This window comes from Cyrtonyx montezumae, unplaced genomic scaffold, assembly GCF_038088225.1.
Source record: "Cyrtonyx montezumae isolate F1298 unplaced genomic scaffold, pur_monq_1.0 scaffold_12, whole genome shotgun sequence".
NCBI classification, from domain to species: domain Eukaryota; kingdom Metazoa; phylum Chordata; class Aves; order Galliformes; family Odontophoridae; genus Cyrtonyx; species Cyrtonyx montezumae.
Window position 1 is genome coordinate 628,616 of NW_027071848.1, and position 72,089 is coordinate 700,704.

The 72,089-nt window shown below is 41.9% G+C and overlaps 1 protein-coding gene across 1 annotated transcript; it reads right to left on the reverse strand.

Annotated features, from left to right (window-relative positions):
* Window positions 1-13,481: 13,481 nt before the first annotated feature.
* Window positions 13,482-59,326, reverse strand: GUCY2F (guanylate cyclase 2F, retinal). The gene is made up of 18 exons (XM_065730321.1): window positions 58,588-59,326; window positions 56,713-57,014; window positions 55,107-55,461; window positions 51,558-51,642; window positions 48,331-48,427; window positions 47,460-47,594; window positions 46,394-46,474; window positions 45,107-45,283; window positions 44,005-44,161; window positions 42,563-42,712; window positions 40,505-40,653; window positions 39,308-39,471; window positions 38,854-39,046; window positions 38,547-38,721; window positions 30,151-30,249; window positions 27,248-27,342; window positions 25,095-25,180; window positions 13,482-13,687 (listed from the first exon to the last, which is right to left on the reverse strand). Exons 1-18 carry the CDS (start codon window positions 59,324-59,326, stop codon window positions 13,549-13,551), a joined length of 3,378 nt encoding a protein of 1,125 aa, XP_065586393.1. The 3' UTR covers window positions 13,482-13,548.
* Window positions 59,327-72,089: the final 12,763 nt, after the last annotated feature.

A 72,089-nucleotide genomic window follows, 5' to 3' on the forward strand; every position in this document is an offset into this window, starting at 1 on the left:
GAGTGTGATCTGATCAGTCCTTTGCTCCAATTATCTGACCTGTCCTTAGCTGATTTTTCTGGCAAACCCTGAAAAAGAATTTTGCAATCCTAATCCTAGGAAGGGAAGAAATGACTTAGAAATACTCTATTTTTGTCATGTTCCTTAAACCCTCTGATCCTTCCCATAGCCCCTTGATCCATCCCTACGTCATCACTGATTGAATTCTTTCTTTTTATTTTATAACCCTCAACTGGATTCTGGATAATCTCCAACATGTCTGTGCTTTCTGTGCATAATGTTGGACTTTTCTGAGTAATAAAACGAACCCTTCCCAGCAAAAACTTCAGAGCCAATGTGGCTGTATTTCCAGTAGGAGGTGAAATATGGAGAATAAAGAAGCACATACAATATTTCTTAAACATTTATCGTCCCTCCCAAGCCAAACACGATTAGTGGAACCTACGAGAGTAACAGTGAAGAGCTGAGTAAACTCCTGATCTCCTTTTCCTTATACAAATGAGTAATCTCAGAATGGTATAATAGAATTGTATCATAGAATGGCTTGGGTGGAAAGGGACTTTAAAGATCATCCAGTTCCACTCCCCTGTTGTGGGCAGGATTGTCATGTGGAGAAAAGAGGTGAGATACCACTGATTAAATACAGACATCTGCGAGGTCGACATCTATCAAATGTTCTGCTCATCTCAATCCACTCCACAGCTCATGGAGGGAAATGGAAGCCTTTCTTGTCAGTGATTCATTTAATTCTCCAGCAGATATCAAATATCTCTGTGATGAATTACCCACAGGGAGCTCCTACTTTCTCCTGTGAACACAACAGGAGTTGTGACTAAAGCAGAAACTCAAAATTAAAGGAAATGAATCCTTCTCACAGCAGGAGACAGAGAACCACATTGATTTGTTGCTGGTTTTGGGTATAGCTGCTTCTGGTGTGTAAATCCCGTCTTTCCAGCCCAGATTGGAATACTGATCTTTTAAAATACTGTCCAAATTTATCTGGGAGAAGGCACTAGGGACTGATGTTTCTGAACGCGTTATAAACATTGTGAGTGATTCTGCCATTCAACAGTTGCTCTGTGGCTCTGACATCCATCATCCCACTAAATTGTGCCACAAGTAGGATTCCTGTCCCGACGAGCCTCTCTAGATCTTCATAAAGCATCCTCTTGTACACAGATGCAAACGTCTAGGTTAGCAAATTGGATTGCTGCTTCTAGGGTTGCATTGCATATCCGTTCTCCTCAGATAAAAGAGAATGAAAGACCAATAATGTCTTCAAGTCCAACCTCAACCCATCCCCACCATGCCCACTAACTATGTCCCTCAATTCCACATCTCCACAGTTCTTGAACACCTGCAGGGATGGAGATTCTACTATGACCCAGGGAAGCTATTTTAAATAAATTGTTCCTAATGTCCAATCTCAACCTCCCCTGATATAACTTAAAGTCATTTCTTGTCTTTTTAGAGCTCATGGTTCATCACATCTAGAAATTCATTGTCTGTTCATGCCATATTGTAATCATCTCCTAGTTGGAGATCTACTTTCAGGACTTATTTTCTCAGGAGAAGATCACTGCATTTTTATTTTCTCCGTATTATGAGTGCAAAGGGAATAAACTTCTTTTTCTGCTATTTGTACGTATCCAGAAGGTTGGTATACCTTCTACCATGCATTGCATCTGTATGCTTTTTTTTCTTCCTTTTTTCCCCATTTCTATCGATTCTTTGTTGAATTAGAGAAGTTCTCTTGAACTGGTATTTTGCTTTGCATTTGATATGGGTTATATTATTTATACTGATTGGGTATGGAACAGGCTCCCCAGGGCAGTGGGCATGGCCCTGAGCTGATGGAGCTCAGAGGGTGTTTGGTCACTGCTCTCAGGCACAGGGTATGAGTTTGAGTGGTGGACTGTGGAGCCAGGGGTGGGAGTCTCAGTTGGGATATTCTGTATGGGATGTCTACACTGGAAATAGGATGCTTTTAGCACTGAAGCCTGCGGGAATGGCCATACTGCTCATTGTTTCACATCATCCTTGCTGGATCAAGAGTTCATTTCTTTTCACTTGTCAAGTAACACTCTTAATCAGTGCATAATACACCTCAGAACGGACCAATGCTACTGTACATCAGTGAATACCCACTGATTGCAAAGGAGTAATTTTAGGTTACCTTCACTGAAAAGTGACCTACCTCTTTCTTCAGAAACTTGTCAGACAATATCCACTCCTCTTTCAGCCATGGCTCTGGGTCTTCTCACCATTCATATGATCACAAATCATAGAATCAGTAAGGTTGAAAAGGACCTCTAAGATCACCAAGTCCAACCCCAACCCCACTCCCAACATACCCACTAGTCATGTCTCTCAAAGCCACATCTCCATGGTTCTTGAACACTTCCAGGGATGGTGAGTCTAACACTTCCCTGGACAAGAGCTCCCTGTGGCTATCCCATGGTATACCACTCTCAGCTTTCATCCTTGAAAAATGCCAATAGCTTCTAAAAAAAGCAATAAGACAGCTAGCACATTGTGCAACATGAGGCTGCAGTCAAGCTTGAGGTTCACAATAAGAACATTGATGGTGACTTTCTTTGACACCGGAGATGTCAAAGTAAACGTTGTCAGCATCTTTCTGACCACTGAACATCTCACTCACTGACTTGCAGGGAGCACATAGAAGAGCTGATTTACATATACTTTGCCTGCCCTCTGCTGGTGAATGGCTGCTGATTATTAATTTTTTTTTCACACAGATGCTTTTTTCTGTACATGTACTTGTGAATCTGCATACGTATTGACGCATGGCAAAAATTGCTGTCATCCAAATTGCACCTTCAATCCAAATGCTGCAGATATGAGTAGCAATGGTTGCCGTGGGCTGTCATCAGTCTTTTTTATACTGAAGATTTTCCACTTGACTTAGTGTGTGTTAACATTTAGCACTGTTAAAACATCAGCATGAAAATAACAGAAGTATAGCTAACTTTTTCCTTTCCTTTCCTTTTTCCTTTCCTTTTTCCTTTCCTTTTTCCTTTCCTTTCCTTTCCCTTCCTTTCCCTTCCTTTCCCTTCCTTCCTCCTTCCTTTCCCTTCCTTTCCTTTCCTTTCCTTTCCTTTCCTTTCCTTTCCTTTCCTTTCCTTTCCTTTCCTTTCCTTTCCTTTCCTTTCCTTTCCTTTCCTTTCCTTTCCTTTCCTTTCCTTTCCTCTTCCTTTCCTTTCCTTTCCTTTCCTTTCCTTTCCTTTCCTTTCCTTTCCTTTCCTTTCCTTTCCTTTCCTTTCCTTTCCTTTCCTTTCCTTTCCTTTCCTTTCCTTTCCTTTCCTTTCCTTTCCTTTCCTTTCCTTTCCTTTCCTTTCCTTTCCTTTCCTTCTTTTCGTTCTTTCTTTATAATTCTGCAGGATCTTTTCTTACGGCAAATACATAACAACATAAAAATAACAGCATGGATATGCTTTTTCCTTATGCAATGCCAGTCTGGATGACCAAGGGGGTACAGGGAGGCTTTGGGCTGAAAGAAGAGTTCCCATGAGTGCTGGGAGTAGATATATTCCTGTAGCCTCTGTGTGGGTTTTATTGTCAATTCAGTGAGGGCTGAATGTAATTTTCTTGCTCTTTTCCCCTTGAAGAGGCAAAGAGCTGTGAGATTTGCTTCATGCCTTTCGACACCTGCATATTGGAAATAGGGAATCTCCTGCTGGCATGTTTATTGAGCAAAACCAATAGAGTTCACAGAAGCAATAGTGTCCTACAGAAAGGGAGAATTTAGATGGCAGTAAAGTCATCCTTCCCTGTTGAGGTGGCTGCAGAATCTGCCTCTTATTTTCTCACCAATTTGGCTTTCCTTTGGTTAGGATGATGGAGAGAAGGGAGGATCTGCAATGGGACACTCCTCTAGCAAATGTAAGAGAAGCAGCTCTTGGTACTAAGGTTTCTAGCACCTGAGCATTTGAGGACGAGCACGTTCAACAGAGCAGCTCTTAGGACAGATGTAAATCTGAAGGGCATTGTCTAAATATAATGCTTCCGGCCCTTTAGGATGACCTATTGAAGTGGGAGGGGTAGCAATGGTGACCTCTTAGGCTCTCTTCAAGTTGATGAGATTTGGTTAAGTCTACTGAGACGTGAACCAGAAAAAAAACCTAATCTAAACACTTTCATTTGACTTAGGTTGGATAGTGATAGGAGATGGAGGAAAATAAGAGATATTTAGGGTTAGATGTTAGGAAAATATTCCTTACTCAGATAGTGGTGAGCACAGGCTGCCCAGAGAAACTGTGGATGTCTCATTCCTGGAGATGCTCAAGGCCAGGCTGAATGGAGCCCTGGGCAGCCTGATTTGACTGGTGTCAACAAGCCCACAGTGGTGGGAGTGAAACTGAATGATCTTTAAAATCCATCCCCAAGCCATTCTATGATTCTTTGATTTGACACTCCACATTTCTGGGTGAAGCTGAAATCCATTTGGGAAAACAAGCTTTTTCCATTTGGGAAAACAACCTCCAGCCCTTGAAGTCATTGACATTTGCATGTCCTTTTGTAGACTTTGTTCATGATTTTGTGTTTGCCCTGGATCATGTTTCAAGGCCATGCAGAGAGAGGAGTACACCATGCCACCACACTGACACAACCTAGGCAACATTAATACAGTGTCCATACACTGACTGAGGCAGTACATGTCTGTGTTTTATTAAGCATCACAGTTATTTTTAGAGTTTATTAAGCTCCATCTGAGCCAGTAATCAATTCCTGGGTTCTGGATTCAGCTGTTAAATTGCTACCACTGCTGGTCTCTAGGCCCATCCCAAACAATCTGAGGGTATCTCTATCCTAATGCTTGATCTAGTGATCGACAACGCTGCCTATAGCAGAGCAGTTGGAATTTGATAATCTTTAAAGTCCTTACCAACTCAAGACATTCTATATTACTATTCTATATTTCTATCCTTGGGGGCAGGAATATTTCCACCAGGTATTCTGAGTAGAGGGGAAGAAAACTGACATTTCAGATGTGATGAATGATTTACTGAAGATCTCTCGGACTGTGAAACCTGCTGTCCCTCCACAGCCAAAAGGCTCACCAGCTGAGGAGGTTCTTCACTCACAGAACATTTTCATCTGACCATCTTCTGTATGGACAGCAGTGCCTGAACATGAGACGATGACAGTTCCATTCCACCTAAATAATCACAGAATTGTAGAATCATTAAGGTTGGAAAGACTACTAAATCATCTAGCCCAGCTGTCAAACCATGCCTGTGACCACTCGAGACTCTCGTCACGCAGTGCTACATTTACCCTTTTCAAGATGGTCCCTGCTTTCCATAGCCCTCAAAGCAGCATCCATTTGGTCACTGTGCATACTGAGTCTAGGCTTGAATCCACCATGAGTAACATGTCATAGCTCCTCGTCCCATCTGTGCTGCAGCCCCAGCAGGTGCAATCAAGAGCAGCAACCTCGATGACATCTCTGTGTGAATAAATTTTGTCACTTTACTTGGATAACAACCTGTGATTATTCTCTCTGGAGTTTTCTGAGTTGTGATGGTGCCTGGGGAGCTAGATTTACAGATCTGGTCAGGCAGATGATCACCTCTGCAGGGAGCCCACACAAGTAGGTTAAACAAAAGCTTTATTTCCACACAGTGTTCTTGGGACACAGTGCCAAGATTTCACAGATGGCTCAGAACAAGGACTGGCAAGGAACGCTCTGCTCCTGTGATGCTTTCTCATTACGAACAGCCCTGAGTCACAAACGGGTGCTCAGATCCAAGCCTGAACTTTAAACTTAGAATTGTTAGGGTTAACAAATGTCAGGTTTGTGTTTTAAAGCAGTGATATGTCAGACGAAAGATCAAAGAGTCATAAAATCATTAAGATTGGAAAGGACATCTAAGATCATTTAGTCCAACCATCTACCCACCACCAGTATTGCACTATCACATACAGAGACTGCAGGTACCCACTAAATTAATGAGTAAAGCCCTCTGGTCCCATTACATAAGAAATACTGAATAAATAATGAAATATGGTCTGATTACTAAAGCATTTAATGGTAGCACATCTACTATTAGATGTTATTCTCTGCTATGCATCGTTCGGACAATGCAGTCTTCCTGGTGAGCAAAAAGTTCAAGACTGGAGCTCAAGGCACGCAGTCTGTTTGCTGTCTTCTCTTCCTGCCTACAACTTTCTGACTGCTGTGAAGAAAGGTCAGTTGGTTTCCTGTAGGATTTCAGGATTTTGAAATACTATTTTCAGTTCCAGCTTCTGAACAAAGAAAATAAATAAAGAAGGAAATTGGATGCGGAGGTTGGAGCTGAGACATCTGCCTCCAGGGCTCCTTTGCAGTGGGGCTGGGATCAGAGAGAAGGTCCAACAGATGGGCAGCTGAGGTGTTTGGCAGGCAAACTGTTAGAAACCCAGACCATTTTCCATTTGGAAACTGCAGAACATTCACAACTCAGCCAGTTCTAGCAACAACAAGAAAAACCCTTCAACCTTAATAAATGTTTTCTGTTCAAGACTAACTGGAATTTCATGCACTGAATCGTGATCCTTGTTTGGACATCAGGCCTAAATAGATATAATATATAGTAGTTGGACTTGATGATCATTATGGGACCCTTCCAACTAGGGATATTTTCTGATTCTATGACTCTTTACTTCAGGTTTGGACTTTAGCCCAATATTTACTTTCCTCGAGCTTCTCTACATATATTAATGAAAAATGTTTCAGGCACTTAGCTTTCTGAAACTGAATGCATTTATTTTCAGAGCCTGTTGTACAGGTCTTTGAAAATGCCTGCAGCCTGCACTAACTAATTTGACTCATGGGCTAAGTCAAGACAAAAGAGGGGCTTAATTCAAAGAATCATAGAATTGTAGGGGCTGGAAGGGACCTCCAGAGATCATCTAGTCCAACCCCCTGCCAAAGCAGCTCCCTAGACCAGGTTGCACAGGTAGGCATCCAGGCAGGTCTTGGATGTCTCCAGAGAAGACAACCTCTCCACAACCTCTCTGTGCAGCCTGTTTTAGTGCTCCATCCCTCTTACTGTGAAGAAGTTCCCACACAGATTTGTACAGAACTTCCTCTGCTTTAGTTTGGGGCCATTTCCCCTCGTCCTACCACCACACACTTCTGAGAAAAGTTCAGTCTCGTCCCTTTGCCTCCCATTCCTGAGATACTTAAGGACACGGATCAGGTCCCCCGAGTCTTCTTTTTTCAAGGCTGAACAGACACATGGCTCTCAGTCTTTCCTCGTAAGGGAGGTGTTCCATGCCCTTTATCATCTTTGTAGCCCTCTGCTGGACTCTTCCCAGGAGATCCCTGTCTTCTTTGTACCAGGATGCCCAGAACTGGACACAATACTGCAGGTGAGGCCTCACCAGGGCAGAGTAGAGGGGGAGGATCACCTCCTTTGACCTGTTGGCCATGCTGTTTTTAATGCACACCCAGGATCTCATTGGCCTTCTTGGCCACCAGGGCATACTGCTGTCTCCATGGCCAAGTTGTCTTCAAGCAGGACACCCATGTCGCTCTCCTCAGAGCTCCTGTCCAGCAGCTCATCCCCCAGCCGGTACCGGTGCATGCGGTTAATCCTCCCTAGGTACAAGACTCTACACTTGCCCTTGTTAAACTTCATCTTGTTCCACTCTGCCCATCTCTCCAGCCTGTCTAGGTCTCGCTGAATGGTAGCACAGCTTTCCGACATGTCTGCCATTCCTCCTAGTTTTGTATCATCAGCAAACTTGCTGAAGATGAGCTCTATCCCCTCATTGAGATCACTGATGAAGATGCTGAACATGACCGGACCCAGCACCGAGCCCTGAGAAACACCACTAGGTACAGATCTCCAACTGGACTCTGTGCCACCTATCACAAACTCTGAGCTCTGCCAGTCAGCCAGTTCTCAGCCCACCTCATCGTCCACTCATCTATTCCACACTTCCTCAGCTTTGTTGTAAGTATGCTGTGGGAGAACAGTGGCAAATGCCTTGCTGAAATCAGGGTAGGCTATATCCACTGCTCTCTCCCCATCCACCCAGCCAGTAATCAGAATCACAGAAGGCCACCAGGTTGGTCGAGCATGACCTCCCCCTGGTGAACCCAGGCTGACTACTCCTGATAACTTTCTTCTCTTCCAACTGCCTGGAGATGGCATCCAGAACAAACTGTTCCAACACCTTTCCAGGGACAGAGGTGAGGCTGACTGGCTTGTAGTTCCCTGGATCCTCCTTCTTGCCCCTTTTGAGGACAGAAGTGACATTGGAAATCATCCAGTCTTCAGGCACCTCTCCCATTCTTCAGGACCTCTCAAAGATGATAGAGAGTGGTTCAGCCATCACCTCTGCCATCTCCCTCAGCACACGTGGATGCATTCTGTCAGGGCCCATGGATTCACATACACTGATGCTGTATAAACATTCTCAGACCATCTCCTCCTTTACTGAAGGGGAGCTTTCCATTCCCCAGATCCTCTCACTTACTCCCATGCTCCAGGAGTCCTGAGAGGGAGTTCCCACAGAGAAGACAGAAGCAAGGAAGGTGTTCAGTCTCTCCGCCTTCTCGTCATCCCCCATTACCAGAACATCATTTAGTAGGGGATCCACATTTTCCCTTGTCTTCCTTTATAGTTGACATACGTAAAAAATCTTTCTTATTATCCTTTATCTCCTTATCTAGATCCAATTCCAGGTTGTCTTTGGCCTTCCTCATCACATCCCTGCAGGCCCTGATGACATTCCTGTATTCTTCCCAAGTGGTCAGACTCTTTTTCCACACTTCATGAACCTTTCTCTTCCTTTTGAGCTTATGCATGAGCTCCTTGACCATCCACACAGGTCTCCTGACACCCTTGCCCAATTTTTTATTCACAGGGACACACTGATCATGAACTTGGAGTATGTGAATATGGAAAAGGATGATGAATGAAAATCTGAGCTGTAAAAGTAACGAGTAACAGAGGAAAAGATGTTTCTTCCATAGGACCTCAAAGTGAGTATGGAGAATCAGAGTCCCCCTGCCTTCACCCACCTACACTTTTATTTACATGATTATTTTTAACATGGATGAGGCCAGTTGTGAGAGTCATGGTAGAACTTCATGGCGTGATTGAAGGGAAATACAAGGATGTTGGAGAACTGGACTAGGTGACCTTAAAGGGTCCCTTCCAACTCAGATAATTCTATGATTCTATGATTGTATGTGTGTCTACAGAGGTAAGAAATCCTTAGCTCAACTTCACCTGTGATGCCCATGGACTTTTATCCAGTTGGTATCTTCTGCTACTGAGCATGAGTAGGTGGAAGAGGGGGCTTTAATGCTACTCCTGCACATATAACCTTGCAAAATTAGAAGGGGGAAGGTTGACCTGATGAACCCCATGCACTCAAAAAGGGAAAATACATTGCTGGTGTGAGGACAGAAGGTTGCAGAGGAAGGAAGGCTCCTGATGCAGTGACCCTGCTGTCCCTGACCTCACCACTGAAGGGCAAATCCCTATAATGCCAAGGTAAATAACCAGAGAGTCAGAGAAGGCGGATGTTGTTGCATGAGTATGTCAGAGACAGCATAGTTTCATGAGTTCAAAGAGGGGTATAATACAGAAGTGCTCTCAGCCCTACCCCTGCCTTCACCCACATCCCAGGGTAGAATCCTGTTATTTTCCAATGAGAAATGTACTGCAGGGAATGGTAAGACTCCATACATGGGTCAGCATCCTCTAGCATGAGAAACTTTCCTAGATCATAGAATCATGGAATCAATCACAGAATCATAAAATCACAGAATCATAGAGTGACTGAGCTGGAAGTGATCTCAAGTACCATCTAGTTCCAACTCCTTGCTGTGGGCTGGTTGACATCCAACCAATCACATCCAGCCACATCCAGCCTGGCCTTGAGAACCTCCAGGGATGGAGCACCCACAGTTCTCTGGACAGCCGTGCCAGTGTCTTACAAACCTCATAATGCAGAATGTCTCCCTAATACCTAATCTAAATCTGCTCTCTCCTTGTAGCTCTTCTGTCATTCATCCACGCCCTTCTGAATATCACCTCTACTACCCCACTACATTGCTGCTGGTTTGGGTGTTTTGAGACTTTGTCAGGGTCTGTCTGTAAATTATTGAGTAATTGAGAGAATATGTGGAGTTCTCTATATGGATTTATCAGCAGTGAGTGTTGAGAAGTAATCTGAAAAAGACACAGATAAAAAGCAGAACAAGACTTACAAGTAGTGGGATTGATCTCTTAGGATCTTTATTGTCATTTGAATTTAATTCACTGTTAGAAATAATGCAGATCCTGTAGGAAATATAAACTATTGTTGGACAGTTTGAATTGGACAGAAGTGCGCCTCCTACAGCTGTCAGCAGATTTGTATGATTAAGTTAAAATATATCCTATAACATCAGCAGTAAAGCCTCCTGCAGTCACTGGTTGATAATGTTGTGTTGCCTCACTGTCCAAGAAATCAACCGAGTGATCACAATCATTTGAGATGCTGGCTGCAGAGCTAGAAATCTTACATTTGCTTCTTCCAGCAAATATCTTCCTCTCACAATATCCAAACACGATTTGAGGAGCAAAATAACAAGAAAAAAGTGTGATAGAATGATTACAATTAATATAGTTTGAAATCTCATGCATAAACCTAAACCTGTCTGAACAGAACAATGCCAGGAAAATATAAATACATTTTATAGCCTTCTAACAGCAGAGGTTATCACACTTTGGGATGAGTCCTTGGCCTCTTCCTGTTGGAATTAAGAGTTAAAAAAACACCACTGGCTTCAAAGTGAATTCAGAATTATCTTGGGATTACTCAAGTCGTCAGTGATCAGAACTTTGCTTTTCTGCTCCCTTTTCCCACAGATAGACTGTTTTATTTATTTATTTATTTATTAATAAATCCAAAGAATGCTGTTTATTTTTGAAGACAACAGACTGAAGAAAGAATTCAAAAACCGTGTGCAGAAGGGGAGATTGAAATCGTGTTGTACAAATGCTCTTCAGCTAGAAAATTTCAGCTACGGAGTATTTTCTTTAAAATATATCTTTTTGCAATAAAAAAAGCACACACTTAAAAGATTATTTTTAGTGAGTAAGTATGAAATTAAAATCAGGATACCAGGATACCCCAAAATTGGAACATATATACATATCCATGTGTATGTGTAAATATTTGAAGGTGGATATATATACACTGTAGTCAACTGAAGAGTTGTTTTATAGCTGTTATTGAGTTGTTGGCTTTTTTTCCTGTTATTTATAATCTTCAACTTAATACATATCAGAAATAGAAGGTTTTTCTCCTGCCTGCTCTGTTACATTACCATATAAATGGATTAATGAGAAGTCATTCAGGAAGGATGATGGCATATTCCTGCAGCTGCCAGATATCTTGAGTCTCTGACTGCACTTTACAGAGCTATACCTACGTGGTTTTCCTTTCAGAGAATGTCTTGGGTTGGAAAGAACCTCAAAGATCATCTAGTTCCAACCCCCCACAATGGGCAGGGTTCCCACCCATTTTGTCATGTTTCTGTGGGTGTTTCTCTTCGTCTGGAGGCCAGACTTGAATACAGGCAAGTTCAATGATCCAACTCCTATCCAGGAGAAAATGCCATGTCAAAAGAAAAGGTAGAGAGGGTCATCAGCCTTGCTTAGAAAACGTGCATTTCTACCTGTGACATCGGAGAAGCATCTTCAGACAAGAGGAAATTTGCTGTAAGCCACAACACTATGTAACAGAACAGCTCTGATGAATGTTTTTAACATGGGAAAATTATGAAAAATATGCAAAAGCTGATTTTAAATTCAGATTTGCACAGAGCAACACAGATGATATACTTCCTTGGAAGTATGTACTGAGGTATACTGAGAGAGAACTGCTCAACATGTTATTCCTGGATGAATTTTTGACTGGATGGGCAAGTACAGTGCAGAAGGTGAAAGCTCACCTCAGTCCTGCTGGACAACTCAAGTGCCCTATCAGTTCTTTGACAGCTGTCTTCCAAGTGCCAGCTTCTCCCATCTGGAATACCAGCTTTCATCCAAAACAGCCAACAGTTACTACCAGAAGGATGACGCCACAGGGTACAATCTGTATTTTGAAGAGCATGAATAAAGTTTCCTCCCATTTTCACTTGTAGTTATAGCATGAACAACTTTGACAATGCATGTGTTATACTTTCTATGGTGGATTAGCTGCTCTTACAATAACTTAACTTTGTATGTCTGTCTTTCTTTCTTTCATAAATATATCTTCAATAACCTAAGAGAGCCATTTAACTGGTAGAAGTCCTGGATTTTCTGCTGAGAAGGGTTTAACTCAGGCTTGAGGAAGGTCTTGGTGTTTTCAGTAAGCACTTTCTGATGGCAATATTGATTAAATTACCACATCTGCAGTTCTTTGCAACCTGGCAGGAGAGACATTAACAATTCACAGAAGCTTGTTAGAAACCAGATACTGAGAGAGAGTTAAAAAATGGACAGAGAAGTGGCCAACAACAAAAGTACTTGACACAGATGAAGAGTACTCTGTGAGCAGTGCCTACAGGCCAAGAGCTGGCCCTTGGCAAAAAGCTGCTTTTGCTCACTAATGACTTACTTTGAAAACCAGTAGCTTTGAAACTACTTAGAGAATGGGGAGGAAAAGGACTGTGATGCTTCAGGCTCTTTTATTGATTAAATGATGGACTTTTCCTTGACTCAGCCTCATTTTTTCAGGTAAGAAGATTCATGTCTCGTTATCACTCAGCTAAAGGAATACATAATGTCATTCTCTGCATCTCAGTTTTCCAATACCTTGACATTCTCTCTTCATCTTCCTCTGGGATGATGAGAATAAAATGTTTCAGGTACTGTACATAGGTGTGTGTATAAAACAAGAAAAAGAAAGTCTTCCAGTTTAGGTCCAGAATTGAAAAGATGTCATATGTTGACATTTTGATCAGAATCACTTTTTGGCATTTGAAAACAAATATTGATTCATACCGAACTGCTTAGTTTCAAAACTGTCATTTCACTTTGAATCACATATAACATTACAACAGCATTTGCTACTGAAATGTCAATTTATAAGAAAATGTTTCAGCTTAAATTGACATACAGCAACCAAAATATTTGGATTCAAAATTTGTCCTTGCGTGGGAAGAAAAGATCCTTTTCTGTTGTGAAAAACACTTCCCTGTGAATTGTACTCATCTTCATGATACTGGAGTTTCCTACAACAACAAATCTATTTACTGCAAAGTGTTTAGCCTCTTCTATAGTTTCTGACTGACTGGAGTACTGATGAAGGAGTGGTACTACCCACCACCATGACTCTCTTTCCAAAATTGCACGAATGAAATCATGATGAACCACGGCCCAGTTTCAATGAAAAACGATGGTCAGGTTCGTCCACCTGCAAAAGTTATGAGGGTGTAGCAATTCTACTTCCCTTATCTGAAAGGGAATTAAATAGAAGGTGTGGGTTTTTCTGCTGGGATTGACTTCAAAGTAACCGTCCCGGTCTTCTTAGTTCTTCATTGTGCTCTTCTTAGATTTCTTCCTCTTCAATACTTATCTCAGCCTCTTTTATGCTCCCCATTTCTTCAAAGGTTGTTTTTGTCAGTGCCCTCTTTGTGTTCCTCAGGACAAATTTAAGTTTCCTGGTCAACATGCCTGACCAGTTGTGGCTGTAAAACAGAAGACAGGAGGAGTCAGCAGCCGTGCTCACTGAAGAGTAGAATTTCATTTTACATCCTTTTGCATCAGACCAAGCAGAAACACTGGATTTTCTCAAAGCCATCTGGAAGCATCAAGCAGGGAGGATTTTTGGTACAGAACTACATAGATGTTATGGTCTCAGTAGACCACAAATGCACTGTAGGAGTAGCATGGGTCCACTTCATAAAGATAAATATCATTTCCAAAAAATACCAAAGAGATCAGCTGCTCACGAAGGATATTTCTAACTGTACATCACAAGCCTGAGAAATCCTTCGTCTGCTAACAGTAGAGATGCCTTATTAATCGGATGGCTGACACAGGAAATGTGAACTCCCAGATGCTCTGATAGCCCCACAGTCCCACCATGTCTGACACAGGAGGCATAGTGACACAGAAAGAGCTGACAGGCACTGAGTTATTGTTATATAGTGGGAGTTTCAAAGCCAAATCAAATATTAGGAACTTGTAAAAGACCAGAAGCTGAGCTTTAGTTAGTTCTCAACTCTGTCTATGACTTGTCCTACATCAAGCATCACATGAAATCAAATTCACTCCGTACAGTAAAAGAAAATTTTCATTTTGTAAGCTGAAAAGAACCAAATTTTAACACATTTAAGTATCAGTTATCATTATATGTTAAAAAGAATCATTTGAGAAATTTTTTGTACATACACAGATATGTAAGGTTTCAAACCGCAGACATCACTGTTGTGAACGATGAACAAGCAATTACTTTAGAAGAAAAATGTAGAAAGCAGGGATCTCAAGATTATTAGAAAAAGGGGCTTTGAAAAGAGAGGAATAGGATGGTATCAGGTCCAAAAAGTATTCGCATTAATGACCAATTAACAGTAAAATATTGTTGCATTATAACAATATATACAGGATATACAGAACGTACAGAAATACTGATAACACTGGAACCAGAACAGTATTGATCACTCTGAAACCCTCTAATGCTTTTGTGTAATCACTTAAGGGAGTTGTGTTTTGTTGTTTGATCTACGGTTCTGCAGAAGATCTTTGAAGGTCCGATTACCTGCCTCTGAGGACAGGCTATTCAATTTGGAAGTAATAAAACAGACAGAACTGGCCTCAAGTTGCTCCAGGGGAAGTTGAGGTTGGATACTGAGAAAAATTTCTTCTCAGAGTGTTCAGACATTGGAACAGGCTGCTGAGGGAGGTGGTGGAATCACTATCCTTGGAAATATTCAAGAACAGTGGAGATGCAGCACTTGGTTTAGTGGACGTGGTAGTGATGGGCTGATGGTTGGACTAGATGATCTTAGTGGTCTTTTTCAGTCTTAACAATTCTATGATTCTATATTGTGGTCTCTTCACTCTCACACTTGGTGGGAGGCCAAGGATGGCCAAGTTTGAGAGAACAGTGAAGAAATATGAAGTCATAACCCTGAATGTTAAGAAACTGCAAACGTATCAAGTTATGTGATTTAGAATTCACCCAACAGTTCACTTATCCAACATTTTGAGAAAGAACTAATGACTTTGTAAAAAACAATCAGAACTCTTGTGCAACCACTAAGGAGACAAGGAAAAGAAATTTCCTTGGGGTTTTATTTTAAGCCTTCCTGGTGCTAGTCAGAGATTTTCCTTTTACTATGTTGCTGGGAGATGCCTCTGCATACCAAGAGAGAAGAAGTAACTGATGCAGAACAGCAGATGGAAGAGAAGAAAGATGTGATTGAAGAGAAATCAATAGGAGTGAGTGTTTTGTTTCAGAAATTCTGTTTTTAATATTTAGAGAGATCATGCAGGCAAAATCATCTAAGATTATTCCAACAGTGGGGCTGAAGGACAAATAGTAAGCTGTAATTTTACTGGGCTTCCATGTAAAAGCAGGTTTCACTTTCAAGTACAGAGTCAATCTATCAAACACTCTGTGCTGACTCAGCTTTCAGACCTCAGATTCAAATCTTAACTTCTAGTCAACCACACCTTACTAGTTTATGGTTTGTCCATCAAGAAGCAGCTACAGTATTTTTCCAAATGCAAAAGGATCTTGAGAGATCTATTGTTACTGAGCAGAGTTCATGGATGAAGACATCAAAACAGGGAGAAGCTAAAAAAAATAAGTAACCATACACTATATTATACACCACATAACTTCTAATTTCTAACAAAATCATCCTAACTACACATGTACTTCTCTTCCCAATTGTTAGCAGAACTATGAATAACAGAGCTGCTTTTATGAGGTGTGTTAAATGAAAGCAACAGGCCATGTGGGCTCTTCCAGGCTTGAATTCCAGCTTCATCTGAGTTTACCATAGGCTGGGCTTATCCTGGCACAGTGCACATTGTCATCAAACAGATCAATAATACACTGCAAGTAGATGCAGTAGTACCATATGTCTTACAGGAATGATAGGGAAAACAGGTCATAAATTTGCTAGGAGATCATCCAACAAGGCTACTACTGTTTCTAGACAACTCTGGTGCAGTTCTTGGCACTTTTTGAATGAGATACTTAAAAAGAATAATACATAATTTTGACCAAAAAATAAGGCAAAACTAAAACCAGCATTGTGCAGACGAATGACACACAAGCAGACACTAAACAGCAGAGCTACGTGAGGACTGTCCTACAGCTACTACCTCAGATCTAGGCCTTTTTGCCAAGTTGTTTTGCAGCTTTCCTCCTTTTGAACTCTGCAATTTCTTCCGTGGGTAACCCATGAGCTTTACACCTGCAGTGAACATGTAGGCCATTAGAGAAAGAACCAGTTCAGTTTTATCTGCAATAGAGAACAGACCATACTGGTGACTTTATGAAAGTGTAAGTGTCTTCTAGTTTGAAAAGAGGAAACAAATTCTGAGTCTTCAGCTTGACTTACTGCAAAGAGTGAGATTAGCAAATTTAATTTTAACTATCCTGAAGTTGCTGAGACAGGCATATTTTGTAATCCCTATAGCCAGGCACTTCCAGACTGCTCTAGACACATTCTAGACACTTCTCTCAGGATGAGATGAATGACTTTGTTGATTGAGGAGCTAAAATTAGATTTCTACTAGATGACTGCATCCTGAATCTTTTAGACAACACAAACCCTGTGATAATTATTCTTTTAATTCTCTGATCCTCCTTTAGTTCATCAAAAGGAAGAACAGAATCAAACTTCTACGAAGATCTTATGGTCTGGTTTTTGGGTGGTCCTCTGTGGAGTCAGGAGATGGACTTGATGATCCTTAAGGGTAACTTCCAACTCAAGATATTCTATGATTCTGTGATCTTTCATTTAATTACTATAGTTCCTCTCTCAGTGCCTTTTGCTCTCACATGGGATGTTTTTTCAGCAATTCTTGTCTCTCAGAGCTATGGAAATATTTCCAAATCAAAATCCTATATAACTGTCCCTTGAGACAGTCAGTTTTAACTGAAAGCTTAGCAGAAAATTCTCAGACTTTCTGGAGGGAAATAGGAATCAAGTTTCAACTCTTTCACCAGATCTGTCTTAGAAATTATCATCATAGAATCACAGAATCACTGAGATTGGAAAGATCACTAAGATCATCAAGTCCAACAATCAACCCATCACCACCATAGCCCACAGTGTCTGAACACATTGTCCTTCCATGTCTTACCTAAATCCTCAGCTTCTGCAACACCTTTCATTCTCATAGAAACCCTGATTCCTATTTATAAAACTTCCTGTGAGTCATGGAGCCTTCAGGGATGGATCCTGAAGACAAGGAAGACCAAAGGACTTAATTCTGTTGGGTTGAATGAGTAATAGCTTCTTCTAGGAATATACAGTTCAGGTAAGAATTGTCCCACTAACTGCAAAAGAGATGTTTCCTTTGGAATCAGAAAATTTGGACTCTCTTCTGAGTCAGTGGAGAGACAAAGAAATTGGTGAATGAACATGTTTATCTCAAAGAGGATATCTTCTGGTGGGCAGAAGAGGGGTACCTGGAAGTGCCCAAATTTCTACATTGACTCTAAAAGCTGTGTAAGTTGCAAAACTCAGAGGGACACGGCTATGCCAGTGCTCAATAACTTTACATTAGCTAAAGTACTACCAGTTGGGCTAAGAGGAGGAGCACTTGGACTTAAGCCCCTCTATGCAATCAGTGGCAAAATTCAATCAAAGTGTGAGGGACTTATTCCTGAAACAATCCTACTGAACATCATCCACAGGGATGATAGAGGATGTTGTTGCCTGTTTCTGCACAACAGTGCAGCCAGTTGTGACTGACCAGAAGGTCAAGACCTGACTAAGGTCTTTGTGGTCCAAGCCCAATATCAGATTTTCTAAGCTCTAACTCTAAACACTGTTTATATATATATAAAAGAAACTTTTGCTTATGAGTTGGATGTCACTCAGAGAACAATAACATGAAAGATCCATATAAGCAATATTGCTATATCTTCTGAACTTGTTAGTGTCTGAGCAACTGCTGGCTGCTGATTCTGCATCCTCCTTCCTAATTTCTTCCACCTCAACCTGTCTAAAATAATCTGTTATTTTTTCAAGATCTTTTCTTCCTTCCACCTTGTTTCTGAAGCCAGCGGGAGAAAAGCTCGTGTGAGATCCTGCTCTCCAGCTCCCTGGACAGGATCTTCCTGAAACACTGGCACAGGTTGCTCAGAGTGGTAGATATTCCATCCCAGGAAACATTCAAGGACAGGTTGGATGGGGCTCTGAGCAACCTAATTGAGCTGTGTCCCTGTTCATTGCAGGAGAGTTGGACCAGATGGTCCTTAGAAGTCCCTTCTGACTCAAATGATGGTATGACTGCATGAGGTTCATAGACAGAGCATCACTGTGACTTGGCCACTCTGTACACTTCACTAAGAACAACTATGCTCAAACCGCCTCAAGACCTCAGTCATGAGTGAAAACACTGTCATCCCTGTCTTCTTTTCTTATTCCCATCTCATTCAAACTTTTGTAGTGGACCAAAATATTATCTACTGCGAGGTATCTTGGGCAGTTCATTACAACTCAGCTCCTTGGTCCTGCTCCAGTCAAACCTGGGGCCTATTATGAAATTGGTTCCCAGTGTTCTCAGTACTTTTTCCTCTTGCCTCTCAGCAATGTCATTCATAAAAGAATTTTGCTCTGCAAAATCATCCTCATAGCCTGCCTAAGGGAGACAGGAGAAATTACCAGGCACATCTCAGCATGTCTCAGCCATGCCTAGGGCCTTAGCTGCAGGCTAGAATGTGGTGGGCAAAGACAGGTAACAAGCCCTTCCCTTAATCCATACAAATATCTGTAACGGAAAGACAATGCATTTAATCACAATCGAACACTGCTGCTAGCCAAATTTACTTCCTTTCTGAACACTTCATTTTGAATTTCTTACAGCAGTTCTCCAACATTCCGGCCTACTCTTCCAGAAGTCTCAGCTTGCTTGTTAAGAGCCTGTTTAAATAAATCAGCTGAAACAACTACATTCCAAGTCACAAAGCCTTGTTCAAAAGGAGATGAGTCACTTTCTTTACCTTTACCTCTTTAAAACAATCAGGATTCAGATAAAAATTCTTCTTTCTCACAGCTTTGCTATGGCTTTTTCTCTTTATTTTGCTGGTGTCTTGGGGGTTTAGAAGTCATTTTAAAAGCAAAGACTGACTGTGAAGGACTGACTTTGGGGTGATCAAGACTCTGAGCCAGAATGTGCTTTGATTTCCCCAAATAACTTATGTTCTATATAAAGTTCATTTATGAAATCTTGTGATGCTGTCTCATAAGTCCAGCTACCTAAGGACAGTAACATATATATATTTGCTGCTGTTTGCTGTACAAGCTCTTTATTTCAGGTTTAAATGTGTGTTGGGTAAAAAACATCAAGTGGAATCCTGAATGGAAATCCTTTCACTTATCCCCCAAAGAAATAAATCAGTGTCAATAAGAAAGATTCCCCACTGACCCTCTCCTGTCAGAGTCTCTCCATACAGATGCAGAACGACAGATCTTTCTGTTGGGTAGAGTAAGAAGCCATGTCATTCTCATGGATGTCTTTTTCCTCACAAAGAGCTGTTTTTCATCTCATATTTGGAACTGGAGTCTTTGAGCATCCTCTACCACTTCTTACTCATTTCATTTTCAATTAAATTCTTGGCGCTTCCTCCAAGGCCAATCCTCATGTACAGAAGGATGGGAAAGTCTCAGAGTGTTCTCCAGTTCCCAGCTGCATCTTTATTTTTTATCGATTTCTCACTTCATGTTATGCTTAGTACTTATGATGGTGTTGGACTGGCTGCTGTATGGATTCTTCCAGACTTAAGAACTTCTATATGATTTCACACAAGAGCAGGGCTCTGTGTCTGATGACAGCAATGCAAAACTCTTGTGTGTTCCTTCCCTAGGCAGTGTGTTCATGGTTAAAAACCCCTGAGAGGATCCAGGGTCTATATACAATATCTCTGAATTATATATCTGTTTTTTTTTCCTCGTGTTGACACTGTATTTAAGATAGAACTAGAAAGAGAAAGAGCCATTGTGTCACTCTCTGGAAATGCAGATGAATGTGATACCATCTCTCATTGTTGATTGTGGATTGTTTGTTTATTTGTTTTTGTTTTTTTTTTTTCCTTTTTCTGAATTTCAATTGTTATTGAATATTTCCAGGTAGTAGATAATTTTCAATGCTTTGCCAAATGCAGCAGGCTTACATTTGATAGATTTCAATAACTTCCTTTCTGTTGTTTGGGGCAAGTGGAGTGCCCCATCAGTGCTGACAAGTGGCAGCCTGTTTGAGAGCATCATAGCATGTTGACTTTCAGTATCTTACCATCTTTGTGCTTTTTCTTTGCCTGCTCTTTAGCCCCCAAACTTGCCTCCTGGTGTATCTCTCAGCTTTCCTTCCAGCCTATCTGAAATATTAAGGGCACAGTTAAGCTGCTGCTGGGTTATTCAGCATGCTTGCTTTGTCTATCCCATCATCTTGGTACAAGGTGTATATCCATCACAATCTGCTATTATTTCCTGCTGTAAAATATAAGACTTCAGTAGATAGCCTTTTTTTTTCAATCTTTCACAGTGGAGTCCCAACCTACGTGATCCTGAGATGCAGCAATACAAATCCTAATGAGCTGCCAGAAAAGAGGGGAAATAACATCCATCACAAGGTAGACATCTATCAGGAAAGGTGTAGGAATTTGTCTTGGAGTAAGCAAAGGACCAAGGAGACTATTTTACTGCATGCCCTGTTTTCTGTGATACAAAGAAAACCTAAAGCCCTCACACCAAGCAGATAAAATCAAAATCTGACCAGATCCAGAGAGAGGGTAGTTAACCTTCAATGGCAAAACTCCCTGGAACAGGAGGCAGCACTACCATCTGGACATTACACCTTCACTTTCCCTATGTCCCTATGTCTCTATGTCCCTATGCCCCTATGTTCCTATTTTGATTTGATTTAGTATTGATTTAGTAGTTGGGTAGGGATAGTGATAGGAGGATGGTTGGACTAGATGATCTTGTAGGTCCTTTCCAACCTTATGAACCTATGAACCTATGAACCTATATCCCTGTGTCCTGGGCCACTGATGAACATCAATAGATTTCCCATACAGACAGTAGGTGAATGGGTTTCTTCCTTGACTTCCAGTAAGCTTTTTATTTCTGAAAACAGATATGCAGACCCTCAGTAGCTTGACATAAGGTTGATTTTAAGAACAGCCTTTTAGTTGGTTTAATTTTATGCATGGTTAGAAGGAAGTAGAGATGGTGAGAAGCATATTAGGAACTTTAATGGAATTTACTTTCTTCTTAATTAAAATGCATTGCATCCTGTATGAGCAATGTCACCCTCATCACCTGGCTTTTAAGAGTTGCATGTGTTTACCTGAACCTCCTTATACAATTGCAAATATATTAAGGCCTAGTGCAGACAGTGGTATTCAATGATAATGTTCCAGTTAATGCCTCCATAAGACCGTAGTTGGGATTAAACAGAGAGGGTGGTGAATATCAGTTAAATCCAAATTATGTAGAAGCAGTAATGGTTCCTTTGTTAGTCATTTGGTTATGGCTTGAGGTTTATTACTAGACAGTCAGATATATTCTCTCAGTAATTTCAACAATACCAGAAGGGATTGTTTTCACACTATTTTATGGGGTTATTAGCATTTACCATGACATATTATGAAGTATTTTTCCCACATTTTTACATTTGCTGAAGTTTGGCTTCCAGCCTGTGTTATATGCATGTTCACCTATGTAAGCCCAGGATCGTTTTCCAGACTTAGGGATGCCAAGACTACAAGCATACTGATAGTCTGAAGTAGGATAATGAAGCTTGATTGATCCCTAGAGATCTATGAATATCAATATGAGCTACCTGATCATAGATCTGCTCATGATTGCCCACCAGAGCTAGAAAATTGACTTCACATATATGAAGAACTTCTCTTACTAAGGACTAGGCTTTCAGCTCTATTTGGTTGATGGGTACTACGTGGCAACATAGGCCTAAAACACTATATTTCACACAGTATTTTAATGGAAAAAAGATCATGGACTTGTGTCAGTAAGAAGCACTACTAACATAGCATAAGTGAGACGAAGTTCATCAAGCTGTCCAGGTTCATATGATAACTCATGGGGTCAGACACTGATCCACCCATTTTTATGATGACATAATCAATCTTCCTAGGATTACTTTGAGCCCTATCTCCACTCAGCACTTCCATCCCAAGAATTCGAACCTTAAATCCATGACCCCAGACTTGCCTTTCTGTAGTACAGACATTAGACCAAACCTAATTTATTAACCTACTCTTAGCAAGTACAAACTCTCAGCAAGACCACCACAACTGCCTGTCTGACGAAGTTTAAGCCACTCAAGTTGCAAAAAAAGCATGAGACACAGGCAATTGATGTTTTTCTCTCTTAACTGGGATGACTGGGGAAAGCACACATCAGCAGTAAAGATAATCCAATCGACATAGAGGAAAGTGTGAAGCCATATAGTTCAATTTAATTATGTTTTGTGAAATTCCTTAGAACATGCAGGGTGTGAAATACCTTCATCCAGCCTTGTGGGCACTCATTTCCTTTCAGAGCAGTAGAAACCAGGAATTAAGGACTAGTTCAAGCAAAATATCTCTCCAGGGTGTCAAGCACATTATATTAAAATAGGTATTACAAGCTCATTTGGGTAAAGAGAATTTCCTATCCCGAGGGCTGAAGATTTACATTAGAGCAAATCCCCTCTCCTTGTTGTTCAGTACTTCATGACCTGTGGTAATTTAAGTCAAGAGTTCACACAGAAGGCCAGACTATGAGTTGAAAGTCTGCAGGGCACCTCTCAAAGGAGTGTTGCTTGATTTTGTGAGCCATGATGATGAATGAAGCGATGAGAAATACATTCCTCGTTCTTACGAACAGGAGAAAATCTAATGATCCCTCTAGTTATGAGGGACCAGGTTGTACAAGACCTCGTGGAAAGGAAAGATCTAAACAGAAGAGGAGTTCAGGATGAGGTGAATAGAAGAGGAAGAAGAAGATTCCTTAGCTCAAAAACCTACAAATGAGGAAATTCTGGAGAATATCAAGCAGCAGCTTGAAACCACCATATTGACCAAGATATAGCAATTACAGAGGAATAACTATCTGCCTCTAAGAAATTGGCATAAAAATTGAACCTCAAGACAAGGCTGGAAAAAAAGGACACCACGTCTGAACCTTGCCTGATAATAGCACTGCCTATGCTTGAGGCAGTTCTCCAAATACCTGCTTTTCTTCTGCAGGATTTAGCTTTCATTTTGAACCTTTAATTTCATTTAAGGACATGTTCCATTTCATTTAGCTTTGCTTTTCTCTCTGATTACTTTTACATTTATTCAACTACTGTGGGGACAGAAATACTGCAAAAGAACAGTAAATAGCAGGGCACAAGGATGCTCAGGATCCTTGTTGTGTAGGACAGTTTTTTCCCTCATCATATTGCCCTCATCCTCAACCACTTAGACGTGATGTATTTGTCATAATTTAAAATTTCTATTCAGAAACATCTCTAATCTGCATAAATCTGACCAAGTAGAAGCATATACTACCAGATGACTTTTTGAGGGTTGTCAACAAAGGCCTGATAATTGACTTTAAGATGGTAAAACCTGGGTGAGAAGGACCTAGCAGATTTAGTACTTCCTTGGTAGCATGGAGAGACAATTCACCTCAGCAACATGGCAGATTTCCTCCGAGATTTGTATTTCTCATGAGAAATGCATCAAGGATATCAGCACACATTAATCAATAGCTCATTTCCATTAAATATTAACAATAATATGTGTCCAAGTTTAAGAAACACTGTGCATGTCTCACATTTACCTTCCAGTCACCTTCTGTACTCCAACTTGTCTGACAACCAAATATCTTAAAAGATATGATTCTAATACTATTAATTTCAAGTTACCCCAAGAAAACTGGGAGCACTTTGAATATATGGGCTGTCCTGAATGTACCTGTCCACTAGGTAAATACTATCTGCAAAGGGAGATAAATGCCCTTTGTGTTCTACTGACAGGAAATGAGGCAAAACTTAGAGAAAGATTACTCAAGAGAAGTCAGAACTGAAAGGAAAACATACAGTACTTGCTGTCAGACACTGCAGAACCTCTTTACTGTGAACAAGCATCTTTCAAGAGCAACTTATTATATTCCAGTGTAGATATTCAAGCAGGCCAGTCTAATTACACCCTGCCAGCATGCATTTCTCTTCATTGACTATAAAGAGAGTCAAGGTTGAGTAACTCCAGTGTCAGTGACCACTCTGTTCTCGTCAAACAAATCACACTCCCAGTTTTCAGGACCTGACCACAACATAATTTCCAGGCGTTCAGCATAGGACAGCTGAACAGGGACACTCAATCTTCAAAGTCAGGTATTGAAGAACTTCAAAATGGCTGAATGAGTTATACTTATCCCCTCTTGAATGGAGGCAACATCATTAGGTCTTTAATTGCATGTTGATATACTTCTAAAACAGAATATCTTCTTATGGTTTGGGTGGAATAAACAGTGCTACAGGGAAGAAATGTGTTTGTAATGAATCTAGTGTTTTCTGGAGGAGTTTAGTGGGATGAGAAAAAAACCTGAGTGTCACAGACATAGATGCAGGTTAGGAGGGGCATTCAGGAAGGAACTGCCTGGTGCTCCATTTCTAATGGACTGCAAGGTAGAAATAATAAGTTCCCATGAGACTTTCTGGGAGCTGTGATTAAGGAGAAGAGTTGAATCACCTGCACCACTCCCGAGTCCCAGTGCTGTGCCTGAAAACATTTAAGTTGCCTAAGACAAAGGTTGCAAAGACTTTGCAAACAGACACCACAGTTATGCCAGCAGTGAGCTCCAACGGTGACCTATTAATGAATATATAGAACAGTGATTAAGTCATACTTACCCTGGCTTTATTTCAGGAGGTTTAGGTAAGGGCTTCAGAAATCCCTTTTTCCCAACCAGCCAATACGTATCTTCTACTCCTTTACCCTAAAATGCAAACAAAACTCCAGATAAAGAACAGTTTTTGGACCACCCTCTGCTCAATACATTCTGAGGGCATCATATATATCCAGAGACAGAGAATGGCTGGAAGTCTTGTGCTCTCCTTTGCAGTGTCTCTGGGAGAATTTTAGTTTCACTGCCTTTAAAAAACAGACCTTGCTCAAACTGCCATGTACAAATGACCTTCACTAATCAGGGCCATTGAAACTACACAGTTTAATAGAAATGAGTATCTCTAATCATCTTATTTTGCAGCACCGGTATCAATAATAGAGAGATTTTACAACTGCTGCTGGGTTTAATGTCAGAACATTCTCTTCCTTTCTCTACATCAATAATTTAGCTTTTAAAGCAAGATGCATCTTACACAATACATCCAACTGTATCAGAGCCAACTATCATTGTCTGGAGCCAGTGCAGGAAAACAGACACTTCTAGGGTGACATTTATCTTCACAAAAACTGGACACTGAAAATAGGTCAGGTTAATTTCCTGAAGTGCTATTTTATCTTCACTGACTACGCAAAGTTTTCTTTCTGTTAACTAAAGCTGGAGTAATTACCTCAGATATTCCATTGCATCCATATCAACTTGACAAAATACTTCTTTGATATAAAAGATTGTTTGGACACCTGGAAACATAATCATACCTCCTATTGTAGGAGTTTAATGTAAGCAAAACTAATTCTTCCTAGTGATTTTATAAGAAGATAAGTGATATAGTGATGAATTATTTAGTCTGTCTGGTTTAGGCACTCTGAAAATAATCAGCTCTGTCAAGGCTGAATTAAATAGAGTCCTAAATATTGGGAGTATTTCTGGCTAAAAAGTAGTTTAATTAGTTTAATTAAAAGATATTATTACGATAATAAAATCCTCACTTCATACAGTGAGAGGCCAATCAGTGAAGTGAGGTACAGACTTCGACCCTTATGAATAAACTGAGTATACAAATTCATTTAAATGTATTTTTATAACATTTATATATGTTTTATAGACATTTATATATGTTTGTATCATGAGAAAGAAGACAGCACTTCCAGATCTAATTGTATGTTATCTGAGTTTTCTGAATGTCCACTTTGGAAGGGTGTATCACCCTCGGAAGGGTGTATCTACAACTTGTATCTACAACTCCCATTGACAGGACAATAGACAGCTCAAGCTGAGGTGCATACAGACACTGATGAATGAGCCTTCATTTGTGTCTTTTCCACAAATCCCTTACCATTTTGTGAGTCTCTCATCATTTTATAACACCTAAAAAAAAATATTGAGTTTTGGATCATGGATTATTCTAATATGCATGTTCCCTCCCTCTTCTCCATGGCATTTATCAACCTAAGCTCTTTCTGAATGAGCAGTGCCTCATACCATGAGCTTTCTTTCTTCTTTCTGCCACAATTTTACATTTCTCTGATAATCACCAGAAGGCTTCTAAATTCAACTTTATTCTTCTATGGTATCCTCCTTGAGCAAAAATAATCCTATTGCAAAGAATGCCTCTTTGTTATGTGCATGTTATGAGAATGCTGAAGTGAGAAAAAGGGTGACTGCACTTGATTGAATACACAGTCTGATGTCAGGCAGAACTCTGTGTAGCAGTAGCTGGAAGATGTATGAATTTAGGGATTTGGTTCAGATAAACTCTTATTATAAACTTCAGAAGCAAGACTGGGAAAAAAAATAGGTTTGAAAAGATTTTTGCCCTTCCATTCACCCTCTACACCAGGAATCCACTCGTGGTAGAGGATTTCAGATGGTAATGGCATTGGTCAGTGCTTTTTCTTTTGTTACCAACTTTTTCAACAGCTTCCTCTCCTGATTTTTAGAATGAACAGGCATAGAGCATACATCTGTTTGCTTAATAGCATGGATATTTAACATGGTCCTTCAAGAATTACCTCATGTATTGAAACAACTGATGTGGATTGTTTAGGAAGGATTTCATAGAAGAGTGATGGATGAAGGCCAAAGAAGACCATAATATGAAAATTCCTAAAGCAAGAAAAATCCCTTATGAAGCATTTCACACAGACCAGCCCTTCTTACCTTCAGTTCTGTTTTTCCCCTAGGAACTATTTCATAGCCCTCATTTAGAGACCGAAGTGTATCCACCGTACTTTGGCTGACGTGAATTCTGTAAGCTGAGAATGGAAAGCAAAACAGCTGGGTCACTATACCACACACACACAGTGAGTTCTCACTACTTTGTATTGGCAAGGAAACCTTCTCCAAGGCTTGCAGGCATGCTGTAGTTGTGTGGTGATGGTGATCCTCTGTGTAGAGTACAATGGCGATGGACTGGATCCTTGCAGATAAGGCTGTAACAAGTATAGGGTGAGAGGAGACCCACACTGGGGACTTTTTTGAGGAAGACAACAAATGCACTACACATGGGAAGTCTTGATCTTCCTAAAGATGACAAATACTGTTTGAGCAACGTTGCTGGCTGGAATGAAACATGTGATTATTAATATCTTTTGCCACACTGTAAAACTAAGCAGCAGGAAAGAAAAGAAAAATAATTGACTGAAGTTCTGTTCCAGACAGCCAGCATCATTTGAAAAACAGGTGTTGGGATTAAGAGCAGCGAGGTGGGGTTTGTAATGAGACATAACGAGAATGTGGCTGCACATGGAGATCCATCTGGATTTTTCAGTAATTGATTCTACCCAGAGCTGCCGTTAACATTTTATTAACAAAAATGGCAAAGGCAGAAATCTTTATCAAACTCCCACCTCTCCAATTTGTTTTGCAGCCAATGTTGGAACCCACTGAAATTTGTTGCTATGCTATTGATGTGAAAAAGCCAGGAAATACTTCCAAACTATTTTCCCCAAAACAGTTTAATTGTTGTTGATGTTCTTAAGATATTTTTTTTGAAATGTCTCAATCCCATTCTGTTTCCCCATGAAGAATGTGGGGGTAAACTAATTAAATATTTTATTGTTATTTTTCAGAATAAGAAAAAAGGAATATCAGTTTAAAGGAACTGATGCAGAAGAATACCACACTGCTTTTTGCTACTTTTAGTGTAGCAGTAAGCTACAGCCTACCTATTAGTGTGTATCTGTATAAGTTTCTATTAATGTATAAAGATCTTCTGCTATCTGCAATATTAGCAGGTTCCAGTCTTACTGGAAATTTGTATTTCTAAGGTTCTAAATCTTGAAAAACCTTCATGTTTAAGTTTAATTTATATTTAATTGTTAGTCTTAATTAGTGAAGTTGAAATGACTGGAATTAGAAATGTGATGGCTATATGACAGAAAAAGTATTTTTAGCATGGCAATTCCTCAAGTTTCCATTAAATATCACAGATCTCCTATAGTTTGTGAGGTAGATATATTAGCCAATCTATTAGAAATGTTGAAAATATAAAGAGGGAGACCAGAGGAGAGAAAAGGTTAAAACAAGCAAGATACTTTGCCTTTTGAAATCAACTTGACTGATGGACTGAACATCAAAAGTGAATTCAGAACTCATCCTGGGCTCTGAGCATGCTGTCCCTTGCTCTCCACTGCGTCATTCACAGTTTGTCCACCAAGCTTTATAGACCATGTTTCAGTCAAGGACACAACAGAAAGAAAACCTGTTTTATGCATAAGACTGAAATGCAGATGAATGCTTCTCCCCCACTGCCCCTTTTCCATGTCTAGAAGGGTCCGTGTACATGACAATAAGAAACAGCTGTGATATAGTGTTGCATTATCAGATCCAGCTATTGGCTCTAGCAGTGAAGACTTGGCTTCTACAACTTGAAACCATTGGAGAATTAAGGCAGGAACTTGAGGGAGAAAAAGCATTAACATCAGCTCAGTGAGAAAGACATCAAGAGTACCCAAAGGAGAAGGGAATCTTAAGGACTTTTCAAGGACCTGACAACACTTATTCATAGATTTTCTATTGCTGATAATTGAAGCTCTCACAGAATACACCAGTAAACACCTCATGTGGCAGGGCACCATTATCTGTGCTCTGCTCTTTAGAATACTCTTTAGAATGACAGTCATAGATACATAGGGTATCCCAAGCTGGAAGGGACTTACAGGAATCATCAAGCCCAATTCTTGTCTCCACGTAGGATCGTCCAAAACTCAAATTCTATCTGATAGCATTGTCCAGTTGCTTCTTGAACTCCAACACCTTGGTGCTATGACCACTGCCCTGGAGAAACTCGTGTCTGCATTCTCTTCCCCACTTGCCTTATACTAGCCATGGCAGGTAGGTGCATTATTAAACTGCACAAGAACAGCTCTGAATCAAGGGTGCTCAGCAGTCTTAAAGCAAGATAAAATCCATGCAGGAGAAATCTAGAGCAAGATTCACATTCATTTCAGCTGATGCAATCCAAATCAGAGGACTGTAGCTAGAATGCAGGGTGTGAATGACATTGGTTACTGGACGAGACTAAACATTCTTTTGAGGTTTTGCAGAGAAAAGAGGAGAAAAGCTAAATGATCTCTTCATCTTGAATATTGGCCTCTGAGGGCTACAGGCTGCTTTTAATTTTGTCTTTGGACTTGTCCTTTTCTTAAGAGCTGTTTCAGTTACAATGCCTATAATTTAAGATGCATATTTCTTCATCTTCTTTGAGAAGGAGGTTGTAGTGAAGTGGGGATAAGCCTCTTCCCACGGATAACTAGTGATAGGATGAGAACTAGTGGCCCCAAGTTGCACCAGAGGAGGTACAGATTGGATATCAGGAAAAATTTCTTTTCATAAAGAGTGGTCAGGCATTGGAACAGGCTGCCCAGAGAATCAGTGGAGTTACTGTGAGGTAACTGGAGGTGCTCCAGAACCTTGTGGATGTGCCCCTGAGGGTCTCGGTTAATGGGTATGGTGGGAATGGGTTGTGGTTGGACTTGGTGATCCTTGTGGTCATTTCCAACCTTAAATGTTCTATGATTCTAAATCTGTAATCCACCCCAGGCACTGCCCTGAATACTCACGCAGACCCGTGGACTCCATTCGTGATGCTGTGTTCACTGTGTCTCCAAAGAGGCAGTAGCGGGGCATGGTCAAACCCACCACACCTGCCACACAGGGCCCTGAAAGACAAAACATCTGTATAACCAGGTAATGACACTGCACAAATCACGGAGTTCTCCAACACACAAATCTCATCTTTTCCTTTGATATCCAAAAGCCAAATGGGAATACAGGCCTACTATGCCTCCCAGACAAGGTTTTGAAAACACATTACCTGTATAACGCAGCCATTGTCTCAATTCAAACCTTGGGGTGTACAGACAAGCAAATTTCATCTTCTCATCTGATATCCAAATCTTCTTGGGAATACAAGAGAAGGATTTTTAAGTATGTCTACCTTCATGGTGGAGGTAGTCAGCCTCACTGCAATCCCTGAAAAGGTGATGGAACAGTTTGTTCTGGATGCCATCTCCAGGCCGTTGGAAGGGCAGAAAGTTATCAGGAGTAGTCAGCCTGGGTTCACCAGGGGGAGGTCATGCTCGACCAACCTGGTGGCCTTCTGTGATTCTGATTACTGGCTGGGTGGATGGGGAGAGAGCAGTGGATATAGCCTACCCTGATTTCAGCAAGGCATTTGCCACTGTTCTCCCACAGCATACTTACAACAAAGCTGAGGAAGTGTGGAATAGATGAGTGGACGATGAGGTGGGCTGAGAACTGGCTGACTGGCAGAGCTCAGAGTGTTGTGATAGGTGGCACAGAGTCCAGTTGGAGATCTGTACCTAGTGGTGTTTCTCAGGGCTCGGTGCTGGGTCCAGTCGTGTTCAGCATCTTCATCAGTGATCTCAATGAGGGGATAGAGCTCACCTTCAGCAAGTTTGCTGATGATACAAAACTGGGAGGAATGGCAGACATGTCGGAAAGCTGTGCTACCATTCAGCGAGACCTGGACAGGCTGGAGAGATGGGCAGAGTGGAACAAGATGAAGTTTAACAAGGGCAAGCGTAGAGTCTTGTACCTAGGGAGGATTAACCGCATGCACCGGTACCGGCTGGGGGATGAGCTGCTGGACAGGAGCTCTGAGGAGAGGAACCTGGGTGTCCTGCTTGAAGACAACTTGACAATGGAGACAGCAGTATGCCCTGGTGGCCAAGAAGGCCAATGAGATCCTGGGTGTGCATTAAAAACAGCATGGCCAACAGGTCAAAGGAGGTGATCCTCCCCCTCTACTCTGCCCTGGTGAGGCCTCACCTGCAGTATTGTGTCCATTTCTGGGCATCCTGGTACAAAGAAGACAGGGATCTCCTGGGAAGAGTCCAGCAGATGGCTACAAAGATGATAAAGGGCATGGAACACCTCCCTTATGAGGAAAGACTGAGAGCCATGTGTCTGTTCAGCCTTGAAAAAAGAAGACTCGGGGGATCTGATCCGTGTCCTTAAGTATCTGAGGAATGGGAGGCAAAGAGACGAGGCTGAACTCTTCTCAGCAGTGTGTGGTGGTAGGACGAGGGGAAATGGCCCCAAACTAAAGCAGAGGAAGTTCTGTACAAATTTGTGTGGGAACTTCTTCACAGTAAGAGGGATGGAGCACTAGAACAGGCTGCACAGAGAGGTTGTGGAGAGGTTGTCTTCTCTGGAGACATCCAAGACCTGCCTGGATGCCTACCTGTGCAACCTGGTCTAGGGAGCTGCTTTGGCAGGGGGTTGGACTAGATGATCTCTGGAGGTCCCTTCCAACCCCTACAATTCTGTGAAAATGTAGGCATTTCTCTGAATTAGACAGAAGTATTTTATTGCTAAAAAACAATATCTTTTGTGTCCTAATTCAAATTGTGTCAAATTGGAGAAATTCAGAGTTCATTGAATTTCAAAGACTACTGAAATCTCATTTTAAAAAGTTATAGGTTCATAGGTTCACAGGTACATTAGGTTGGAAAGGACCTACAAGATCATCTAGTCCAACCATCCTCCTATCACCATCCCTACCCACTAAACTACTAAATCAAATCACTTAGCAGGGGATTATCTCTGACTTCCTTTTCCTCTGATAAAGCTGAAATTGAAATCCTGTGTCATAGAATCATAGAATAGAAATAAGCTATTGTTTGAATTGGAAGGGACCTTCAAAGACCATCTGGTCCAACTCCCTCGCAATGAACAATAACATGCACAGTTCCATCAGGTGCTCAAAGCCCTGTCCAGCCTTAATTTGAATGTCTCCACAGATGGGACATCCACCACATCTTTGGGCCACTTGTTCTAGTGCTTCACTACTTTTATGGTAAAAATCTTATTTCCTTATGTCCAGCCCAAATCTCCCCTCTTTTAGTTTGAAACATCTTCCCTTTGTCCTGTCACAAAAGACCCTGCTAAGGAGACTGTCCCCTTCTTTCTCACAGCCTCATTTTAGATACTGAAAGGCCCTTCTCAGGTTTCCCTGGAGTCTTCTCTTAGCCAGGCTGACCAGTCTTAGCTCTCTGGCACATGTCCCAGTGAAGCAGGACTGAGAATGAGCACTAGAAGTCAAGAGATGTTGGCAGCACACTGGACCACCCTGTGTCCCCTCCTTAGAAAGGAAGACATCATTAGCTTTCCTGTCTAGCCAAAAGCTGTTTATTTTTCCTCAGTCTCATCCTGAAGACAAGATCCACTCCCTTCCAGAGTAGCTCTCAAAGAGCTGGTGCCAAGTTCTCAGAGAGAGATGTGCATGTAGGATTCACATGAACATGCACACACACACACAGAGTTAAAATGTGAAGTGCGACAGCCAAGCAGCATGGATGTATGTCATCTGGGGCACTTGGATCAGCTAATGTTTGGACTGGTTTCTGAAGGATGAGATGCTAAATTTCAACACCCACATACTAAAATATCAAGGTTGCAAAATAAATACTAAAAAAAATAAAAACAGAAAAGAGAAAGTTAAAAAAAAGGTAAAAACATTAAAAACATGAATAGTCTCAGCAATCTAATTAGGTCTAGAACATTCTGCAGAGAGAAGACAGGCATCCTTGAATCCTTCCATTGAATACATTCATGACTCATTTTTATAAGGCTCTGACTGCCTTTTAAATTTCATTTTTTTTCTGGGTTAATATTTCACAAAGCTGAATCAAGGAAATATTTGTAATCTGTGATTCTGAAATATTTTGTCACAGAAGGTTACAAGAGTTGTCAACCTAGTACATGGTCAGCAATATTTAAAGATATGATGGATACGAATTTTTCATAATACACAATTTTTGAGGTTACAATGTTGTTTAAAAAGTAATTTGTAAGTCAGTTACTTGTCATAAATACACAGCAGCAAACAATGTGAGAAAGTAAGTAATTTTACTGTGATTTCTACCTTCTTAATCACACAACTGATTCTTCCTATAGTTTTCAGGTGCATGTTAAGGGAAATGAAACACCATCAAGGTACATGCATGCAAAAATTTTAATTTTCACCTTAACCTATATATGCATGTATGTAGGTATTGAATCACAATCTGAAATATACCACTTGATAAAGAACTGAAAGCTGTGGAGAGCTTTACAAGGATACTATTGCTATAGCCTCTGAAAAACTGTTTCTGCAGTCAAAGTAAGAGTATTTTGATACAGCATGTAGAAGATGAAAACTGAGAGTTAAGACGGATTTTTACTCCTGCTTGGTGAGATGTCACTAGCCCAAAAACTGAAAAATGAGAAGAAGAATGCTTCATACCAAAAACATTACAAGGACTTTTCTACATTATGTATGGATTGAAGCAAGATTTGAGGAATGCTGGAGATCAGGAGGACTTAGTTTACTGCTTTTATTGCCAACAGCATACTGTGCAATCTTGGAAAACTCACTGCCCTTCAGAGTCTCTTCTAACTTAATTCTCACTTTTATTGGTACTCTAGTTTGATTCAAGCTCTTCAGGAGAGCACCAGAAGATCTATCATGTTCACCAGATCTCCACTGACCACAGAGCAAAGGTAGACCCCCTCCTTAACACTCTTGGAAACACCTCCACATGGGTGTCTAAATTTAAGTTCCTAATCAGTCAATGCAATTCCTCGATCACTTTTACAGTGCTCACAAAGCTCTGCTCAAGTGCTCCAGCTCACAAGTGCTGTTTTCAAGTTTGGGCCCTTCATTGCAAGGAAGACATCGAGGCCCTGAGTGTGCCCAGAGAAGGGCAACAAAGATGTGAAGGTTCTGGAGCACAAATCCTACAGGGAATGACTGAAGGAACTGGGATGGTTTAGACTCAAGAAGAGGAGGCTCCCTTTCTCCTTGCCTCGTTGTGGAGAGGCAAAGATTGATCTCTTAACCTGGGTAACAGTGATAGGATGAGAGAGAAAAGCCTTAAGTTGCTTCAGGGGATGTTCAAGTTGGGTATGAGGAAAAAATTATTCTCTGAAAGAGTAGTCAGGCAGAACAGGGTGTCCTGGGAAGTGTTGGAGTCACCATCCCTGAAGGTGTACAAGAACATGGAGATGTGGTACCAAGGGACTTGATTTTTAATGGACAATATTGATTGGAGGTGAATGGTTGGACTAGAGGCATTTTCTAACCTTAATGATTCTTTGATTCTATGAAAGATTTTTAGGTCAAGAAAATATCTTTCTAGAGATTTGCCATCATATTGCAGAATGAGATTAATTCAAAACCAATGTTGCAATATTAGCATGACAAAACAATTTCTCCATGTTGAAAGCACCCAAGAGTTAGTTCATTTGCTGTCTTCATTGCCTGTGTGTGTGTTCCCGCATGTCTAGACTGCCTCAGCAAACGGTTAACAAAAACATCCAGAGATAAATCTCTGAGAGTAACAACTTTAAAGGAAACTGGAGACCCTGTGATGAGAACGCTTTGGCCTGGTTGTTTGATTACACAGGTTCTCCAATTTGTTTTGAAATGGCACTTTGCCAGGGTTTGGAGGGTCAGTTAATAAGTCATGCTGGCTGAGCCTCTGCAGCAACTGTTGGTGGTGCCCTGGAGGTTAACAAGCTCAATGGAAATGAAGGACTGCCTGCCAGAGAGCCTGACCAATAAACAGACCTCCTTAAGCCTCCAAGGAGATGCTTGTCTTCTCACTCACCCTGGCCATCCAGCCCCAATCCAGACACAGACAGAATGGAAACAGCTGATTCAGCTAAGTTCTTTTGGACAGGCAGTTGAGTTGAAAAAGAAGAGCCAAGAAGCCAGAGTGCATTTAAAGCAGGGGAGGAACTCAGACCAAACACTGGTCTTTTTGTCCTCCTTGTCTTACCCACGCATGGTCGCATGCATGGTCCATCAGATGTTCCCAGAACTGTAGCTCTCCACTGTGGTCAGAGTAGACAAAGCAGCCAGGAGGGACATGGACAACCCCACCATAAAGGTATTTCCTTCTTTTTCAGAGGTGGAATCATTTACTCCTCTTGGCACTTGTTTCCAGAAAGCAGTTGATCAACAAAACTGGTGCTCACACCCCTTCTCTGTCCTTTCCACGATGGTGTGATAGCCCTCTTCTCCTCAAGTGTTTACTCAGTGCCTTCCTGCTTCATGATGTGATTCCCTCTTCATGTTTTTTTTTCCTCAGGAGAAATGGGAGCTAGGGTTATTCAAACTCTGCTCTCAGCTTAGTGATTCAGAGAGCTGATTCCTTTGAAGCACAAATTTCTTGCTGTTCCCATGATACTTTGACATTGCCAGATTATCACAGAATCATAGAATGCCTTAGGTTGGAAGAGACTTTCAAGATTATCCAATTCCAACCCCATGGAGTGGGCTAGTTGCCACCCACCAGGTCAAATTGTCCCATCCAGCCTGGCCTTGAACACCTCCAAGGTTGTGAATTCACAGTTTCTCTGGGCAGCCTGTGCCAGTGCCTCATTACCCTCTGAGTAAAAAATTTCATCATAACATCTAACCTAAATCTCCTCTCTTTTTGTTTAAAGCCATTCCCCCTTGTCCTATCACTATTAGATTATGTAAAACGTAGGTCTCCCTCCTGTTTATAAGCTCCCTTCAAGTACTAGAAGGCTGCAATGAGGTCTCCCCTGAAGCCTTCTCTTCTCCAACCTAAACAAGACCAACTCCCTCAACCTTTCTTCATAAAAGAGGTGCTCCAAACCCTCTGAGCATCTTTGTGGCCCTCTTCTGGGCCTGCTCCAACAAATCTGTGCCTTTCTTGGATCAACTACACTACTCAGCTTAACATCATCAAATAAACTTGCTGAGTGTGCACTTGATCCCATTGTCTATGTCACTGATAAAGATGTTGAAGAGCACCTGTCCTGGCATGGACTCTTGGATAACACCATTTGTCACTGGCCTTAGAGCCACTGGACATAGAGCTATTGACCACAATTCTCTTTCTGGCTGTAACCATCCAACTAATTCTTTACTGACTGAACAATTCAGCCTTCAAATCCATACCTCTGCAATTTAGAGATAAAAATGTGGTACAAAATGTCAAAGGACTTGCACAAGTCCAGTTAGATGACATCTCAGTTAACCTTCCTTGGTGTACCAGTGTTGTCACTCCATCATAGAAGGCTACCAGATTGGTCAGGCATAACCTGCCCTTGGTGAAGCTGTGCTGGCTGTCTTGGGTCACCTACTCATCCTCTGTGCCATAACATGTCTTCCAGGAGGATCTGTTCCATGATCTCCCCAGGCACAGAGGTGAGCCTCACCAGCTTGTAGTTCCCTGAGTCTTTCTTTCTCCCTTTCTTACAAGTGGAAGTGATGTTTCCCTTTTTCCAGTCACCACGGATTTCACCTGAAAGCCACAACTTTTCAAGTGTGATGGAGAGTGACTTGGCAACTACATTAAATTTCTTCAGGACCCTGGGATACATGCTGTCCAGCCCCATAGACTTGTACATACTCAGATTCACGAGGCAGTCTCTGACTTGCTCCACCTTTACAATGGGGGAGGACTCTATTCCCCTGACTCCCCCACCTTGAGGTTCAGGTCTCTGCAAAATAAGATCTAGCTTCTGCTTTAAAAAAGAAAACACTCAAATGCTCTTACCCTCTTCTCACACCCTACACAACTGCTCATAGCAGCACTTATTTCCAGATACTCAGAGTTCAGAAAAAGAAGGAAAAAAACACAAGTAACACTCCTCCCTCCCAGTCACCTAGGGATAGATTTTTGGCTGGATGCATGGAAGGCGTGCTGCAGAACTGTGGCCAACAGGCAGCAGCAGATGTTGCATGCTGTATTCCTTGCTTCTTGTGTTGAAAATGTAATGCTGCTGCTCCAGAGACTCTTGCTCTGTGTCACAGAATCATCTGATTCCAACCATACTATAAAACCCACAGTATAAAACCCACATTGTGTCTGCAATCAGTCCTTAACACTTTAGACTCCTGTAAAAAGCCAGCTGAGAAGCCTGAATTGTAATGAAAACAGTGGGGACAATGAGTTTTGAGAGACAACTACAAGAGATGAAAGTACATGGTCTAGGAGGTATGAGGTATTTATTTTAGCTGTGCTCAAGTCGCAGCTCTGTTCTTAGGGTATTCTGTGGGAGATACTTCCTTTGTTTCCCTATGTGTACCTGTTGAATGTTCATGGTGCCAGAGCTGTACTTGCACCAGTACTTGAGAGGAAGATGCACAAAGTCCAATAATGAACAACTGGAAAAAAGGTATGGAAAAAAATGGATGACCATATTATAACATTCTGAAGGTTCATATTTCTTCTAAAAATACTGAACAGAGATGTATTTTCTTACTGAACAGCCTATGTCTTTTCCTCCATTTAAAATGCCATTCGTACTTTCAGGTAAATGTTGACTGCAATCTTGCTGGTTTTGTTGGCATTTCTGTTTTTGTTTTTAGAGAAGTTAAACTCCAAATCAACTCTCCCTTTCTTTTTAAACAAGCTTCTTTTTTTTGTTCATTGAATAGATTATGACTTCTGCGTTAGAGAACATTTACTTCATAGCATAACTTCTTTTTAATATCTGTATCATGTTCTTTCAGTTACATCCTATCTATAATAAGCGTCCCCAGTCTTTTCTTTCACTTTGTATGGTGGTGATGGTTGGACACGGTGATCTGAGAGATTTGCTCCAACCTTAATGATTCTGTTTCTGTATAATTATTTTTCTATTTATTTTTCCACTTCAGAACAGTTACAAAGACTTGAATGTCTCCATATCACACTGGAAAAAAACCTGAAGGACATCAAAAGTCCACACTTTTCAGTGCAGCCTCTGGGACTAACATTTCTGACGTAGCTCCTGACAGTGACAGAATACAAAATTTTTCCCCTTAGTGACACCAAGCCATTCTTCTGCTTTGGATTTGCACTTCCATTTTAATGACCTTATTGCTGTGAAAGATTGTTAAGCTAAGGTTTCTTGCTTTGGGGTGAGCAGGGAGGAGTCATTCAATGCTGGAAACAAAATTGCAGGAGATCTTTGATGTTTAGGTACCTACCTGTGTGAAGGCCAATTCGTATCCTGAGGGGGATGTCTGGCATGTGTCTCATCTTGAACGTTCCCACTGAGCTGAGGATGTCCAGGGACATGTTAGCTATCTCAGCTGCATGCTTGTTTCCGTTCCGTTTCGGAAGCCCTGAGGCAACCATGTAGGCATCTCCAATGGTCTCTACCTAACAAATACCACAGCATCAAAAAAAAAAAGAAACCAAATGAATAGAAGATGGGAAAGAGCAGCAGAATCAAATCATAGAAGGATTTCACACAGGGATGGTTTGGCCCTCACGCCTGGGTACTCTGCTCACCTTGTAAACATCATGATTTCCAATAACAGCATCAAACAGAGTGTAAAGGTCATTCAGGAGATCAACTACTTCAATGGGCTCACTGAGGGCTGAAATGGTTGTGAAACCCACAATGTCACTGAAGTAGATGGTGACTTGGTCAAAATACTCAGGCTCCACAGTGCCACCAGTCTTGAGGGCTTCTGCTACTGATCTGAAATGGTAACACAAGGAAGGGTGACAGAGCAAATGCTTGCTGTGACATACCCAAGAGCTCAGACACTCTTGCTTTGGCATAACTAAAAGACCTTCTAGTCAACAGGAGGACTTACATTGCTGTAACAAGCTTTGTTTGAAAGATGCTTGTCAAAACTGGAGAACTACCCTGCAAATGTACTCAATTTGGGATAATCATTTTGTCCAGTCTAGCTTTACAACACCAAGAGTTTTTGCCATCTGAAGTACTAGTACTTACGGAGGAAGCATCTGTGATAAAAGTTTCTCTGTCTTCTGTTTTTCAATCTCTAGCTCTTCTGTCCGCTCCCTGATTAAATCTTCCAAGTTGCTTGAATACTGTTCAAGCATTCTGAGCATTGAGTCAATTATATTGGTCTTTTTGCCTTTGTTGATGGTCTTGAACTGGAAAACCGAAATGGAGAGTTACTTTTCTACCTCATTACAACACTGTAGTACTCTAAGCCTAGAGAAGAACAAAAGCAAGCATTTTAAATAAAGCCATAGTTCTAAAGACTGGCCTCATCAATGACAAAACTTCAGCATAAAGAGGCTTACTTGTCTTAAATTGCCTTTATACCCAGGCATGTATGTGCACTGTTCAAGAAGCGTTTAGATGAGGTGCTAAAGGATTTAATTTAGTAGTTGGGTTGAGATAGTGATAGGAGGATGGTTGGACTAGATGATCTTATAGGTCCTTTCCAACCTTATGAACTTATGAACTGTTATGCCTCACTATACTAAGCTGTGATTGCTCCTCTTGATTTGAAAATGAGCCTTGGGACATTATGGAGCATCTGTGGTTTCAGATATTTCATTAGGATCAAGAATGGAGTGACATCAATGTGAAATTAATCACAGCTTCGTAGAATTGGGAGGTGCAAATTGTGGCTATTGGATTATCTAGTTTGATCTTTAAAGAACACAAGAACAGCAATACTGGATCAGACAAAAAGCTCATTTTGCCAGTGGCCAGTAACAGATGTCCAGAAAAGATGTTCAAACAGGGCTCATGTAGAGTCATACTTTCCCAGAATTTGTTCCCACAATCCAACAGTTTTCAATTCAGGGATGTCTGATGCCAAATACTGATCAAACAAAATATAGATCTGAAAGCTACATTGCAATTCACAGCTTTTTTTGAACCCTGTGAGACCATCAGGACAGACATACCACAAGCGTGAAGACACCATGCCCATGTCTTTCCTGTGCTACACCCCATGTCATAGTTCCACTGAAGTCCAAGTTCAGAATAAGGTGTAAGAAATGGCACAGTCTATGAAAACAAGCATCTGGTCACCACAATCCATAAAATAACCCAACAGCAAAGGCTGTAGGGCTCTTGCAGTCATTTCCTGAAGGCTTGCTTACAAAAAAACAAAAACACTTTCCTGCTAAATATGAACACAGGATTGCACCTTGTACCCTGTATACTGACCTTATGAAATACCTCTTCAAAGGTGGGACGTCGTTCAGGGGCTTCAACCCAGCATTGCTTCATTACCTGGATGCACACCAGGGGGGCCATTTCAGGTGCTATGTTTGGGCGGCACAGAGGAGGTGGTCTCTTTACCTTCTTTATAATTTCTGTGATAAAGAATCCAAAGCACAATTTGAGATGGGGGCACTCGGTGAGGGTGAAAGACATGAGCTTTTTCATCTGTTTCTTGCTCATTCCTTCATCGATGCTATTATTCTTCATGCTTCCGTGGCTGTGTCAAACGAGCCTGGGGATTTCTGCTTTCCCCTGTCAGGAGTCTCTTGGAGGATTTACAAGACAAGAAATTCAATTGCCTTCTTGCCCCTGGAGAGCCAGGTTACAAGCAATGAAGTGGCTGGATGAGGGAAGCTTGTGTGACAGATGGGTATGTGTGAGTCTACAGGCTTATATTTAATGAAATTGCCTCTGACTCCTTTCCATTGGGATTTGTGGTCCTCTAAGAAAGCAGAGGGTTACAGCCAGACCTAGACAGGAAGGATACCAGCCATTGACACTTCATATTTATCTGGGAACTAGTATGTAGGAGGTTTTCAGAGAGGCACTGGGGTTTTGTTATTGCTTTTTAGCCTGACTCTCTGCTATTTAGACTGAGAGTTACCTTCAGGGAGCTAACCGTGCCTTGGAAAAAGAGAAAGGCAGAATTCTATCTTCTTGCTTAAAATACAGCAACTGTGATTGCTTCTGAAGGGTTCATTTTGTTAAATGCTGAGCAGTTATCTGAAATGAAAACCACCCTCTTTCTGGCAGGGACACTGCATTTCCACAGCTGTTACTGTGAGCACCCTAAGCTTTTCAGTGTTGACAGTTCACTTTAAAGCTCTTTAGCCCATCCCAGCAGTCTCCACCAAATGAGCTAAACAAAACACTTGGCCCTAATATTTCCAGGAGCAGCCAACAGGAAATGCCTTCCTCAGGCAGTTTTAAAGTTCACACCATGAGTGAAAGCTCCGTGAAGATTAGAAAGAAATGAGAAGAAATTCATCATTTTATCAAGTCAGGAAACCGGAGTGTACTCTAGCATCTGCTGGAGGCTGCCCAGTGGGGCTAGGTGGGACAGCACCTGCAAATTACATCATACATCACATCAAAGTCCCATTATGAACTACAGAGCAGGTTGTACCACAGTTACCATTGTCATTGTGTTGTTGCAGCAGCCTGGGCAGCTGCCATTTTCCTGTGCACTGAATAGGCCGATACTGATGGCTGTACCCCACCTGATGGCTGTCCAACCTAAAATGGGTTTACAATGGGCATTCATTGAAATCAGCTCTTTTTTGACTGCACTCACCCCCTCCCTCTCCAAGTCTGAGCTGAAATTGAGTGTATTTGCTCTTCCCATGCACTCTCAACAAGATTTGACCTAATGAGAGCTGCACCATGAGCAATTCCTAACAAATTCACCTATGTGCCATTTCTGATGCAAGCAGACTTCAACATAAATCACCAGAGTCATGATGCATCACTTTGATCTCTGATGAGGAGAGAGAACCTCTTTAAATGGGGAAACAAGTAAACATTGGATGGGTAGGTAAAAAAAAAAACAACAAAAAAACAAGTAGGAAAAATCCAAACAGCTCAGAAACCTCACTCTTCTTATGACAGACAGAAAAGGAACGATGGATGGGAAGAGAAGGAATTTCCAAGCTGTGAAAAATTCTGCTGACAGATTTCACCGCACACCATGATGAAAAGACACAAGTGTGAAAGGGCATTGGAAGTGCTACAGCAAAACTGAACAGCTTTGAAGCATCTGGGGAGGTGACCCACTGTCCCAACACCTCTGATAGGAGTGATTAGTCACACAAAGAGTCTGAGGTCAGAAGTATGTATTTTGATGTTTCATGTTTTGATAGAAATAGCCTTTTTTTTTATCACAAGAATGGTCATGAGTTCGAGACGTCATTTCCACAGCAACATTTGATCCAAGGGGCTTGACCAGAGCTGTTGTGAGTGTCCTGTGTTAAGCTTTAAAAACAAACAGAAATCATTGCTTACCTTCAGCTGAGAGGTCTGAGGTGCAGTATGGTGGGCCCCGAACAACAACTTCTTGTAGGATAATTGCAAAGCTGTAAATGTCTCCTTTGAACGTGCCTTTTCTGCGCATGTCTGGGTCCCTCAGTAACTCGGGGGCCGTCCAAAGCAATTCTAAACAAATCAAGAGCAGATTCTTTACACTTGGGCACATACTGTTAATTTCAGTGATACTCTCAGTGCTGAACTGCATCCTTCATTTCATTCGTTTGATGAGAGGATGGAGCACACACCACTGTTTACTAGATCAGGTCTTTTATTTCTTGCAACGTGCTGAAAATACTAAACTTACATACAGTCAATCAATGTGAATTTTCCAAATTTCACTCTGCCTCTTAAATTTTTTTTTGCTATACCAACAATTTACATTCTATAGCACCAGTCTTGAACTTCTGTGTAAGAAGTCATCTCACCAGTGTCAAGTTTTAACTCCTGCATAAAAGGCATCACTCAGGCAAAATGTTGGTGCTAAAGCTTGGATGTTTAGGTGTTGCTCTTTAATAAAATAAGTGTTAAATAATTATTTTATGTAATTCTTCTCAGATGAAAACAGTCTCCATAACAGAAGGATGAAGTATGATCAATCTTTATAATACTGTAGTGTGAAAAACACAGTTAAAACATAGCCAGCCTCATCAGGAGATGAATCTTCTTCAATCTGGGATATTGTTAACCTGGCAACTGTGGGTAATGGGAACAAAGAACATTTCAGGTACTGCTATGTTTTTAACATCTCTAAGGGAGGAGAAGTCTTCTTACAATGGCTGTAGCTGAGACATTAGAAATGTGGGAAACAAATCCAGTGATAGAGGGATTGAAGCACTACGTGCAACCTGAAACCAGCTTACAGGGCAATCACATGATTCCCAAGGCAACAGATGCCAATTTCTTCTCATGTGGAAGGAAATTCTGTCAAAATCTCCAAACCTGATCCAGTGAGATGCAATCCCAAAGTGGAGGGAATGTCATGTGGCCTTTGGCAACTGGCATATGGAAGACTTAATTCAAAGAGTCTGGTATCCCCTATGTTTCAAATGGGAAAAGAAAAGCTCTTTGCATATGGCTTAACTTAAAACTTCAAAGATATGATTGGAGCCAAGAACATGAAGCCAATTCCACCTGTCACAGCAGTTCAGAATTGTTTCATATTTGAGACACACTTAAATCCTTCCCCAACTACAACAGGCTTAAGCTCCATCACTGCTTACAATAAAATCTAGCTATTAGTTTTTTAAGAAGTCTGAAAAAGTTTACATATCCTTCCCTACTACAACGCACTGCATACAGGTGCCTGGATGTTGTGAGAATGAGCACAACAACCCTCTTGTGACCACTGGCTCACAATTGCACTAGGACAAACATCTGTGGACAAATATTTCCCAAAAATCATCCCTCGTGCCACCTACCTTCTGGGGGTGGCTGAACATAAGGACATTTCTGGGCTTCTAAGAGCTCATTATAACCATAGTCAGTGATCTTCAGCACGAACCGTCCATCAACAACACAGTTACGAGACTTCAGACGTCCATGGGCAAAATCTCGGTGGTGCAGATACCTAATTCCCTGTGAAATACAGAAAAGATTGAGGCTGTTTGTTGAGACTGTATTATCAATTAGGATTCAGAGACACTGAGTCAACCAGTCACCTTGGAGGGCATCAAATACAACACTGGCTTTATGCTAAGTGCAGAAGTCAGTTCAGATACCACACTCTGGAATAATCCAAACTACACAACCAGTGTTGATCAGCCCAAGAAACAATGGAAATGATCATAAATGAATTAGAAAAAAGAATTTGAGTTAGCTGTAATACTGGAAAGGACTAGCAAATTTAGGAGTTAGGTGCGTCCTTATTCACAGCCTTAGGACTACTGTGCCCAGAAACTGTACTCTTGGGTGAAATTAAGAAAGTAGACACAGGTGGTACCCAGCCATGAAAAGAAGGAACAGAGGGAGTGAGAGCTGGATGCAGTGACCCAGGTTCCTTGAGAAGGAAGATCACAGGGTTCATGAATGGTTCTGGAAGTAAAACCTCTGCAAACCACTTTCCCCTGTCTCCTAGCTCACATTAATGGGATGTAAACACAGGGATGTGTCTGGAAGAGAGTGAGCACTCCTGCAAAGTGACCGTGTATGTAGCCATCTTACGAAGGGAGATTTCTACAGCATGTCCTGGAAGCATTTCGGATTTAGGACAAGAAAGGGGCTTCAGAAAGGAGGATTATGTCAACAAATACATTGTTTTAGGTGGCCAGTTCCAGCTCAATGGGTAGTTTTAACCTCTCATCCTGGTGGGTGGATGTAATTCTATTAAACTAAACTGTGCTTCTCAAAGGTAACAAAGAACAAGAATTTTCCATTAAAGGACAGTGTATACCAATATAACTGCATTCACATTGGTTTTCCCTGCATTACATTAGCCTGAGAATCCCACAGTCCAGGGTGAAATAGCTATGTTAATATAGAAATCATATGCAGGTCAGGCCTCAGCAGGAGCAATGAATTTACTTTAATTAGATCCATCAGGAGGGAGGATTTGAACATCCAATCCAGTTTCATATCTTCATTTCTCAGCAAGTCTTCCAGGCTTCCTCGGGAACAGTACTCTGTCACGACAGCAAAGATGCCACAGTCAGAGAAAAAGCCCAGGAACAGATTCACATTTTCATGGCGTAGATCTTTCATCTGAAATGAGACAGTGAATCACAGGAGGCCGTGCCAGTCAGACATCTGCTTAGCATTATCACAGGTTCTATGTTTCCAAACAACCTTTCACACCATGATCATAGAATCATAAAATCATTAAGGTTGGAAAAGACCCCTAAGATCACCAAGTCCAATCCCAACCTATCCCCATCATGCCCACTGACCATGACCCTCAGTGCCATGGTTCTTGAACACCTCCAGGAGAGGTGACTCCACCACCTGCACTTCACCACACTTCCATAGGAGAAATTTTTCCCAATATCCAAGCTGAACCTCCCCTGGCACTACCATTTTCCAATTTGTTTTGGAAAATGTTGTCTCAATTTAACCAGTAAGACAAAGAAAGCAAAAGTAAACTGAACAGTAATTTTTTTTTTTTCTTTAGACAACCTGGATTGGATCTTTCACCAGGGAAGAATGACTTAGCTGGGGTAAATTGAGTTCAACATAAGAGGACACACTTCAGCCCAGGTTTGATCTGGAAAGCAAAACCATGGCTGGAGTACACAAAGTCATCCATCAATGGTGAATTTGCTATATTTCTGTTCATAATAATGCCACTCTTGTAGTAACAGTAGTTGTCAACAGCTAATGGCCTTGAATATGGAAAATAAATATGCTTGTTAGTTAGTAAGTCACAAGACTGAACTTCTAAAGGGAATCTTAGCTGGAAATACATAGCAAATCCCACTGTATTGGTGCCACACTGTTAGGCAGTCAACAAATAACACATAAAAATAGCTACCAATGTATTGTCCTGTCCTGATACAGAACGGAATGCTTTCCTCCAAACCACTCTGCCTTTACAGATAACTTAGAGGACTTTCTGTACACTTAGTGTTGCACCAGCTCTGAAGTATCAAGTACAGGATGGGGTTTGGTCACTGCCACTCACTGGTCATGGTCATGTTTGTCAGATGCAATTGTATGTGGTTCATTCCAACAGATTTAACCAAGAGAGAATGGACAGCTACGCAGTATGATTCAATAGATATAAAAAGGGAGATGAAGAGAACAAAATCTCCCTGCCATTGCAAAGCCTTCCCAGACAACCTTCCCTCCACGTGCCCAGGCAGTCCCTGTTCTTACCTTCCTCAGGATACTGGTGGTGCTTTGCCGCAGGTGGTGAATTGCTCCCGTCTCAAATTTTTTCAGCCATACCCAATCTCCCTGCCCACAAAAGAGATGGGTGAATGACAGAGCAAGTCTCTGAGCGACAGTTAACACTGGGACCTAGGTCTTAATTCCAAATCTTGACTTTGAAAGGGGTTGGGCCTTTTCATTATCCTCAGTGGTAGATTCTTTTTCTGGAAAGAGTGAGAATTCATGGGAAACCCTCCAAAACTGAGGTGAGATGGTTCCTTTACCTTGGTCAGAACTTCACAGCTGGAAGGTGCATTAATATTTGATAAGCATTTATACATTGGTTACAGGGGAAAGTAACTCCTTCCAGAATCCCTGTCAATTTACTTTGTCTCCTTTCAGAAAAAGAAGTCACGTAATTTTTCAAAAAGCTTTGGGATTTTTTTTTTAAACAATTTTTATTAGGATTTGTTTTTTTTTCTCAGCCATTGCTTTCACTTAAACTCCATATAATCCCAGTGGCCCAAAAGACAAGGTGATAGCCTTCATTCTGTGTACTGTACCTGGATTATGCCTTCTAAGAAAGGTCCTTATTAGAGATGGCCTCACCTAAAGGCTCTGCCTTCTAAGAAGGCTTCTTCACAGTGCTTTTAGGTGATGACATCTCAATAGGGACCAGACTTAGCAATGCTGTGACAGAGATGCTGCCTGTTGAATATCTCCACCACACATAACTACAAGTGTCAGTGTGAGGCTTGGGGTACGGTCACCCCCAACACTTGTAGCTCCATGCTTGGGAGAAGCTTATCATAGAATCATTTGAGCTGGAAGGGCCTTTAAAAGCCATCTGGTCTAACTTCTTTGCTGTGAACAGGGACACCTACAGCTCAGCCAGATATTTAGAGCCCCATCCAGCCTGACCTTGAATATCTCCAGAGATGAAGACATTTCACCCTCTTGGGCCATCAGCAGCATCCATACCCTGGGATCTACAGTGCTGTAGCCCAAGACTTTCCTGACTTAAGCTGCCCAGTAAACCAAAGCAGTGGGTTGTTACAGTGTCCATACCTACCTCATACAAAGCCACGTTGGAGGTTTCGTGGGTGGCAGCTGTGCTTTTCAAGGAACCAGAGTGGATCGTGGATTTCTGACTTCTGGTTTCAGCTGCTACACTGTTTGCATCAGTCAGACTGTCCAAAGTTAGTCTCTGGATGCAAGGAAAGCAGATGTAAGACAGTTAACACCTTAAAGGTAAATCTCACTCCAGCTCTGCCCAGGACATTCATGTCACCATGCTAGTATGGCTTCCTGCACTCCCAAACTCTCCATATCTTCTCTGAAATACTCGTAAGTAGTAACTGGAAACACTACAGCCATGCTTTAGGTGATGGAAGAGAGAAGGGAGGTTTCAGTCTGAGCAAGGCGCTGGGTAATTTCTCCTTTGGCACAGATAAGAGGTCTGTATCTGTGCCAACAACCTAAGCAGTGAGATGGCCTCACAGCAGTCCAAATGGTTGGCATGGCTCTGGCCTGAGCCAAATAACACTCCCCCAAACTATACTCAGAGCTGGAAAGGAGCCAGCCAACACAAGCCAGGAGCCATTCCCAGTAAATAGTTTGGTTGCAAACATTTTGCTTTAGGTAGTAAGGTAGTTTATCTGTGTGAGCATAAGCAATGCTATACTTTCCAACCTTAGGAACCAATAAGCCCTAGCTATTAGAATAAACATAACCAAGGGTACTATTTTACCTTATAACAGCTCTGATTTATTTATTTTTTCTTCTTTTTGGACGCCTAGCCTGAGATTCAAAATCACTCAGCAATTGGGAAGTGTTTGACATGAAGTGAGAAATGAAGCATAGAGAAGTGGATATGAAAGTACTATAAGCCAACCTATCTTTGAGTATCCTCCCAGATCAATTGCATGTGTGGACAGACTTACCTTTTTATGCAGCTCTGGGTTAATGAAGACGAGGTCATCCAGTGTCAGTATTATCTTGTTAGGTCCCTTGAATAACTGGCTGTTCAGGATGCTATGCCTGGGAGATTTGGAAAGCCACAGATACGACTTTAAGCTAGGTGAGTAATTTGCAATACTGAATCATAGAATCATAGAAAGAACCTTAAAGAACATCTAGCCCCAATCCCTCTTCCATGAATGGAGTTTCTTGCTGCTAAATCAGGCTGCCCAGGGCCCCATCCAACCTGGTCTTTAATTCTTCCAGGGATATCTGGCTTCACTGTAGTATTGGGAAAGTGCATCATGGTGGCACAGGGCTGGACACGGGTGGGAGCATGATTATCTGGCTTGGCTGAAATCCTTCCACTAAAGCAACAAGGGCTGCCCAATTCACAGATGGATAAAGCTGTAATTCCAAAGAATCTCATCACAAACAGACATTTTGAGTCAATCTGCTCACAAGTGTACAATCTGCTTACAAGTGGTGGAAAAAACTGCCACTGCAATGGTCTTAACTGTGAGGTGCTTGGCTCTGGGGCAGATGCATTCCATACTAAAACAAAGAAGCATCTGAGAGGGGAGCCCACGTCAAGGAGCAGTTGTGGGAGGGAGCCAGGGGTTGGAAATGGATGGGATTTGAGAGCCCTTCCAACGAAAGCCATTCTATGATTCAAGTGTAAACTGGATGTGTATGCAATGCGTAATTTGTTTTGCTTAATTTTCTTTTTCATTGTCCATCAGGAGAGAATATTAAGTTTTAATAGACCAGCCTATCTATTTGGGAAAGAAACAGACAGAAGGAAAGGCTACAAGGGGTGAGCAGTTTGCTGTGCATGTCAGTGCAACGTGAAGGTCTTGGAAGTAGAACTGCTGAGCCAATGCTTTTCTTCTCCATCATGAGTGATTAGATAAAAGCAGAAGACTGCTGATTCAGATCTACTTGCAGGATCTGAGCCAGACAGGATGCCTATCTCATACGGTGCTGCACAGGACAAATATGCTTCAGGCACCTCCCCAGGATGCTACTAAATGTTTTCTAAGGGATGACTCTGGACACCTTTATAGACTTCTAGATTTACAAAAATGCCACAGAGAAGTCAGAAAATTCAACGCACTTATCAGGGATTATCTGCTACTTGCTCATCTTCTCTAGAATTGACAAGGCAGAAAAGATCACAGCATGAAAGGATGCACTGACAAGGACTGTGTGGTCATGGGCTAGTTCAGACGGGTTTGCACAAACCAGTATGAAACATTCCAGTGTTTCACTGGGATTCATCTGGTGTTAACACTCAGCACACAATCATTTTACGGACCAGGGAAAGAGGCTGAAGTCGCACACTGTTTTTTTTTTGAACCCACTCTTTCAGGGTGGATTCAAAGGAAGGATTCTCATTGCTCTTGTTATCATGTTTTTTGTTCAGAGAACTCTGTTCATGCTCCAGCACATGTTTGATCATCTGCTAAGACAACTAAAACTATTCCCCAAGAGCATATTTGATCCCCTTGGCAGTAGGATTCCTTTTACTAACCAAACTGTGGAAGGATTTGTTTTGTAAAATATCCACAGATTACAGTGATTTACTTTTTCATTGCATGCATCACCCTGGACACTATAGAATAGCACAGCTTTTTGGAGTTCAGAGTTCATCCATACACCTACATCACTTTGGCTTGTTTATTATCACCTTTCTCTTAGTGTTTTTTCTTCCAAGACATCCAAGTCAGCTCCACACAAAAAACTCATTGCTCACATACCCTTCAGCTGTCCTCCTGAAAACCTGGCTCCATCATTCACATCCTCTCCCCCAAGCATGGAGGAAAGCACTCTGCTTCCCATAGCAAAGCACAGAGAGCAGAGTGACTCATTTAGGGTCATGCAGCAGATCCCTGGCAGAGCTTAGACCAGTGCTCCCCCATCTGAACTCAGTCCGTGCAGTGGTTTAAATTTAGTCCCAGACATGCCCTTCTCTGACATAAATCACTGTCTGAGTCATGCTAGACATTTTATTTCCCTCTGCAGATGGTCATACGTCTTTACTCAGGACTAAGCCTTCCCAGGCACAGTCTGGTACTTGTGGAACAGCTTAGACATAGAGTAGGCAGAAAAAATTGTCTTTTATTTGTTTAATTGTAGAGGCTAGTGGCCAAGTCACCAGAAGCAGCTGTGCGTCACAAGCTGTGGAGCTTCTGGGGTGGTGCTTTTTGGGTGGCCTTATTGTCATCTAGGTTTGGAGGGATGATTCAGGAGTGAAGAGAAAATGTGTCTGGGGATTATTTGACAGGCAGAGCTGGGTGGGATGATACAGGAGCCTTGCTCTGTTGAATAAGTTGCTGCAGAGTACGTGCCTTCTAATTCCAGTCTTGTGCTACGTAGATATCACCAGTGACAGAGAGATTCCCTCATGGAGGAGTTTGGATTGGAAGACTGCATTAGGTTATGGCTACACTGTCCTTGCCAAGAAGCAACCCACCAAGTCCACACTGGCTCATGTCCACCTTGGACACAAAGCTGGGATACAAGTGCAATTTATACAACTGGTAGAAACTGCTGTTGGGTTTTTTTGCTTCAAAGTAATTCTCATACTCAACCGAATAAATAGGAAATGTGAGTGACCAGGAAACAGGGCTCCATCTCATAATAGGGAATAAACTAGATTGATACTAAAAATGTATTCTAATTAATTGCTTCAAATTCACTCCAGAGAGAGCCTTTCCCCCTAACACATAGGAAAAAAAAAAGCACGAAGGATCAGCCTGTGTGTTTTGTAGGAAAAATAATCCTATTAGAGACTGAAAAGCAGGGAAGAATGATCTGGAGTATGAAAAAAGAGACTTAACATGGCAGCTCACTCCATCTCTACCCTGATGTTCTCAAGGCAGATTCTTATTGTATATATTGTATTGTTTTCCTATGGCATACTTTGCACTTCCAAAGTGGTAGTAATCTTCCTGATGCTTCAAGCTATCATCCAGTTAATCATTCCAGCAGCTGACAGAAATCTGGGCTGGATTAAGTGTGAAATGACTCCCTCTGAGACTGCAGAACCAATGCCCACAGTGTTCAAGCCACAATCAGTAAACTGAAGAGATGTTTCTCTGGAAAGCAAAGACCACAATCAAATCTACAACACATGCTCCAAACTGCTGGTAAGCCTCCCACAGAAAGCAAAACTGGCACTAAATCAAATATGTTCTGCAGTTCTCACCTGATGAGATAAGCCAGTCCCACAGCACAGAGCACCAGGGCAAATACCAGCATTGCTCCCAAGATCATGATTTTAGGCTCAATCCCTGTGCAAAGAGGGGTGAAAAAAATAGCAGTGGATTAGAAAATCTCTTTAATTTAGGGAATAGCATTAAAATTGCCAACGTTAGACCATTAGACTGTGAAATCAAATATTCACCTAGAAGAATGTTAGAAAATAATTCTTATTCGTTATTTACAAATACAAAAATGTTGATTTTATCTGCATGAAACTACTTTTGTTATTTACTTACATGCACTTTTTTCTATTCCAGATATATATTAATTAAATAAGGACTGGGCTCACAAGTAAGAAATAAGATTTAGAAACAGCTTCTGTAAAGTTCATAACTTCTGAACATTTGACCCTCTTCTCTCCAGGAGCTGAACCACTGAAAAACCTTTATCATGTGATACCAAACTGACTGCCAGTGTAAGCCACCAATCCATCTGGGATTTTTCACTCCCTGCTGCAAATGTTTAACACTGAAAAAAAGGGAAGAGAGGAGGCTGAAGTCTTCCTCAGTGGGCTCACTGACATGCAGTACTGGAGACAGTTTGCTCATGAGTGGCTTTGTTAGAGAGCTGAGGGAAGTTGACACGAACGGATGAGCTCAGTCCCAGTGGGAAGGGTTTGCTGTCTTTACCTCTTCTGTCTTCTATTTATTTTTATTTTATTCTGTTTGTGTTCAGAGATCCTTCAACACAAAGAAACATGGAGAAATTTGGAATGCTTGAAGGATCATGACTCTAAGACTCCCTTGCATCTATATCACGGCTCACCCTGGGAGCACTGAGGCTTTCCCAGTGAAAGCTGTATGAATTTTTGAAAATTGGTATAATTTTCATGAAAAGACAGAGCATTTTAGCTGACATTTTCCTGCCAGATTTGGACTCACTTTTTGCTTCAGCCCAAGGCTCCTGTCCCTGATTGTGATATGCATGAAAGTCATTCTGCATTCATGTTCTAGCCTGGATCTAGGTCTAAGCACCTCCCTCTGAGAAGAAATACAGGTACTATAAAAAGCGAATGCTACACAACAATTTCTGAACCTTGCAGACAGTATATAGGTGTAAACCAAAATTTCATTCCACCAACATGCAATAGAAAAGCTTTCTCCAGGAGGTGTCACCTTGAGTATGAGGTTGAGAAGGATCCCACCAGGCAGTCCTGAAAACCAGAGTTTATCCTAGGAGACAAAGGGGCTGCCAAAGCCATGCCTCCCATCCAGAAGGATTAGGATGTGTGAATCAAAGAATCACTCAGACTGGAAAAGACTACTACAATCAAGTCTAACCCCAGCCCATCCCTGCCATGTCCTCAAAACTATGTCCCTCAGTGCCATATCTCCATGTTTCTTGAATACCTCCAAGGATGGCGACTCCATGACTTCCCTGGGCAGCCTGTTTCAATGTATTACTATTCTTTTTGAGAATAATTTTTTCCTAATTTTTCCTGATATCCAATCTGAAACTTTCCTGGCACAACTTAAGGCCATTTTTTGGGATGAAGGGTCAAATCCCTCCTGAACAAAATGATACTACAGGGTAGGGGCATGAAAATCCTGTAGAATCATAGAATTGTTTGAACTGAGAGGGATCTTTAAAAGCCATCTGGTCCAACTCCCCTGCAATGAACAGGGACACCTACAGCTCTATCAGGTGCTCAAAGCCCTGACCAGCCTATCTTTGAATGTCTCCACGGATGGGACATCCACCACATCTCTGGGCAACTTGTTCTAGTGCTTCACTACACTTATGGTAAAACAAAAAATGTTTTCCTTATATCCAGTCTAAACCATCCCTCTTCTAGTTTGAAAGTATTTCCTTTGGCCTATCACAACAGATCCTCCTGAAGAGTCTGTCCCTTCGTGTCTCTTCATGGCCTTCTAACAGTTTCAGAGAGATTCTGTATGCCAGACCATTTCATAGTCAGAATAACGTGGAGTTTATGAATTTATTAATATTCCATTCTGTATTTGCTTTTTTTTTTTTTTAACTATGTTGTTTCCTAAACTTCCTCAGGTGGCTCCCAGAGATTCTGATGAGGAATCCCATTCATGGTCATAAATCTCTGCAGGAGGTGCCGAGAGGATGGAGTCTGGCTCTGCTCAGTTGGGCCCAGAGGGGTCCCTCACACCCTGGGCAGCACTGCTTTGCCATGTGCTGCCAGAACACTGACACCAAGACTGAGAGAAATTAAGAACTCTCCTCCTTAGAGACCTTCAGAAGCCATCTGGGAATGATCCAGACCTCCTCTTCCTCTCAGCATCATGGCAGTTTCACATCCACACCTCCTCCAGCCCTAAAACCATACATAAAACAGACTGGGTTCAATTCCAGTCACAAAATTTGCTCTCTGAAATATTAGTCACAATAATAAATCACCACTTAGTTGACAAATGCCTAGAGGTTTATAACTTTGTAAAGGTGTGAACATAAAATCTGATCTCTCTATAAATGAATGGGAAAAATCTGTAGACTGCAAAGAGAATCTGAATTGCCATACTGTTCCAAGAGACCATGTAGAATAAGATATATGGTGGCATTGTATTCGCCTCTTCTGCAGTTTATCAGAGGCTGTAAGATCAGTGCATCTCCAGTTTCCACGGAGCTACACTGGTAGGAGCTAGACTCAACAATCCTTATGAGTCCCTTCCAACTCAGGACATTCTACGACTATGATTTTATGATTTAAACCAGCTATGGCTGAATTAAGAGGAATGTTTTTCTCAGCTGCACAACAAAATATTCTGTAGAAGTGGTTAAGTTTGACTGAGTCTTATCCCAGAACAGAAGGAGTAAATACAAGCTATTATAAATAAATATATTAAGTGGAGGCTAAGTATCCTCCCCTGAGAGTTGGTTCCCTGTTAACTTCATAAATGCCTAAAATTAAAAACAATAAATAAAGCCAGTAGCCAGTCCAGCAAACCTAGACATATTTTTCTGCTCTTGTCTTCAGTGACCACTTCTGTTGCCTACTTTAAATCAGTTTGAGTTACGATTATTTTATTTTCTTGATCAGGTGAACTCTGTTAAACACCACAAACCTAACCAAATAAAGAAGCTGAGGTTATCCAGGAAGAGATAGTGAGAGCATCTGCAGATGTGCAGCCTGAAAAGACCGTCATAACACAAATATTCTTAGTGTGCCTCGTCCCTCAGAAGGGCAGGGACAGAGTGCTGAGCTGAGCCTCTGGCATATAATGGTTGCTATCTGGCAGACATTAGCTGCTGTCAAACTGATGGATGTCGACCATTAAATCTGAAAAACTATTCTAAGCACACGAGGGTGACAACATCACTGACCTAAAAACAATGAAAGTCTTGTAGATCAGTAGTAGGATCTCTGCATGGGATTGCCACTACTATTAACATGTGAATTTCTTGGGTTTAGTCTTTTCTCTTTGAGGAGATCTAATTTATGTGACAGTCACTCCAAGTAAGGGAGAAGATAAAATAAATAAGAAGCATGGGCCATTTGACCATACTACTTCATCTTTCTTACCTCCAGAGCAGATAACATCTGGATCAAACCAACAGCTGCAGTCTTCCTTGGGTGGGGCTCCACTGGGAAAGTGAATATCCTGACCTAGGGGTTTTACAGACTCTGAAGACATGTCCAGCAAGTGAGTTGGGAAGAGCTGGCTCCCACGACCATCCGTGTCCAGTACCACATAGTTGCACAGCCACTTCCCACAGCTGTCTGTCTCTACCCAGTGGCTAAATCCATGGAAACTGACATTTCTTGTATACTCTGTTATATTAGTTCCCGAGACCCAGGCTCCATTCCTCCGCGCATTGTTTATTGCCACTGCCATGAAATAAATGGCATCATAGAGTGTCCCAAAGAGTGGAGAAACCTGAAGTTACAGGAGAAATTAAGGTCATGATATAGTGGTGTCAACCTCTGGTTTGACATCTGTGTCAAAAGATGTCACATTGCCTTAGCTGTAAACTCAAGGATTGAGACCTGGTTTTGCTCTCCAGGTTTGACATATGAAACTTCAGTCTGGTAACTAGGAGGTTATATTAGAGGACTTGGATATTTCACCTGCACTGAAGAATCCTACACTCAGTATGGTTAACATGGACTACTATTACAGAGAAGGAAAAGAAATGGATGCTTTCAAAGCATGAAAATTTCCTTCTGAAGAAGACATCCATGCAGATCTCATAAACTGTGCCTTAAAATTGCTTACAATTTTTTAAAGATCATAGTGAGATTTGAAGATTAGCATGGCCGAATCCTGTATGACAGATGACATATTCTCCAATTATCTTTCTGAAGTCTACAAGGTGGAATCTGATTGTCTTTTCTTTAATAGACTTTGAGATAATTATCCTAACATATTCAAAAACAAAATAAAACAACAACAACAACAAACTTTCACCTTAGATTCATGGAATCAATAAGGTTGGAAAAGATCACCCAGTCCAACAATCAACCCACCCCACTGAACACTGACCATGTCCCTCAGTGCCACATCTCCACAGTTCTCGAACACCTCTGGGGATGGTGCCTCCATCACCTCCCTGGGCAGCCTGTCCCAATGTGTTACCACTCTTTCTGAGAAAAAATTCTTTAATATCCAACCTGAAACTTCCCTGGTGCAACTTAAGGCCATTACCTCTCATCTTAACGGTGCTAAGAAGAATGAGGCAGCAATGATATTAATCATTTCCATCTAAATGCATCCATTGTTTTGTTTGTTGCATTCACACAAATATTCAGGCACATGGGCTTCATTTTCTGGTGCCTTAAAATATTCACAGACTTTATGTACTTTAAGGGAGACCACTTCATCTTGATTTGACTGCAGTTAGCATGTAGCAAAACTAATCTGAGAGCCTCAGAGGAAATCTCTTTCTCTTGGATTCCCACTGTGGTTCTACAGTTGAACTAACTGACTGACAGCCAATGAAAATAATTTTATTTTCAAAGCAAATGCAGGTTACTTCCAACCTTCACCATATTTTTCTCAAAATACAAGTGCACACAGTCTGAGTTGTCTCTCCACTGTTCTTTCTATATAAGTATTGCCTGTCCCACATATTCTGTTACCATGTTCCAGGAAAGTCCAGAAAAAAAAAAGAAAAGAAAGAATATTTACCTCTGTATCTTTTAACTCACTGGCTATTTCACCATTTTCTTTAGCTTCCCTGAATGCATCATAAAATGTCCAGTTTCCAGAATCCAGTGTGATGGTCAGCACAGCATCATAAGCTTCCTGCAGCTTTCTGTCATTGTCGAGGACATAGAATGAGTTGTTTGGGTAAGGAAGGCTGTAAAGTAAAGTGTCATATGGAATGAAGACGTATCTTCCATCCGTTAGTCCCATTTCCTGTGCTTTTTTGAGTAAGGCGGCCTGTTCCTCCCCTCCAATGAGCACAGAATGCATGCACAGAAGGATAACTGAAACAAGGATCAAAGGCAGTGTTGTTAATCCATTTGGGCTTTTCAAAATTAAATAGCTCCCTCCAGTGAAAGATCTGTGTGAACTGCCGTACCAGGTCAGACACTTATGGTCCCCTACCCACAGACTAAGCCAGAAAAGTTGGGAATTGTGCTCGTCTTGTTTGATCTCTGCAGGTCTGCAACATCTAGAAAAGGAGGCTGTGAGCTTTACCCATTCCTGGAGTTGTACAGAAGGATGACTGCTGAGAAATTTTGACAAAAGTGAGCCACAGGCTAACATGCAGTGTAAAGATGACCCTTTGCTCTCATTGTCTGAGACACAATCTTTCCCTTTATGTGCACTGAGGTGACATGGTCCACACAACAATTAGCAGTGCCCAGGCTCTATCCACTCATCCTGCCACTAACTATATGGCTTTCAGGTTGGACACTGTCTCGTGTTATTTCTGGTCCATGGTTAACCACCCCTGAGTCTACATACATATCTGCACAAAATGACATCGTGCCAATGTCTCAGTATCTGGTGAAATACTGAAATATTTGGCTAATGGGATTTCCACAGTACTTATTGGCTCTAACACAGCATCGCAGAGTGGCTGAGGCTGGAGGCACTTCTGGATCCATCTGGTCTAACTCAGAGCAGGGTGCCCAGCACCATGTTGAGGGACTTTTGGAGATCTCCAAAGAGGAGACTCCAGTTCCTCCTGGGTGTCTGAATTACAGGAAACAAACAGATATGTGTAGGCAGAGATTTATGACATACTATTGCAAGGAGTTTAAGCTGGTCAGACGAATCATTTTTGAAGTGGAACTTGTTCCTTCCAATGATTGTGAAAGCAATCCATCATCTCTAACTCACATAGAGTGTTGAGAGGGTGATGAAATTAATTCATCCAAGGTGGATTTGGGTTCCAGCACAGATCTGAACACTGATAAAACTCCAAATAAGACAGCACCTTGCTGCTTTTGTTAGCTAAAACGCATCACCATCTGGATTTGCAGTACTGGTTGCAAAGGTATACATGCAGGACTGGAGCAGCATTATCTGTTTCCTGAATGTGTCTTTGAACCAGGAAAACTTTTATTCGCTTTTCTCAAGAGAAAACAGATCATTCTTTGTTACTAGTTAATACACCAGCAGGGACACTTCTATTGCTGTAGTGCATATAACACTGGATTTCACCTTCAGTACCTCAGTGAACACAGGTACTAAGCACACAGCATTTCCAAAACATGAGATTTCTGATAATCCATAATCAAAAACACTAACAATATAAAATTTTCCTATAAATTTCCCTGTTTATGCTTGACAGCATTGATACCCATCTTTATTAAGTACTATAGTTTCAGACATGCTGAATTCAGTGACATAGAAGAGTATTTTAGTCTCCCCCCTATCATATACAAAATGCCCAGCATTCTTTTACCTGAAGCTCTGCCTAAGTGAAGTTTAGATAAAATATTCTTCTTAACTTCAAAATTTCATTCTCTAGGCTACACTCAATAGATAACAATGGAGAAAGAAGTACAACAATAATAAAAGAAAAGGAATGAGACCCAAAGCACTTACTTTTAATGCCATTGACTTCTTTGATCTTGTTCCAAGTGTCTTCAATGCCTTTTTCTCCCTCACCCATGGACATAACGATGCCTACAGGTAGCCCCTGGCTCCTGAGTGCACTAGCTAACTTGTTGGATGTGTCCATCCAAACAGCCTGATTGGAAGCGATGATGCCAACATGAGCCAACTGAAAATATTTCATTATTGTAAACAAAACTCGGGTTGGAGAAGGCAGGGTTCTGGCAAATGCAGGGTGGTGGGTGGTAGAATCCAGTTTGTAGTTGATGCACATCCACGAGAAGATGGCTTTATTCCAGTTTTCCACTAAATATGTAGCCTCCTCACAGAAGCCAGGGTTCAAAGGGCCTACGAAAGCTGAGGAACTCTTTCTGAAGTCAATGAATCTAACCAAAGCTCTTGATGTCTCACACTCTTCTTGCAAGACCACATAATCCAACCTCTGGCCAAGATCTATTGAAGGATCTTTGCTTATTCGTTCCACTGCTAACCTGGCAGCCGCATGGGGGAAGGCTTTGGAAAAGAAGGGATCACAGTTCCAGGGTCCGAGCAGTCCAATTTTAAAAACAGTGCAACGTGTTGGGGAGATAAGTATGGTTATTCCCAACAGCACCCAACAGAGAGCATGGAAAAATGTCTTCATTGGGTTCCTATTATCGATATGATGCAATTCTGTGTGCCGTGGCAGCCCCCAGAGCAAGCTGTTAGGACCCAGTAGGAGAAATGGCATTGTTTTACAAGTAGGGAGACTTAAACTGAGTTCTTCAGACAGCCGAGGAGTGCATTACCAGCTTCTGGAAGAAAAGCAGATTACATTTGCCTTCCTGAATACAGATTTCTTCAGCACATGTAGATGCAGCTGAATCAGCCCAGATTACTCAACAGTTCTCAAGATGCAAGTGTGTGAGGTGCCAAGAACCAGTGTAGACCCATGGACACGGACCACGAAAGGCAGTGCACCACAAAGACAGCCATACAAATGATCTATTAAGCTTCCTGTAGTCATGAACTCCACACTTAATAAAAATGTTTTTAAATGTTTTGCTGTATATTTTGAAATAAGCCAGTGAAGCGAGATTCTGCTTACAGCAGAAAGCACAACCCATGAGTACTCTGTTTTTTCAGTTCTTTGGAAGGATCAGTCCCAAATCACACAGATGAACGTACACGTAAGAACACACAAAGGTCAAATGCACTAGTCAGCAACTTTTGCCAATCCCAAATCCTCAGTGAGTTTTAAACTTGCACTAGGGCCCATATATACATTATTACATACTCACATGTATTGATCCATATATGCATGTACCTACAGATGTATATATACATGCATAAGTTATTAAAACTTAGAATATTAAAACAAAGTTGTCCCACTTGCCAGAGTCTCTTAAACTTGGCACAGGTCATGAATTGATTTAGACAAAACTGCTGAACAACTGACATGGCAAAACATGGCAAAAGCTTTGTGATCATTCTTGGCATAAAATATTCTTGGTTAAAGACTCAAAGCTGTCTGTTTGTTGGGAGCAAAAACCTTACCCTTCACAGCCAGGCACAGAAATCCCAAACCCACAACAGTTTCTCAACCATCAACAATGTCATCTCAGGGCTTAGAAAATTTGCTGAGCCAAACAGGTTTCTGCTCTAAAAGTAGCATGTCCCGTACCAGCTTACCTGCGCATTAGCAGAGAAGTATTTTTATCCTGGATCCCCAGACTTCATGAGATGCAATGCAGAACTCTGCAGTGCAGAATATTCTGTAAATACAGAAAGAGCCACCACGCAGCAGTGCAGCTTCTCAGTGGTGGTGATGGCCCTCGTTGGGCATGATTCCTGCCCTAGGGTGAGGCAACGTGTGGTCAGTCTTCCCTGGAAATGTGCTTGGGTGCTCACCTCCTTCAGCTTGTGGTTTGCACAGGACACTTCCACTGGGATGCTCCATGTGGCGTCAAAAGTTTCCTGTGCCTCCTTTGATCAGGACATGCTTTTCCTCCATGGTTTCATGGCTTGAGTTGCACCATCCCAAGAACTTTGGCTCTCAGTGAAAAGAACTCCCAAGCTGCCTTCCTCCAAGCTGTCTCTGTGCAAATACTTACTTGCATCTAACTCAGCAGTTGTAGGGATGGCATCTTAAAGCTCTGCCCTTGGATTAGTGGGATTAGCTCCTGAGATCTGCCCCTTGCAGAACAACTGAGTCTCTGTGTACCACAGCAGTGATAGCTCTGCTTATGCCCTGAAAGCAGCAGAGCTAAGAGCTATTTCAGGTCTGGGTTAAGCAGAATATTTGGTTTTGGACTCCACCATACTACTGATATTTTTCAGTTTCATTTTCTTTGTCTGCTTTGGTACCAGTCATGAGACACACAGAGCTTTTTATATTTGCAGCAAAAGACTATTGGTTATTTTCCTGGGTCTTTTAGAGTTCTCCCTGCATCTGAACACTTCAGCAACCCCCTCAAGACTTATTCCTTCCCCAGTGGATCTGGCAATGAAACTGTCAAACTGGAGAGAACTTGAACATTGCCACACCTTCCCTAGCTACAATACAAAGCCCCTTAAAATAATAAAGCTGAGGTCGTAAGACCAGCACTTGGTCTAGAAGGAGCCATCTGTAACCCAACCCTTCAGCAGTACTTCAAGTATGTCATATAAATTACATACATCTCCTAAGTGTGTGTTCAGTAGCAGGTCTCCCTTTATGACTAATGATTATGGGAAGCCACAAAGTTACTCAGCTGCATTGGGCAGGGCGGCTCTCTCCATTCATTTCCTGCTGCTCATTCACTTCCTTTCACAGATACAGGAAGGGTCCTGGAAACTTGCTTCAGTGGTGACTGGTATAGCTCAAGACAGTTATCAGGAATTACCAAAGTGCTTCATATTTGCTAAGTGCTTAAAAGGCATGCTAACTTCAAGCTTGGACTCAGGAAGTCCAACTCACCCTGCTAGCTCTACATAGAAAAAAAATCAGTACGGTTGGAGATGACTTCCAAGATCACCAAGTCCAAGCCCAACCCATCCCACCTCTCCCAGTAATTATGTCCTTCAGTGCCACATCTTCATGGTTCTTGAGCACCTTCAGTTACAGCAGCCCACCACATTTCTGGGCAGCTTGTGTCAATAATCACCCAGATAGAGAGAAAAAAAGAATAATTAAAAAATGTTAGTGAGTCAATCTGTCAGTCTGGAATTATTATTATAGTTTAAGATCCTATCTATGTCTCCAAAGCTTGCCTTTTTCCCACGTCTGAAACTCATCTTTGCTGCAGCACTCACATCATACGGTGTTTCTCTATCATGCTGTTATTTGTATACCATCAGATTGCTTCTGTCTTCACTGAAGTGAGTGAGAGCTGTATGTATTTATGCATCCATAGCAATTCCCATGGGAAGGCTGAGCTGCAGCTGTCTCACTTTGCTTTAAATGTTTAGAGCAGAAGAGGGTGCTCTAATCTCTCACTCTGTTCCTGCAGAAGCCTGTCCAAGCATGCTGGAAATAACGTGCATTTTATAACCACTTATTCCAGAGGGTCCTGCTGAATAAAGCAGATCTCACTGGAACCCTCTGCAGCCAGCAGAGAGAAATGGGGAATGCTTGGCTTCAGTTACCACACTCCCTGCAGAAAAATCTTCATCTCCAATGATTATAGAGAAAACTGAGGGTGAGCAGCATAGCAATACTACAGCTTTTTTTTTTTTTCTTCACGTCCTCTGAGCCTTAATTAAAAGTCCCAGCCTTGGAGGATCTGTCAGGTTCCCATGTCTATTATTCCAACCGTTAATTACTGCCAACATTAAAAATATCCACCTCATGTCCAATGTGTCTGGATTCAGCTTCCTGCAATGGGCTCTCACCCCGCCTTTGCCTGAGAATAAAAAAGCCAGGAAGCACAATAAATATCACCTTCCCGTAGGCATTTGCACGCCATAATTAGCTCACATCCTATCATCCTCTGCATAAAATAAGCAAACATCTCCTCAAGGCTTTTGCCATAGAGCATGCTTTCAGGATTTTGTCCTTATAACACTTTGGACGTCCATTTTGTTTTGATTTTCCTTATCCCTTTACTGGATAAATTAGAAATAGTTTCCATTAGTAAGCTTCACTTTTTCATGGGTGAGTATAAAGGTGATAGCATCTTTTGTCACCTGCTTTTCTCCACTTATAGAACCATAGATCCATTAAGGTCGGAAAAGACCACTAAGACCATCTAGTCCAACCATCCAACCATCACCCCCATGCCCAATAAAATTCTGTAGTTCACATGAGCACAGTTGCAGCAACACTGCAAGCTCGACTCTGCTTTCCTTAATACAAATGCCTGCCTTGGAAGTACAACGTGAATTCTTTGTTCCAGTGTATATGAACCTACTGCAGGGAACCTGCAGTTAATGATCCCTGAGGTCCCTTCCATCCCCTATGATTCTGTGATTCAATGATTCTGTGTAACCCATTTGTTCTTGGTTTAAAGGACACTTTTTAAACGTGTCAGCTTAATGAGAGGTCCAGACAAATCTGCAAGTTTTATCAATAATGATTTTTCTGTTTCTTCTGAGATAATGTGATACAGCTATTGAGCAGCACTGGAAAAAAAATGAGATCCCCCTGAGGCTCCACTAGAAAGCACTACCAAATGAGGCATCCTCATCCATTGTTTTATTTCACGATATCAATTAATCATTTTTATTTCCTTATTATGTGGACACAATGACTGTGTAGCACAAATTACCTCCCTCAAATATCACCTTTCATTCAGATGATGCCTTGCAGGATTTAAGAAGACAACATCAGCACTTGATGTTACATTTCAGACCTGTGATTCAATAAAAAATTATGTAAAAATTGAGCTGATAAGATTTATTACCTTGCCAACCTTCCTGACTGGTGTTAGTTAACTTTCATCTTGTAATTCATTACCAATTCCTTTCCATTTTGTCCTTTCCTTGACTTTGAGTAAGCTTGACATCAGCTCAATCTGACGTCAGCTTCTTGGCAGGGTGCTACAGAAGGTTTTGACATCCCATGTTTTTTGGCAGTGCTGTGTATTTTGGGGAGGGAATAGCCTGCTGTGCCATATTACCCTGTTCTCAAGTTATAGTCCAGTATGCAGAATCCCTTTTACACTTTTTTATCTCTCCAGTTTGTCTGGTTTTGCACCAGCCCTGAAGAGTTCTGGAGAATCAAGCTCAAATAACTTCTTTCTGAAAGTGCTTCAATTTAATTGTCTTTCTTGTACACTGCTTTCATATCTTGTGCGATCTGAAGTCTCTGGCACTGACGTTAGTGGAATATATGACAGTGCAGGTAGTTAGGACTGTCTGTATTAGAGCTGGCAGAGAATAGCCTTATAACACCAGATGAGGTCTTAATACATGTATTTATTTAAGCATCAAAATCCAAGTCTTTAATTTGACAACCTCATCTCCAGAAGCTCATTATTTTGCAATAAATAGAGAAATCTCTTCCAGGGAAGATTTCCAACTTCTTAGAATCTCATTCTGATTTGAACTAAGAAGTGACTGCTGTTCACCATTTTCTCTACACAAGGTTTAATGAAGCAGGATTTAATGAAGCAATTCAAAATTACGTGCAGTAGGAGATAAGAGTATCTCATGAAAAATACTTTCCCAGCGAGTCTGTAAGTTTTTCTTGCAATGTCTAGATTTGTGTCTGGAGGCCTTAGAAGCTGCCAGGAGTTTTATCTGTGAATAGAGATATCAAGAAGGCCTGCCTCATATGGGTCGGGTTGGAGGAGATCCCAAGGATCATCATGGTAATCAAGGTAGTGCAGCTGAAAGAAGATGAGTGTTCGATATATACTCGGCAGGTCCAGCCCTCACAGAGGAGCCTGGATGACAGCCACGGCAGCTCAGTGGCAATGAAAGTGTCACGGATGGCTTTAACAGAAAACCTGAGCACAGCAAACTCACACGGCACTTCTAGTTTCAGGAAGTTCGGATATTTTAGAAATGAATGGCTTCAGTGCGGTACAGCAATGAAATAAATGAATAAATAAAATCCACACTAAATCTCCTGGCAGAAAAAAAAGAATGATGGGTTTTAGCCAGCTCTGTTGACGGTGAACGGTAACACGACTTCCAAATGCGTCAACCGACTCTTGACGTTTTGTGTGATGACTTAATCTTTGCTATGTTGCAAACTTCCCTGCAACCTCACTGGAGCATTTATTAGATTCTGACAGATCTGATAAGCAGAATTTCTACCTAAAATAAAGTTTGGACGCAACACTAACTTGCATTTTGTTTACATCAAGGCTTTATAAGTTCCATGGAGAAAACGATCCTGGAACATTTTCTGTGCCAGTAGGTCTCTCCTAGCCTCTGGCAAGGAAGTAGCCCATTTTACAACATTATCTACACATCTGAACTTTGAAATGTTACCTGGAGAAGCATTCAGTTGGATATTGAACAACAGCACAAACCATGCACTACTGGTGCTATCCCTCCACCTCCAACCCTGCACTTCGTTATGTTCACCTTTAAACCCTGCCATCAAGCTACCTGAACATCTAGAAGATATTTGATCATAGAACAGAACCATCACTGTCACTTAAAGGTTTAGAAACTGAGAACACACACGATTTGGCTACCTTGTCTAGGCTGCTTAAGAAAAGTATGCACTTTTTTCAAAGTATTCTCTACTCTCTTGGTGTGGGATAAAACAAGGTCCAAGAGGTACATACCCCCTATTTTAACTGTAGACTCAGCCCCAACTCCCTTCTCTACCAGTATCTGAGCACCCCAGCACCCAAACTCTGTTTCATCAGAGTTTCGTTCTCTCATTCACAGTGCACGTTATTAATTTATCAGCAGCATACACCATGATTTCCTTCATTCTCATTCTCAGATACCACTTCATCCATAATGGAGAGTACCAGGAAAAAGAATAAAAAGAAAAAAAAGAATAAATGATGCTGCATGAAATTTCCAGTGAGGGCAGAAGGTCCTATTGGGCAGCAACCCCCTTCCCACTTCCAGGAGCTTTAACATCAACTGTTTCACAGCATGACAAGAGAAAATGATGTAGTATCCCCACTGTGCTGTCTGAACCAGGGTTTCAGCTATCCTGCTTCACCTGTGGTCCAGGTACTATGGGCTGCTGTGACAGTGCCTTGCAGCTCTGTCTCTCCTGACTCCCTGCTAAGCCTGCTCCCACGAAAATCAAAGGGTCTGCCCAAAACCTTCCCACTGCCACTCTTCCCATAGGGTTGGGCAATGGCCTGCTGAAGTAACTGGCAATTAACTAGCCCTAATGAAAATGGCAGAAAAGCTCATCAGAAGGAAATTTTATTAAAGCCTTTCTGAGGACCCTCTCTGAGGGAAGGCAGCTTTGTTCTGATTTCACTTCTTTTCTAGAGCACGCAGAGAACTCTAATGGGGGTCAATATCCACTGCTTCAGTGCATGCCTATTTTTAATGCCTTTTATTTTTCACTCATAAAGATAACCCTGTTTCTAAAGGCCATTCTGAGAACCCTGCTTGAACTCTGATGTCCCTGTTCATTGCAGGGAAGTTGAACTAGATGACCTTTAAGGGTCCCTTCCTATTCAAATGATTCTATGATTCAAACCACATGGATGGTTGCAGATGGTTATTTCACAGCGTTGCTCAAACTCAGTTAATCCAGCTGGAGCAGCTCATCTGCTAATCACAACTTTAACTCTTCAGTAAATGGAATATCTGAGGTAACAAAGCAAAACACACGAAGGTGTCCTTCTATTTGTCTTCAGGTTTTTCTCTTGCCTACAGGGAATAGATAAAATCAGTCCTAACTGGGATCCAGCCATCAAATAATCAGCAATAGGTACAATTCACTTAACCATGGAAGGAAAAAATTTAAAAAAATAAAAGTTAAGATAAATTGCTTTAATCTGTGGTGATGTCAACCACATAATTTGTTTTTTTCAAGTAGAGTCTAATGAAGAGTTTTGCGAGACACACGTCAAAAGATTAATGCCACTGCAGATATTCATAGCATCATAGAATCATTTGAGCTGGAAGGGACCTTTAAAGGCCATCTGGTTCGACTCCCCTTCAGTGAACAGGGACACCCACAACTCCATCAGGTGCACAGAGCCCTGTCCAGTCTAGCCTTGGATTTCTCCAGGGACAGGGCATCTCTCTGGGCAACCTGTTCCAGTGCCTCACCACCCTGATTATAAAATATTTTTTCCTTATTCCAGTTTAAATATCCCCTGCTAGTGTACTTCAAACCCCAATTCTCCAGGAGTCAGTCCTGTACAAGGCCCCAGGTACTAATCCCTCCATCTGAAACATGCACATCTAGGCTAACACCTCGCTAAGCCCCTGTTATCTATTTCTGCACAGCATGGTACACTACAGCAGGCCAAGTGCCCTCAGAGAGGGGGAGAGAAAAAAACAAATCAGAACCACTTGTGGAAATAGGCACTGAAAATGCACAGCAAGGCACTGGTCAGTAGCAGCAGCCTGCTGTTGAACAGCACAGCTTTAGAGAGTCACCATCACATAGGGTGCATTTAAGAGAACCAAGTATAGTGTTCTACGTGGATAAGGAAATCCTTTAGTGGCAGAGAAATTAAGCTTTGCAAAGAACATCTGTGGTTGAAAAGCCAGAGCATTAGCTGCTGAGAATCAGCATGGCACTGTGGCAGTCCTTGGAGCAGTTTGTATGATGGGATCAATGGTGGGAGAGTCCTGCAGCTCACCTCTTCTGGTGCCCATTTAAGGGAATTGATAATATCTTTGTTTCTCTGGGTGTGAAAGTGTTTCTGCTGATTAAAATTCCCTGCAGACCTACATCTCCTAAGCTGATAATGGTAAGCCTCTCAGACTGGCTTCATGTTGTTCCATTGCCTCCAGCAGCAGTGCTGTGGATGGGCAGCAGACATGAGACGTTTGTGCTTATTTTAGAGAGTTTTGCAAGCCAGCATGGAAATCTCAGATGTTTGGAGCCACAGGAGAAAAAAGAAAAGGAAAGAAAAGGAGAGAAAAGGAGAAAAACAGCCAGGTCTGGTGAAATAGTATATTCCTGAGGAGACTGATCCATTGATCTGGGGCTGGGAGGTTTTATGGCATTTGAAATTATGTTGGGTGGATAGAGAATTGGAATAGAAATTATGTTGGATTGGATTGTTAGAGCTATGTCATCCATTTCAGCTCACTCTCCTACCAGAGAGCCTCAATATCCTACAAGAACAGAGAGTCCAGCACTTCTCTAATGACCTACCAGGGCTGAACTACTGTCGTAGAGACAAAGCAACCTGCACCTCCCAATCATGATACACCTCTTTCCCTTTGTGATATTATGTGAAACTCCTAAGAACTGCATCCTGACATTTTTTCAGTTGTCCTTAAGGTTCTGGTTGCTATTGAAGAGAGGTTGGTCTAAATGAGCCCATCTCATCCAGCGTTCCCCCACCTGCCATGAAAAACATGACTAAGCCTCCATAGATCACCCTCCACACGTTGTAGAGCATGGCCTTGCATAGATAACCCCCACATCCCTCTTGCAGTTGTGAGGTTCAGAACAATAATTCCAGGAGCTGTATTTCCAGTGCAAAGCAGAAATGCATTAGAACTTCACTGGAGCTTCTGGCCACGTGTATCCCAATTCAACCATTTGCTTTAACCATGGCTCATATCCAAACAGGCCTCTATCACAACCTCAACCTATCTGTCAAAGGCCTGCAAGCCTGCACTGTTGTGTGTGTTTATTCTGCCCTAAATGCAGAAATTTGCATTTCTCATTGTTGAATAGCACAAGGATTCTGTTGGCCCAAACCTCAACTAACGTGAGGTCCTCCAGGATTGAAGCTTTGTCACTGACTGTGTCCCCCTCTTCCTTGTGTTTAGATTTGCTGCTGATGCATTCAGGATCACGTCCTAATATCTAAGGCCTGGGATTCCTGGGCTACATAGGCAGAACAGTACTGAGAAATGGAAGGTTTCTCTCTGGCCACTGGGCTCTATGACACCTCACTGAAGGATCTGCTGTCCTAGGAACCACCTAGCTTGCCAAGAATGAAGCCAGGGCTTATGGATTTCTGCAGGTTTGTGCAGAGAGCTTCAGAGAAACAAATCAGGGATTGGTCAGGAAAGGTCCTTCTCAAACTTTCCTTATCTTTGTTGCATTATCTTGACTTTTCATGATACGGTTTCGTTAGCTTTTATAATTTGCCATCAAGTATCAAGAAGTTCCACATGCAGTCCACAATCAGACTCCAACCCTGGCCAAGTTCATATTTGACCTTTCAGACGGATGCCAGAGTATCTTCTGTGAGTCTTGCAGTGTTCAAAGACAGACAGAAGAGAGAGGTCTAGTGGGAGACCCCAGGTTCTCAGGCTGCCTCTTTCTCAGGTAGACTTATTATGGGTACGAGTGCAGGGAAGGCATTCTACCTTTTGCTACTAGCAATGCGGGCTTAATGCTGTGAAAAAGAGACACAGTTGCCTCTTTTCTTCTAAAGAAGCTGTCGCTAGAGAACATGCTGTGTTATACAATACAATACTGGAGCCTGGGATACTTTTCTGTGTTTTAGAAAGCATGAAATGCTTCCAAGCCTGCATCTGGATCAGCATCAGTGAGAGTGGCTGAAATACTAAGCAGATAAAGCAGCAGGTGTGGCAGAAAGCTGTCACTTCTTCTTGCTCCCTGGGAGTGTAGACATATGTGCAAGCCATGTTTCACCCCATGTTGGACAGTTTACACTGCTCTTTCTGAACACTGAAATGTCTAAATGAGAGTCTGCCAAAGGAATTCCTGCCTAGCTGACTGCAGAGATGGGTATGTGGGTACAATAGGAGCACAGTAACTTGTATCTTCATCACTGGATACCAAGGTAGGTCCAAAGAGGTGCGTGTGATGCAGGAGGTGGAAGAAGTGGGCCAAGGTTCCCTGCTTTGTCACAGATGTCTTAAAGATACCCCCTTCTCACCACCACACACCAAATAACTTATCAAACATCTGGTGGCCCTCATGTGGTGGTGGCTTTGGCAAAGCCTTAACATGGAGCAAGATAGAGCAAACCCAGTGCATTTGTGCCTTGCAGCAGGATGTCCTACACAGTCCTGTAGTTCACAGCCCCCGGCCTTGGACCTTCCCTTTCATCTCAGCTGGCCTGGAGGAGTACAGTGGTGCCAAAAGTGGATCTCCGATACTGGTAGGCTTATTTGTCTTCCCTATTCCTTGCTTCTTCAAGGAGAAGATCAAAATAAGCTGACATCTGGTTGCAGTTCACTGCCACGCTGTCATGTCATTCTTCCACATCCTTTCTTTTCCTTATTAATCACCTCTGAGCCAACAACTGACACAAACTCATGACCCACACATCCCACAAGAGAGCGCTCCCTCGCTGATAGTCAGTACAGAATTCCAACTGGTTAAACTGGAAAGCAACTCAGCTGGGGTGGCTTGGTCCCTGGGCTGCTCTCCTATCTCCTGCTCACCCCCAAATCCCAACAAACTCAGCTGCCTGGGAATTGGACTCTCTGCATTACTATCCACTCTGCCAGAGACATTGCAAGGTTGTTTAAGGGAAGATTTCTGCAGGAATCAATTACTTGCCAGCAAAGCAGGAGGGCATGATGAGGGATGGGTTTTCTGCTCTCCCAGCCACACATTTTACCAAGTGCAAGTGTGGTTTAACACTACATCATCCAGACTAAACCATCACCAGCAGGATTTTCATCCTCAAGACAAGCTGAAAGCAGTGCTGGTAAAATATATTTCACTGCTCTCAGCCTTTCTTTGGGGATCTCCTGTCCAAAAGAGCCTCAGTTATTCCAGTAAAGCACTGAGCACGATTTGTTTCTCTGATTAAGTGATGAGCTGTTCTGGAGAGAAGAGTGGTGAGCCCCTCACAGTGCATCACTTTAATTAAGTTTCCCTTGTGGTGAGTGTCTGAGAATGACAGGCAGTTCAGAGGACTCCCCACATGCCAGACTTATCACAACCACTCCTCATTTTGTGCCAGTCTGAGTTTTTTCCTGCTCAGACGATCGCTGGGTCTCATCAAGCTGAGTGCGTAAGAGTCTTTGTGCTGAGCAAGTCAGAGATGGAGACCCCCCCCTTACTGCACCCTGCAGCTGCAAAGTAATGTTATAAAAACACTTAATGAAGTGTGATGCTTGCAAAACACCCAGCTCATTATTGCAGGGAAAAGGAATGCCCTCAGCTGTGATTAAAATGATGCTTAGACCCAGGAGGTGGAAGGTCGTGGTTGCTGGCTGGTGTGGTGGATCTCCTTTCCTGACAACCTTCAAAACTTCTTTTCTTTCTCTGAAGTCCTACAACTATAAGGACACCCCTCCCAGCTGTGGCTTGCAGCAGGCACCTCTCCTGCATTTGCTCTGGTGTCAGTTTGGAGCCTTCAGCTGCAGACAGGATGTGTCCTCCTGTCCATGGGTACCCAAGCTCCAGTGGCAGTGGTTGAAGCCATCAGGGAGCCTGTAAAGTAACTCATCTCCCTCAAAACATCAGAGCAGCTTTATTTAGTGGCATCCCCACATATTTAGTGACATTTCATAGAATCATAGAATGGCTTGGGTTAGAAGGGAACTCAAAGGATCATTAAGTCCCAAACACCCTGCTGCAGGCAGGGTTACCAACTGCTGGGTTTGGAGCTGCTGGAGCTGGTCCAGAAGAGGGCCACAAGGATGATGAGAAGGTCCTGATGAGGACAGGCTGAGAGAGCTGGAACTCTTCATCCTGGAGAAGGCTCCAAGGAGACCTTATAGCAGCCTTCCAGTACCTGAAGGAGGCCTACAGGAAAGCTGGGGAGGGAATTCTTACATAGGCAGGTAGCAACAGAATGTGGGGAAATGGTTTTAAACTGGAAGAGGGTAGATTTAGATTCAGAAATTCTAGATTTAGTAGATTTCTAGTAGATTTAGATCAGAAAGTCTTTGCTGTGAGGGTGGTGAGACACTGGCACAGGTTACCTAGAGAGGTTGTGGATCCCCTCTCCCTGGTAGCATTTAAGGCCAAGCTGGATGGGGCTGTGAGCAAGCTTTCTAGTAGGAGGTATCTTACATGTCCCTTCCAAGCCAAACCATTCTGATTCTATGATCAAGTACTAAATCAGGCTGCCCAGGGCCCCATCCAACCTGGGCCCTTTCTGGAGGTTGATGTCTCCCATAGGCTGTGGCATGTCAGTCAGCCCCATGCAGATGTCTCATGTGCTCCATGGCATCTCAAATGTCACAAGATGCCTCTGTATGGATGTGTGGCCTGAACCCAGATGATCTCCTCCTGTTCCAGCCTAAGTGTGAACATTCAAGGAAAGGCTAGACCAGTCTCTGTGCAACCTGATCAAGCTGTACATGTCCTTGTTCATTGCAGGGGAGTTTGACTACATGACCTTTAAAGGTTCCTTCCAACTTCTTGTGCATGCAAAGCAGAATCTTGTCCTTTGAAAGCTGAGGTTTGTGTGTGCTCACAGTAATCAGTGATGTATTCTTCAGCAAGAGGTTGAGATGAGGGCAGCTGTCCAGAA

What these genes read in the sequence shown, in the direction of transcription:
- GUCY2F (XM_065730321.1), bottom strand. Translation starts at nt 59,326, where the DNA reads ATGCCATTTCTCCTACTGGGTCCTAACAGCTTGCTCTGGGGGCTGCCA. An exon ending in TTGAAGAGGTATTTCATAAG is followed by an intron (nt 39,472 to 40,504) that starts GTCAGTATACAG and finishes TCGGTTTTCCAG; the next exon opens with TTCAAGACCATCAACAAAGG. An exon ending in CCTCCTGAAATAAAGCCAGG is followed by an intron (nt 13,688 to 25,094) that starts GTAAGTATGACT and finishes TCTGTTTTACAG; the next exon opens with CCACAACTGGTCAGGCATGT.